Source organism: Lissotriton vulgaris, chromosome 2_1, assembly GCF_964263255.1.
Source record: "Lissotriton vulgaris chromosome 2_1, aLisVul1.2, whole genome shotgun sequence".
Taxonomy (NCBI): domain Eukaryota; kingdom Metazoa; phylum Chordata; class Amphibia; order Caudata; family Salamandridae; genus Lissotriton; species Lissotriton vulgaris.
The window spans coordinates 336017053-336089141 of NC_141687.1; positions in this window are offsets into that span (position 1 = coordinate 336017053).

Here is a 72089-nt window from a genome sequence, read left to right on the forward strand (position 1 = left end):
GATCCACAAGACCTTCGAAAGTTTTGCAAATCGATCAACCTGTTTGTACAACTCTAGAGGCTTCATTCTCAAGCTCGTGAAATCATTGGTAAAAGCCATAAGGTCACCTCTACTTCAAGGTCCTTGTACATAACCTCTATTCGGTACTTCCCGCAAGGGAAAAGCCTTGACATTTGTTCCCTTTTCCCCAAAAAGAGGAGGTTCCCCGTTGTTCTTTTAGAATCCTTTCTTTTTGCCCATCTTTCTTCCCATTTGTCCAATGTGGCCCAAATCCGAATGAATTCTCAAATGTGGGTCTTCCGTCCTGGTAACCTCAAATTCTCTATGTCTTGATCGTTAAAGGAAAGTCTATGGTTTTTCTTTAAAGCCATTGTTTGTTCTATATCAAAATCATACCTCTGAGCAAAATCAGATAATTTCTCATAAGTCTGTCTCTCTCTCCAAGTGACATCTTAACTCATGAATAATAATTAATTATGTTGGTACATATCTATTTGATTAAGCTCCAAGCTCCCAGTTATTGTTTCATTCATTTCAGTTTTGCTCCTTCAACCATTGCTCTACATCTTGGATATTGAATAGATGTTGACTCTCAGAAGTCCTTTTTGTGTAGTGCTGTCTTGGGTCATACTATTTTGTATATCTGGGAGAGTTTCTCATACAGGTGTAACCATACCTGCCAATCCAGGAAAAGACCTTTTCGTTCTGAATCCATTATGTGCTACATAAGGTTCCGCACTTGCTGCACACGGTGAGCTCGAATTCATTGGAATCAACAGGACAAATTGCATTCTCTGGTCATCTGCTCCTCTTTCTGGTACCTTCGCTTCTGCAGAAGAAGGCACCCTCTGACTTTCATTCCCAGCAGGACTAGGATTGTACATAGGGACTATAGGTCCAATAGTAACCGGTACTGTAAGAGCATCCAGAAATTTTGAAGTCAAATTAGTGTTACAATTTTCCGAAGAGCCATGGACGCGCGCTCCCATACCTCCTCCTGCTATTTTCTGTGTTGGCCCAGTTGATATAGCCCCGACAACACCAGGACTAGAGGCAACCGGTGCTGAAGCTCTTCCACAACTACCAGTTACACTTGCCTTTCTTCCACTTCCCATGTGTGTTTGATTATACTGGGGTGGACATTCGGATAACAGCCACTCCAAATGGCTGTCACTTGGAACAATGTCATTGTCAGCATGACCCTCTCTCTCATTTTTCTTTTTCCTTCTCTCAGCATAATTTCCCTCACTTGGTATGGCAGGGTATAATCTTGCTCCCTCAATCATGTCTAGTATCCATCTTTTTTGTTGGTCATTCCATCTTGCTTCTGCATATGTACGCATCGCTTTCTTCATCCTCCCTTGGTATTTGTCTCTTTCTTAGGCATGCACTGCATTTTCCCATGCATTAAGCACTACAAACTGTGTGGGTCTAGGTAATGGTTTCATTGCAAACAATATCCCTCTCAAATGGTCAATTATTCTCAAATTGAAAGTACTGTAGCATGGAAACATTAATGCACCTTCTTTCTCTGTGAATTCGTGCCAATTCTTAAGCCAAATAATAGTATGGAGCCCTATATTTATAGCCATATAATGAGCTAGCGTATCCTCTGCCAATTCTAGTGTGCACACCTACATCTCTTGGGGACAGATGTATCAAACTATTTTTTTGTCGCAAACGCTGCGAATCGCTAAAAAGCAGCGTTTGCGAAAAAAATAGGAAAATGGAATGTATCAACAAAAAAGCCTCGCAATATTAAGGAATCGCAAATTTTGCAATTCATTAATATTGTGTAAGCATTTAAGGAATCGCAAATTGCGATTCCTGAAATGCTATGTATGAAGCATTTAAGTTTTGCGAATTTAGGCTAAGAAATCGCAAATAAATTTGCTAATTCTTTAACAAATGCACTTTTTGCAATTGGTAAAGGTGCCATGTGACGCTCATACATGCCCTTAGGGCATGTATGTGTGCCATATATGCACACATGTCAATTTCAGGGATGCTGCAGGGTGTCCTTAAGACACCCTTGCACCCTTGAAATTATTCTCAATTTGCGAATCGCAAATTGTGAATCGCGAATTGGGAATAATTTCCCATTTATTCCTTTGGGCCTCCTGGCCCATAGAAATGAATGGGAAATTATTCCTTAATTGCAATTAGCAATTTGCTAATCGCAATTAAGGAATTTTAAGAAATCGCTAAAAAATAGTGAATTTCTACATACATACCATTTTGCAATTCTCAAATAGCGATTCTCAAAAAATCGCTATTTGAGAATCGCAAAAGGGTATCTTGATACATCTGGCCCCTAATATCATATCTCTTATTGCTTTAAAACATCTCAATTTTCAATCTTTTATTTCAACAGTTTCAACTCAAATCCAAATTAAACAAGTTTCAAGTTCTGCAGCATTACGAACCCCAATAAGCACAGCATCACTGGATTCAAGCAAGACGGCTGGAATGCCAGAAACCGGTCCTCGGAAGCTTGTTTCCCGTCCAGGGAAGACATGGTTTGGCTTGGCAGTTCGGGCTGGACTGTTCCCATGAGGCACAGGGTCAGACTGATTTGCATATAGCCGTGTCTGAACTGGGATGGCAGAGTGGGGTAAAGAACGGTGATGGATTAAACCCAGATCTTTTGACTGGGTGTGAGTGTCTGATTGATTCAGATGCTCCGTCCATCACCACCCCCTTTTGTACCGCAGTTAATTCTAAAGCCTGGCTCGTAGGCGTGGAGGATGGTTTTGGTGCTCTGTATTAGGAAGGTGGAGTGTGTTATGACTATGAGACAGTATTTGGTGAGGTCAAGTTTGGCTTTTTCCAGTAGGTGGAAGAGTTATCCAGTTTTAAGTGAACTGGGAAACAGTCCTCTTTCAAGGGAGGTATTGTTTGTTCCATGATTTTATTGCTTTCAGCAAGGAGTCATTTCACAAAAGAAAAGAGAAATAATAGTAAACAGACCACTGAGCACAGTGAGCACAAAACCAGCTGGGACTATCCAATAACCAGGACAGAAGCATAAAACACTCAGTTTCAGCAAACAACCACGACACAACAGCGACAAGTACATGAACTGATGTAATCAGGGAAAGAGTCTTTCAAGATACTCTTTTTACGTTTAACAGACTGTACAAGGCCCAGAATAGTAGCATCTAAAATTGACTAAATCAATAGCGTAGAAAGGGCTCCAGGCGGCGGCATGGGAGAGGTTGGGTGGGATGGTGTTGTGCTAGATGTAGCTACCTACCTTTATCTTTCTCACTCTATCCCTATTCCTCATCTCACTCTCCTCTAACCTATCACTATCTTTCCCTTTTATGACGTATCATCTCTTTCACCCCTGAATAAATATGATGTAATGGGTAGGCGGTGACTTGGAATATAGCCGTTTCAAAGGGCGTGCGTTATCACTTCTGCCAACACAGACATTGTGGTGAATAAACTTCTACCAGAGAGCACGGAAAAGCCGCAGTCGCCTTCAACATAACATTTCTGGAAATACTATAAACCACGCACCCCCTACCCTCTTTCTAGCCCAATGCTTGGATTTGCACTTAAAGAAAAAGTTGACTTGGACTTTCCGCTTTAACATAATCGTTGATGCCCCACAGAGAATCAAAAATCCGTTGTAAAGTTGATGATACATCACAAACAGAACTGCGCACTGGACTTTTTCTGCTGCATGGTCAAAAATCCGAAAGAGATTAATTGTGCGCAACCAAGGTGATAATAGTTTTCAAAGCACTGGTCAATGGCTCCAACTTATAATTTCCCAAATAATGAATTCTCATCAAGACATTGATTAGCCGTGTGAAAAAAAACGCCTTTCTTAATGCGGCGGGCCGGCGTCTCCTAAGGAATTTAACAAGGAGTAATGGCGCAGGTTTCTTATGTACCACAGGTCGCTTGAGAAATTAAATATTTGACATTAGTTCTCATTAGCCCGTAATCGGCGGTGATAAACAGGGCTACTCTGCAAATGGCGGCACATCAGCAAATAATGCAGTGCGTGGTTAACCCAGAGCTGCTTCGGGAATTTCCTCTTCCTTTGTCAGCTCTGGTTCTAGAATGTTCGTCTGCCGAAACGTCTTTCTTCTTGTAAGGTACCTTCTATCCTTAGGACATTTGGGGCACAGGGGCAGTGCTTAATTTGAACAAAAAATTAAGTGCCAGGGCCCTTCTCGGAAGGCTACTGCAGCCTGCACCACGCGCTGCCAAGGACAGTATCAAAATAACACCTAACCATCGCACTCCTTCCTACAAGTGAAACAATTTAGACTACTTAGGCCACATAGAGCTATAATAATGGCCTGAGAGGCTGGTATTATTCATTTTTAATGCCATTTGACTTAATGAACAGGGTTGTTATGTATATCTCAGGCAGCGCCACCATGTGGTGGTCTGTCACTTGCGCTGTTGCTGCAAATTAAAGGGCATATGTTCAAGCCCCTATCGCCAGCGGAACGTCTCTTTTTGTGACGTTCCCGTGGCGATAGGGGCCTTGCCTTATGTACAAGGCAGCGTGAAGCCACTTAACGTGGCTTTACGCTGCCTTGCACATAAGGCACCCTTTCACGCTATGTTTAGCCTGAAAGGGGCGTGCAGTGGGTGTTGTGGTGGAGTTCCACCACACCACCCATTGTATTTGACGCTGCCCCCTATGTACATAGGTGGCGTACATAAGAGACAGCGCCAAAATGAAGACCAGGATAATCCTGGTCTTAAGTTGGCGAAACGAGGAGAAATGCATTATTTCTCCTCGTTTTTGCTTTTTTCCATGTGTACTGTCTTGTGCAGCACACATGGAAAAAGCAAAATGCCATGGGTTGTTTATGTACAGAAAGGAGTCCCTTCCTGTACATAAACAAACCTTTTAAAAAAATTCCATTATGTAACTTTCATGTGGTCTGCATGAAGCAGCACACATGAAAGTTACAAAATGGCATTTTGGATTGTTTATGTGCAGGAAGGGACACCTTCCTACACATAACCAATCCTTCACTGCACACATACACTCTTGCACTCTGGTGCAAGCGTGCCTGCGTTGGCGCTAAGTTAAACTTAGCGCCATCGCAGGGGGAAACGCAAGGCTGCACCACATTCTTGTAAATATGGTGCAGCCTTGCGTTTCCGAAGTGGCAGAGCGTGTCGTTAAGCCCAGGAGGCTTACGACATGCTCCGCCACTTCATTGTACGCATCCCCTTGTATGCCGATGCCGAGCACCAAAACCACAGGATCAAATAAAGCATTAATTTGAGGGCAACTTCATCAAAACTGTGTGCTATTGCAATGTTCTGCAAAACAGTGCAATGTGTTGATAAACTATTTACTTGCCAGAGCAAAACAATTGGTCTGCGCTGAAAGTAGCCCTGAGAGTAATGCAAGAGGCGCTTTGTATGAAGGTGTCCTCCCATGGATAGTACAATGTTCATCATATAGCTTCAAATTCTAACAATGTACACAAATAGGTAGTTTCTCCTGTACAGGTATTACAACATCCTCTGCTAAACTGGTTGGTGGCCGCTAGAGGGGTGATGATTGGTCTCCCTTTCTTCTCTTATTTTTCTTCTGTCTCACTTTCTGGCTTCCCCTGCCCCCCCCCCCCCCCCCCCCCCATCCCCCGAATAGCACCAACTGCGTTGCACTTCTCTTGTGTTTTAGTTTAGGGCCACACTGTCGGTAAAGTAACACAATTTTCATACACCCTTCAACTGGACGTTTTGGCTCCTCAGTCCTGGGAGTGTTGAGTTGGGGGGTTGTGTTTTTGTTAACAATTCGTGTTCAAAACAGTTGTTTTTTACTGGAAAGAAAGCAGCACTTCTGTACAAGAATAGGAGTTGGTGGGCAGCAGGAGGGGGAGCACTGATTGTAGCGCCAGGATGACTGTTATTAGCAATGAATAACAGTAGCGATCATATAAGGTGCTCACATGGAATGTGAGAGGGCTCACTTCCCCAGGTAAAAAGTAAAATGTGCAGGCCTATACTAAAGGGGCGGGCTCAGATCACATTCCTCCAGGAAACGCAACTGACAAAGGTGGAGAGTTCAGCACAACCAAAAAGGTGGGGGGGGGGGGTACATTCTGTATTATACAACATACTCGGTGGCTTATTTATAAGCACCTCACACCGCCGCCGGTGCATCACTGGTGGCGCAGGAGCCTGATCCATATTTACAATTAGCCACTTTTTTTTTGGCTTAATGCTGCCTTGTAAAAATGTTTTTCCCTTTATCGCAGTTTTCTGTGTTAAAGGGGCATGCAATGGGTGTTGCCGGGGGCGTTTCAGCAACATCCATTGCTTTTATGACTCCGCCCCAAGTCTACGAGAAATCATAACTCTGAGGCAGTGCTAAAAACTTACGCCTCCCCAAGGAGAAATATCTTTATTTCGCCTCGTTTTTCCATTAAACACATAGAAAGAGGAAACAGCCTCTTGTGATTGTTTTTGTGCAGGAAGGTTTCCCTTCCTGCACAAAAATAATAATCCCCGCAACTTAGGCACCCTTGCATCATGGTGCAAAGGGGCCTGCATTCGCGCACAGCAGCCCATTGTGCACCAGCGCAGGGAAAAGGGACAGGAATGTGCCGTGTCTGATAGATTCAGTAGATACAGCGCATTCCTGCCCTTTTCATTTGCGGTGGGGCAGCACTGCAGGAAGGCCTGTGGTGCTGCCCTACTTCAAAAACTCATAAATGAGGCCCTCTGTGTTTGGTCCATGAGGTGCTGATCTAGATCCGCCCAGGCACGTGCTTTCAGCATAAGGTATGTTAGACGGGGACCCGAAGGGTCGGCCGAATACAGGGGGAGAGGCCTCTGGTGAGGGCCTTCTCCGGTGATCGTACAGACAAGTAACTTCCCCCCCACAGATGGACACCACACAAAGATGAGTTCGGCACACTTTATATAGAAATCTTGAGGCAAGGTGATAAACGATACAGCGGGACCAGGATACGAGGATCCTGCCAATTCTAGTCTCTTTGGGGAAAAAGGGGTAGCGGGACAGTCTCAGTACCGGTCCGGTACGGGAGCAGTAGGAGATGGAGCTCACAATCCTCGAGCTGGAGGGTTCGCAAGGATGGGACGCGGCAGCGCCAGCAGGCTTCGACGATGGTTCACGATGAGGAGCCGCGGCAGCGCCAGCAGGCTTCGAAGATGGTTTCACGATGAAGAGGGCCGCGGCAGCGCCAGCAGGCTTCGGAGATGGTTTCACGATGAAGAGGGCCGCGGCAGCGCCAGCAGGCTTCGAGGATGGATTCACGATGAAGAGGGCCGCGGCAGCGCCAGCAGGCTTCGAAGATGGTTCACAAGAAGGAGCCGCGGCAGCGCCAGCAGGCCTCCAAGGATGAGTTCGTCTCGGTGTCTCTCGACTCCAGGATACAACTGCCTTCCTGCTCTGGAGCTGCCCCAGTTATAGGTCTGGCGCCCTTTGATGTCCGGACCCTTGCACTTGGAGGTCGGGAGGTCCAGGATGAGGGAGTCCAGACACCCAGCAGGGGGGTGGAGCCAGCGCCCAGGGAGGCAGGGGACGATCGACACCTGGCGGAGGAGAGCCATCTACACTCCTTCTCCCATTAACCTGCCAAGTGGTCTCTTCACCCCCTGGGTGGATGGTGGTGCCTCGATGTCGGGGCCTGGCCAGGCCCGGGGTTGGGGTCGATCCGAGGCCACGCTGCCTTGTCGTGTAGTGTCCAAAATGGTGGCTGGACCGGGGCAGTTGTACTGAAAGGGGGCCCGGGCCAGCCGATACCGGGGTGTTCAGGAGCTGGGGTTCCGTCGGGGACGGGCCGTGGGTTGCCCCGCTGGGTTGCCGGGATAGTTCTTGTCTAGTCAACAGGAGGAGCAGGGGTCCGGGCCCCGCCATGCGGGGAGGGAACGGTCCGGCCACGAGGCCTGTCCAACATGCGTCCCCCCCAGCTGAAGGCAGGGAGAGTCACCCATCCTCTTGGGTACTCTCCTCGCCGAGGCGGAAGAAGCGTGACAGGCCATCTGCGTTGGCGTGGTCTTGGCCTGGACGATGCTCCACAGTGAAGTCCATCCCCTGCAGGGAGATGGACCAGCGCAACAGCTTTGGGTTCTCTCCCCGCATCTGCATTAGCCATTGCAGGGGTTGGTGATCTGTTTGCACCCGGAAGTGGGTACCAAAGAGATAGGGCCGGAGCTTCTTGAGGGCCCACACCACGGCGAAGGCCTCCCGTTCGATGGTGCTCCAGCGCTGCTCTCGGGCCAGCAGGCGTCGGCTGATGAAGGCCCCTGGTTGGTCAACTCCCTCGGTGTTGAGTTGGGAGAGGACGGCCCCCACGGCATGATCTGAGGCGTCTGTCTGTACTATGCACTTCCGGCTGTAGTCGGGGGCCTGGAGCACGGGGGCGGTGCACATGGCGGACTTCAATTTCTCAAAAGCCGCCTGGCATTCAGGAGTCCAGTTGACGGTTTTGGAGTTCTTCTTGGATGTGAGTTCCGTGAGGGGCCCCACAATGCTGCCATAGTCTTTTACAAAACGCCGGTAGTACCCGGTGAGCCCCAAGAAGGCTCGGACCTCTGTTTGGGTGACCGGGGGTTCTTGAGCTGGAGGGGGGCCACCAGGCCGCTTCCCACTTGGTGTCCCAGGTCGGTCACGGACCCTTGGCCAATCTGGCACTTGCTGGCTTTGATGGTAAGCCCGGCCTGCCGGAGGGCGTTCAGGACCTCCTGGAGGTGGAGGAGGTGTTCTGCCCAGTGGCGGCTGTACACAACAATATCGTCCTGATAGGCTGCGCTGAATTCCTCAAGGCCCGCCAGTACCTGGTTCACGAGTCTCTGGAAGGTGTCGGGGGCGTTTTTCATGCCGAATGGCATCACCTTGAAGTGGTAGTGGCCATCCGGGGTAGAGAAGGCGGATCGCTCTTGGGCCCCTGGGGTGAGGCCGATCTGCCAGTAGCCCGCTGTTAAGTCGAAGATGCTCAGGTAGCGGGCGGCCCCCATGCGGTCAATCAGCTCATCGGCCCGGGGGATGGGATGAGCGTCGGTCCTGGTAACGGCGTTCAGGCCCCGATAGTCCACACAGAACCTGAGCTCGGGGGCGACGCCCGGGGCGGCAGCCTTGGGGACCAGCACGACTGGGCTGGCCCAGGGGCTGTCAGATGGCTCGATCACTCCCAGAGCCAGCATTTTGGAGACTTCTGTCTGGATGCAGGCTCGTACTCGATCCGGTACTCGGTACGCCCTGTGTCGGATAGGGGGCTATCCCCGGTATCTACGTCGTGAAGGCACCAGGGGGTGACCCCGGGGATGAGGGAAAACAGGTCGGCAAATTGGAGCAGAAGGTCTCGACAGTCTTGGCGTTGCTCTGGGGACAAGGCATCGGAGAGTCAGACCCCTTCCACGGAGCCGTCCTTTTCAAGTGTGTTCAGCAGGTCAGGGAGGGGCTCGGAGTCTTCTTCAGTCCCACTGTCGGTAGCCATCAGGAGGCTAAGTTCCGAGCGCACAAAGTGAAGTTTGAGTCTATTGGCGTGGAGGACCCGTAGGGGGTTCCGGGGTGACTCCATGTCGATCAGGTAGGTGACTGGACCCTTGCGCTCTACTACTTTGAAGGGCCCCATCCATTTGTCCTGTAGGGCGCAAGGTTCAACCGGGGACATCACCCAGACCTGTTGTCCCGGCTCGAACTCGATGGAGGAGGCATGCTGATCATACCATCGCTTCATGTCTTCTTGACTGGCTTCAAGGTTGGCCTTGGCAAGTTCCCTAAATCGCCGGGTCTGGTTACGGAGGGTCAGGAGGTACTTGTATACATCTGGAGGAGTCTTCTGAGGAGCCACCTCCCACCCTTCTTTGACCAGGCTGAGGGGGCCCCGGACGGGGTGTTCATACAGTAGTTCGAACAGACTGAAGCCCAGGGATTTCTGGGGGACTTCCCTGTAAGCGAACAGGAGGCACGGGAGCAGCACGTCCCATTGGCGACGTAGGGGTTCCTCCAGGCCCATGATCATCCCCTTGAGGGTGCGGTTAAACCGCTCTACCAGCCCATTTCCTTGCGGGTGATAGGGGGTCGTGAATTTGTAGGTGACCCCGCACTGTTGCCATAGGGACTTCATGTACTTGGAGATAAAGTTTGTGCCCCTGTCACTGACGACTTCCCGGGGGAAGCCCACCCGTGAGAAGATCCCCATCAGGGCTCGGCCCACCACGGACGCCGTCACGGTCCGAAGAGGAATGGCCTCGGGATAGCGGGTGGCGTGGTCAACCAGGACCAGGATGAACCGGTGTCCTTGTGCTGTCCGGGGCTCCAGGGGCCCAACAATGTCTATTCCCACCCATTCAAACGGGGTGGTGACGATGGGAAAAGGCTGCAGGGGTGCTTTGAGTTTTCGGCCGCTCTTCCCGCTGGCCTGGCAGGTTGGGGAGGCCCGGCAGTGGTTTGCTACATCATTCCGCATCTTCGGCCAGTAGAAGTGGGTCACCAGGCGGCTGTATGTTTTGTCCTGCCCCAGGTGTCCGGCAAGAGGCACATCGTGTGCTAGCTTCAAGAGGAAGTCTCTGAAGCGGAGGGGGACCACCAGCACCCGGCTGGCCCCCAACTCGGCAATCTTTTGCTCACTGTAGAGCAGGTCACTGTCCCAATAAATCCAGTGGGCCCCCGAGGTGTCCCCTGCGCTCTGGGTGAGGGCTTGCTGTCGGAGTCCCTCGAGGGAGGGACACGTTCTCTGCTCCTGTCGGAATTGTTCCTGAGTAGGGCCACCCTCTTGACGCCACTGGGCCAGTTCTGGAAGGTCCCGGAGCTGATCAAGTCCTTCTTCGCTGGACTCCGGGGAGCCGGGCTCCGGGGTTGCTCCTTCGGTGACGATCGGCGGAGGGGGTTCTGGCCATTCTGGTTCTTCGGGGCTGGAGATGGCGCGGGCGGCCATGGACCGGGTCGTCACGCAGACCCATTCAGGGAGGCCCAGCATCCCCAGGTGCTCTCTTCGCTCAACGGCTGACCAGGGGGAACTTTCGAGGTCATTCCCCAGGAGGCAGTCTACTTACTGGGGCATCGTCGCGGACAGTCACTTTTAACATGCCGGATACCCCTCCCCACTCGAAGGGGACGCAGGCCATCCGACACAGGCTTTCGGAGTTGTCGGCCGACCGTACTGGGAAAAGTACATTGGGTAAGATCTGGTCCGGGGTCACCAGATGGCAGCGGACTGCGGTCACACTGGCCCCGGTGTCGCGGAGGGCTTCAGCCCGGTGTCCATTAATGGTGACCCACTGGCTGTACTTCTGTGTGTTGGCGGGAAGGGGCACCCGCGGAATCAGGTTTCTTTCCCCTAGACAGACCAGGGACATGGCGGCGGGTTCCCACTCGGGCTGGCCTGGTTCGTACTCTTCGGTGTCTTCTTGGGCCTGTTCTTCTCCCAGGGCGGCGGCAGCGACCTGGCGGGGCATGGGACTCTGGTTTTTCGGGCAGTTGGGATCATTGGCGTAGTGGCCGGGTCGTTGGCATCGGGGGCAGGTAACGTTCGCGCGGAACCCTGGTCGCGTCGGAGGGCTTCCTCTTCCGGCCGGGGGCGGGGTGTTGCTGGTGGTGGCCACCGGGACGGTGTCTCGGCCCCCACCCTGGCCTCCTCCTCCCCCCCCGGGGGCGGTAGGGCCCTTGGGAGGCCCTGTTCTGTTCGCTGGGCCAGCTTCGAGGAACTCGTGTGCTCTCCCATCGGTCTGCTTCGATGGCGAGTTTTCGGGGTTCAGTCAGTTTACTGTCAAGGAGGTGCTGCCTGAGCTCGACGAAGCAGTTATTGGAGAGGTGCTCCCATACAATAAGGTCGAATAGCTGCTCGTAAGTGGTCACCTGGCTGCCCTTGATCCACCCCTCGAAGGCTCGGCTAAAGAAGTCAACGTACTCCACCCAAGTCGTACCCGGGATCCGTTTACAGTCGCGGAACCTCTGGCGGTACATCTCGGGCGTGAGCCCATATCGAGTGAGGAGGGCGGCCTTCATGTGGTCGTAGGGCGTCATCTGATGGTCAGGGAGTTGCAGCAGGGTGTCTCGCCCTTCGTTGACAAACCTCCCCCATAACCCGGCTCCCCAGTCGCTCCGTGGGATCCGGTGGGAGGTCATTGCTACTTCGTAGGCTTTGAACCATTGCTGGATATCATCGTTCCGGTAATATTCTCTGACGACATCCTTGGGGATGTGGACCTTGGGGTCCGTAGGGACAGGGGGGCTCTGGTGCCCGGAGACTCCGAGGTCTTTGTTCTGTCTCCGAATTTCTAGTTCCTTCAAGTTGCGCTCATGCTCGTAGGCTAGTCTTTTCTCTTCCAGCTCCCTCTGACTCTTTTTCTCTTCTCGCTCCTCTCGGAGCCGTAAGTGTTCTAGTGTTATTTTTTGTTCCGCCAATTTGAGTTCTCCATCTAAGCGAAGTCGAGCCAGTTCCAATTCGTGGAGCCGGCTCTTCTCCCGTTCTCGGGCCTCCTCGGACGAGAGGCCCGGTCTTCTTTCCTCTGTAGGAGCGGTGCTTGTTTCGGTGGTCTCGAGGCTTTGGTTTTGGGGTAGGGGCGTTTCTGTCTCCGCCCAAGACTCCAAGGCGTGTTTGAGGTCATCTTTCGTGCTCAGTCCTGTGGTAGCAATGCCCAGTTCTATACAGAATTGTTTTAGTTCCTTGTGGCTGTATTCTTCTAGTTTCTCCATCAGGAATTTTTCCGTTGTTCCACTCTCCTTTGTCGTCATGGTGGCTGTGTGTCGTGGGGTGAGTTACTTTCTGTACGATTATGAGTCGGCTCAGATCGCGCCGCTGGCCACCAATGTTAGACGGGGACCCGAAGGGTCGGCCGAATACAGGGGGAGAGGCCTCTGGTGAGGGCCTTCTCCGGTGATCGTACAGACAAGTAACTTCCCCCCCACAGATGGACACCACACAAAGATGAGTTCCGCACACTTTATATAGAAATCTTGAGGCAAGGTGATAAACGATACAGCGGGACCAGGATACGAGGAGCCTGCCAATTCTAGTCTCTTTGGGGAAAAAGGGGTAGCGGGACAGTCTCAGTACCGGTCCGGTACGGGATCAGTAGGAGATGGAGCTCACAATCCTCGAGCTGGAGGGTACGCAAGGATGGGCCGCGGCAGCGCCAGCAGGCTTCAACGATGGTTCACGATGAGAAGCCGCGGCAGCGCCAGCAGGCTTCGAAGATGGTTTCACGATGAAGAGGGCCGCGGCAGCGCCAGCAGGCTTCGAAGATGGTTTAACGATGAAGAGGGCCGCGGCAGCGCCAGCAGGCTTCGAAGATGGTTTCACGATGAAGAGGGCCGCGGCAGCGCCAGCAGGCTTCGGAGATGGTTTCACGATGAAGAGGGCCGCGGCAGCGCCAGCAGGCTTCGAGGATGGATTCACGATGAAGAGGGCCGCGGCAGCGCCAGCAGGCTTCGAAGATGGTTCACAAGAAGGAGCCGCGCCAGCAGGCCTCCAAGGATTAGTTCGTCTCGGTGTCTCTCGACTCCAGGATACAACTGCCTTCCTGCTCTGGAGCTGCCCCAGTTATAGGTCTGGCGCCCTTTGATGTCCGGACCCTTGCACTTGGAAGTCGGGAGGTCCGGGATGAGGGAGTCCAGACACCCAGCAGGGGGGTGGAGCCAGCGCCCAGGGAGGCAGGGGGCGATCGACACCTGGCGGAGGAGAGCCATCTACACTCCTTCTCCCATTAACCTGCCAAGTGGTCTCTTCACCCCCTGGGTGGATGGTGGTGCCTCGATGTCGGGGCCTGGCCAGGCCCGGGGTTGGGGTCGATCCGAGGCCACGCTGCCTTGTCGTGTAGTGTCCAAAATGGCGGCTGGGCCGGGGCAGTGGTACTGAAAGGGGGCCCGGGCCAGCCGATACCGGGGTGTTCAGGAGCTGGGGTTCCGTCGGGGACGGGCCGTGGGTTGCCCCGGTGGGTTGCCGGGATAGTTCTTGTCTAGTCAACAGGAGGAGCAGGGGTCCGGGCCCCGCCATGCGGGGAGGGAACGGTCCTGCCACGAGGCCTGTCCAACATGCGTTCCCCCCAGCTGAAGGCAGGGAGAGTCACCCATCCTCTTGGGTACTCTCCTCGCCGAGGCGGAAGAAGCGTGACAGGCCATCTGCGTTGGCGTGGTCTTGGCCTGGACGATGCTCCACAGTGAAGTCCATCCCCTGCAGGGAGATGGACCAGCGCAACAGCTTTGGGTGCTCTCCCCGCATCTGCATTAGCCATTGCAGGGGTCGGATATCTGTTTGCACCCGGAAGTGGGTACCAAAGAGATAGGGCCGGAGCTTCTTGAGGGCCCACACCACGGCGAAGGCCTCCCGTTCGATGGTGCTCCAGCGCTGCTCTCGGGCCAGCAGGAGTCGGCTGATGAAGGCCACTGGTTGGTCAACTCCCTCAGTGTTGAGTTGGGAGAGGACGGCCCCCACGCCATGATCTGAGGCGTCTGTCTGTACTATGAACTCCCGGCTGTAGTCGGGGGCCTGGAGCACGGGGGCGGTGCACATGGCGGACTTCAATTTCTCAAAAGCCGCCTGGCATTTAGGAGTCCAGTTGACGGTTTTGGAGTTCTTCTTGGATGTGAGTTCCGTGAGGGGCCCCACAATGCTGCCATAGTCTTTTACAAAACGCCGGTAGTACCCGGTGAGCCCCAAGAAGGCTCGGACCTCTGTTTGGGTGACCGGGGGTTCCCAGGACTGGATGGCAGCGATCTTGAGCTGGAGGGGGGCCACCAGGCCGCTTCCCACTTGGTGTCCCAGGTAGGTCACGGACCCTTGGCCAATCTGGCACTTGCTGGCTTTGATGGTAAGCCCGGCCTGCCGGAGGGCGTTCAGGACCTCCTGGAGGTGGTGGAGGTGTTCTGCCCAGTGGCGGCTGTACACAGCAATATCGTCCAGATAGGCGGCGCTGAATTCCTCGATGCCCGCCAGTACCTGGTTCACGAGTCTCTGGAAGGTGTCGGGGGCGTTTTTAATGCCGAATGGCATCACCTTGAAGTGGTAGTGGCCATCCGGGGTAGAGAAGGCGGATCGCTCTTGGGCCCCTGGGGTGAGGCCGATCTGCCAGTAGCCCGCTGTTAAGTCGAAGATGCTCAGGTAGCGGGCGGCCCCCATGCGGTCAATCAGCTCATCGGCCCGGGGGATGGGATGAGCGTCGGTCCTGGTAACGGCGTTCAGGCCCCGATAGTCCACACAGAACCTGAGCTCGGGGGCGACGCCCGGGGCGGCAGCCTTGGGGACCAGCACGACCGGGCTGGCCCAGGGGCTGTCAGATGGCTCGATCACTCCCAGAGCCAGCATTTTGGAGACTTCTGTCTGGATGCAGGCTCGTACTCGATCCGGTACTCGGTACGCCCTGTGTCGGATAGGGGGGCTATCCCCGGTATCTACGTCGTGAAGGCACCAGGGGGTGACCCCGGGGATGAGGGAAAACAGGTCGGCAAATTGGAGCAGAAGGTCTCAACAGTCTTGGCGTTGCTCTGGGGACAAGGCATCGGAGAGTCTGACCCCTTCCACGGAGCCGTCCTTTTCAAGTGTTTTCAGCAGGTCAGGGAGGGGCTCGGAGTCTTCTTCAGTCCCACTGTCGGTAGCCATCAGGAGGCTAAGTTCCGAGCGCACAAAGTGAAGTTTGAGTCTATTGGCGTGGAGGACCCGTAGGGGGTTCCGGGGTGACTCCATGTCGATCAGGTAGGTGACTGGACCCTTGCGCTCTACTACTTTGAAGGGCCCCATCCATTTGTCCTGTAGGGCGCAAGGTTCAACCGGGGACATCACCCAGACCTGTTGTCCCGGCTCGAACTCGATGGAGGAGGCATGCTGATCATACCATCGCTTCATGTCTTCTTGACTGGCTTCAAGGTTGGCCTTGGCAAGTTCCCTAAATCGCCGGGTCTGGTTACGGAGGGTCAGGAGGTACTTGTATACATCTGGAGGAGTCTTCTGAGGAGCCACCTCCCACCCTTCTTTGACCAGGCTGAGGGGGCCCCGGACGGGGTGTCCATACAGTAGTTCGAACGGACTGAAGCCCAGGGATTTCTGGGGACTTCCCTGTAAGCGAACAGGAGGCACGGGAGCAGCACGTCCCATTGGCGACGTAGGGGTTCCTCCAGGCCCATGATCATCCCCTTGAGGGTGCGGTTAAACCGCTCTACCAGCCCATTTCCTTGCGGGTGATAGGGGGTCGTGAATTTGTAGGTGACCCCGCACTGTTGCCATAGGGACTTCATGTACTTGGAGATAAAGTTCGTGCCCCTGTCACTGACGACTTCCCGGGGGAAGCCCACCCTTGAGAAGATCCCCATCAGGGCTCGGCCCACCATGGACGCCGTCACGGTCCGAAGAGGAATGGCCTCGGGATAGCGGGTGGCGTTGTCCACCAGGACCAGGATGAACCGGTGTCCTTGTGCTGTCCGGGGCTCCAGGGGCCCCACAATGTCTTTTCCCACCCATTCAAACGGGGTGGTGACGATGGGAAAAGGCTGTAGGGGTGCTTTGAGTTTTCGGCCGCTCTTCCCGCTGGCCTGGCAGGTTGGGCAGGCCCGGCAGTGGTTTGCTACATCATTCCGCATCTTCGGCCAGTAGAAGTGGGTCACCAGGCGGCTGTATGTTTTGTCCTGCCCCAGGTGTCCGGCAAGAGGCACATCGTGTGCTAGGTTCAAGAGGAAGTCTCTGAAGCGGAGGGGGACCACCAGCACCCGGCTGGCCCTCAACTCGGCAATCTTTTGCTCACTGTAGAGCAGGTCACTGTCCCAATAAATCCAGTGGGCCCCCGAGGTGTCCCCTGCGCTCTGGGTGAGGGCTTGCTGTCGGAGTCCCTCGAGGGAGGGACACGTTCTCTGCTCCTGTCGGAATTGTTCCTGAGTAGGGCCACCCTCTTGACGCCACTGGGCCAGTTCTGGAAGGTCCCGGAGCCGATCAAGTCCTTCTTCGCTGGACTCCGGGGAGCCGGGCTCCGGGGCTGCTCCTTCGGTGACGATCGGTGGAGGGGGTTCTGGCCATTCTGGTTCTTCGGGGCTGGAGATGGCGCGGGCGGCCATGGACCGGGTCGTCACGCAGACCCATTCAGGGAGGCCCAGCATCCCCAGGTGCTCTCTTTGCTCAACGGCTGACCAGGGGGAACTTTCGAGGCCGTTCCCCAGGAGGCAGTCTACTGGGGCATCGTCGCGGACAGTCACTTTTAACATGCCGGATACCCCTCCCCACTCGAAGGGGACGCAGGCCATCCGACACATGCTTTCGGAGTTGTCGGCCGACCGTACTGGGAAAAGTACATTGGGTAAGATCTGGTCCGGGGTCACCAGATGGCAGCGGACTGCGGTCACACTGGCCCCGGTGTCGCGAAGGGCTTCAGCCCGGTGTCCATTAATGGTGACCCACTGGCTGTACTTCTGTGTGTTGGCGGGAAGAGGCACCCGCGGAATCAGGTTTCTTTCCCCTAAACAGACCAGGGACATGGCGGCGGGTTCCCACTCGGGCTGGTCTGGTTCGTACTCTTCGGTGTCTTCTTGGGCCTGTTCTTCTCCCAGGGCGGCGGCAGCGACCTGGCGGGGCATGGGACTCTGGTTTTTCGGGCAGTTGGGATCATTGGCGTAGTGGCCGGGTCGTTGGCATCGGTGGCAGGTAACGTTCGCGCTGAACCCTGGTCGCGTCGGAGGGCTTCCTCTTCCGGCCAGGGGCGGGGTGTTGCTGGTGGTGGCCACCGGGACGGTGTCTCGGCCCCGACCCTGGCCTCCTCCTCCCCCCCCCGGGGGCGGTAGGGCCCTTGGGAGGCCCTGTTCTGTTCGCTGGGCCAGCTTCGAGGAACTCGTGTGCTCTCCCATCGGTCTGCTTCGATGGCGAGTTTTCGGGGTTCAGTCAGTTTACTGTCAAGGAGGTGCTGCCTGAGCTCGACGAAGCAGTTATTGGAGAGGTGCTCCCATACAATAAGGTCGAATAGCTGCTCGTAAGTGGTCACCTGGCTGCCCTTGATCCACCCCTCGAAGGCTCGGCTAAAGAAGTTCACGTACTCCACCCAAGTCGTACCCAGGATCCGTTTACAGTCGCGGAACCTCTGGCGGTACATCTCGGGCGTGAGCCCATATCGAGTGAGGAGGGCGGCCTTCATGTGGTCGTAGGACGTCATCTGATGGTCAGGGAGTTGCAGCAGGGCGTCTCGCCCTTCGTTGACAAACCTCCCCCATAACCCGGCTCCCCAGTCGCTCCGTGGGATCCGGTGGGAGGTCATTGCTACTTCGTAGGCTTTGAACCATTGCTGGATATCATCGTTCCGGTAATATTCTCTGACGACATCCTTGGGGATGTGGACCTTGGGGTCCGTAGGGACAGGGGGGCTCTGGTGCCCGGAGACTACGAGGTCTTTGTTCTGTCTCCGAATTTCTAGTTCCTTCAAGTTGCGCTCATGCTTGTAGGCTAGTCTTTTCTCTTCCAGCTCCCTCTGACTCTTTTTCTCTTCTCGCTCCTCTCGGAGCCGTAAGTGTTCTAGTGTTATTTTTTGTTCCGCCAATTTGAGTTCTCCATCTAAGCGAAGTCGAGCCAGTTCCAATACGTGGAGCCGGCTCTTCTCCCGTTCTCGGGCCTCCTCGGACGAGAGGCCCGGTCCTCTTTCCTCTGTAGGAGCGGTGCTTGTTTCGGTGGTCTCGAGGCTTTGGTTTTGGGGTAGGGGCGTTTCTGTCTCCGCCCAAGACTCCAAGGCGTGTTTGAGGTCATCTTTCGTGCTCAGTCCTGTGGTAGCAATGCCCAGTTCTATACAGAATTGTTTTAGTTCCTTGTGGCTGTATTCTTCTAGTTTCTCCATCAGGAATTTTTCCGTTGTTCCACTCTCCTTTGTCGTCATGGTGGCTGTGTGTCGTGGGGTGAGTTACTTTCTGTACGATTATGCGTCGGTTCAGATCGCGCCGCTGGCCACCAATGTTAGACGGGGACCCGAAGGGTCGGCCGAATACAGGGGGAGAGGCCTCTGGTGAGGGCCTTCTCCGGTGATCGTACAGACAAGTAACTTCCCCCCCACAGATGGACACCACACAAAGATGAGTTCGGCACACTTTATATAGAAATCTTGAGGCAAGGTGATAAACGATACAGCGGGACCAGGATACGAGGATCCTGCCAATTCTAGTCTCTTTGGGGAAAAAGGGGTAGCGGGACAGTCTCAGTACCGGTCCGGTACGGGAGCAGTAGGAGATGTAGCTCACAATCCTCGAGCTGGAGGGTTCGCAAGGATGGGCCGCGGCAGCGCCAGCAGGCTTTGATGATGGTTCACGATGAGGAGCCGCGGCAGCGCCAGCAGGCTTCGAAGATGGTTTCACGATGAAGAGGGCCGCGGCAGCGCCAGCAGGCTTCGAAGATGGTTTCACGATGAAGAGGGCTGCGGCAGCGCCAGCAGGCTTCGAAGATGGTTTCACGATGAAGAGGGCCGCGGCAGCGCCAGCAGGCTTCGGAGATGGTTTCACGATGAAGAGGGCCGCTGCAGCGCCAGCAGGCTTCGAGGATGGATTCACGATGAAGAGGGCCGCGGCAGCGCCAGCAGGCTTCGAAGATGGTTCACAAGAAGGAGCTGCGGCAGCGCCAGCAGGCCTCCAAGGATGAGTTTGTCTCAGTGTCTCTCGACTCCAGGATACAACTGCCTTCCTGCTCTGGAGCTGCCCCAGTTATAGGTCTGGCGCCCTTTGATGTCTGGACCCTCGCACTTGGAGGTCAGGAGGTCCGGGATGAGGGAGTCCAGACACCCAGCAGGGGGGTGGAGCCAGTGCCCGGGGAGGCTGGGGGCGATCGACACCTGGCGGAGGAGAGCCATCTACACTCCTTCTCCCATTGACCTGCCAAGTGGTCTCTTCACCCCCTGGGTGGGTGGTGGTGCCTCGATGTCGGGGCCTGGTCAGGCCCGGGGTTGGGGTCGATCCGAGGCCACGCGGCCTTGTCGTGTAGTGTCCAAAATGGCGGCTGGGCCGGGGCAGTGGTACTGAAAGGGGGCCCGGGCCAGCCGATACCGGGGTGTTCAGGAGCTGGGGTTCCGTCGGGGACGGGCCGTGGGTTGCCCCAGTGGGTTGCCGGGATAGTTCTTGTCTAGTCAACAGGAGGAGCAGGGGTCCGGGCCCCGCCATGTGGGGAGGGAACGGTCCTGCCACGAGGCCTGTCCAACAAGGCAGTAAGTGCAGACGCTGAAGGAATATACAAAGGGCCTCATTTGCAAGAAAATGATGTAGTGTGGCGCTGTAAGCCATTTTGCTGCGCTGTGCTACGTCATTTTCAAAGCATAGGGATGCGTCATATTAACAACAATACGATCCATCCCTGTGCTTTCCCCTGCATTGGCGTACAGTGGTTTCCAGCGCAGGCACCTGTGCGTCATTATGCAAGGGCGCCTGCCCTGCTGGGATGATTGCTTTTGTGCAGGAAGGGACACCTTCCAGCGGAAAAACAATAATGAATGGCATTTTCCTCTTTCTATGCATGCTGCAGAATACAGCACACTTAGAAGAAGAAAAAACAAGGAGAAATAAGGATATTTCCCCTCTTTGAAGTACCCTAACACCACCCAGGGTTTGCAATTCCTCGTAAATCTGAGAATGTTTCAGAATCCATGGGTGTTGCGTTGGAACACCCACTGCAACACCCATGGAACGCCCCTTTCACGCAGTGTTCTGCATGAAAGGGGCACATATTTACAAGGCCATGAAAAGCCACGTAAAGTGACTTTGTGTGGCCTTGTAAATATGCTGCAGCACAGCACGCCATCTGAGCGTCAAAAAAAGTGATGCTCTGGCAGAGCAAAATTGACGCTAGGGCCTCGTAAATGAGACCCATAACAGTGGGACATGCTAGAGAGGAAGGATATTGCTCCTATAAAAGAGTATGCCCCAAATGTAGATAAACAGGCATTCTTGGACAGCACGGCTCCATACATTACAACTATATAACACTACTCCGTTGTCGTTGGCGGACATTTCAGTTGCATAGAAAATGTTACCATGGATAGGTCGCGGCCTGCTTGCCAAAATCAATCATTTCTAGAACAGCTAAGGGTTTTCGAAACTGGAGGATACAATGAGGAATCCTGGAGAATGCAGAATCCAAGTAGCTGGGAGCATTCCTATTATTCTGGGATGCATAACCTATATGTCAGATTAGATACAATGCGGTGCAAGAGTTTAATGCATATAAGGGTTACACAACCTGAATATTTTCCTAAAGCACATTCATACTATAACCCGTTAATATTGTCTTTCAGCTGGGACAACCCCTAGAATGACTACCCCAAATTGGAGACTTAATGTAGAGGTGCTTGAGGAACCTGTTTTCAAGGCCGAGATTAGGGAAACAATTTATGATTAAAAACAATAAAATAAAGGGACAGCCTCTTCAAGACAGGTGAAACGGGAGCCATTCCTGATTGTAGTCCAAGGTGCTATAGTAGAGCTAGCCAGCGACAAGATACCGGTATCAGTTGGTTTTCCCATAGAGTTTTACACAGCCTATGCAGACACCCGTGGCCCGCAGTTGATTTAGATGGTCAATGATGTTATGAAATTGGGTTGCCGTCCGCGAACCATGAGAGAGGCAGCGATTGCCTCACTACCTAAAAAGGTTTGTTGTCGGTATTTGTTTCCCCTTGGTGGATCCCCTAAGTCATTGTCATTCTTCTTAGACATCGAAAAGACCTTCAACACCCTTCAGTGGAAGTTCCTTTATGTAGTTATGGCCAGTATGGGCTTGGGCAGAGACTTTTTGAACTGAACGCAACTATTGTACACTAGTTAATGGCTCGCATTAGAACAGGCGGGTTTGTCTTGGGTGCGTGTCCAATTGGCTGGAGCACGCAGCAGGGCTACCCTCTGATCTCATGTTATTGGCCATGGAAGGAGTCCCTTTGGTCCTCATGAATTGGCAGTTGCTATCTGGGCCTCATACTCAATGGAACACCCTTATATACATCATTATATGCTGACAATAGGCTGTTATAATTGTGTGGCAAACGGTTTGATGTGATTAGTGCCTTTAAATCTCTTGAGAAATGTGTCTGTCTGGGCTGATGGTGAAGTGGAGTAAGTCCACAGTCTACTCACTCTATTCCTCCATGGGGCTGGATGAGCCACCGGAATCGGAAAATAACATCCAATGGGAACCAATTACTTTAAATACCTGGGGGTGCTCATTTTACGAACTGAGGACACATTTTTGGAAGGGAATATTATGGCAGCCTTGACTTCATTGCAATAGTCTATAAAACTCTGGCAAAAGCTTCCTTTGTCTGTAATGGGGAGAGTAGCTCTCTCAAAAATGGTATTACTCCCACAGCTGTTATACTGGTTTGCCACACTACCTTTACTGGTGACCAGGAGTGTTTTTCACGAGATAGATAGCCTGTTTAAAGACCTGATCTGTGGATCGAAACTGCCATTGACCAAACTCAGAATTGGTTGACGAAGGTGGACTGGCTGTTCCTGACCTGGAACTCTATCATTTGGTGGTACAACTGCAGTGGGGGCCAGATGGAGTGGTAACTGCTGGGGTACTGCGGGAAATGATGCACTATATACGCCTACCCACAATCTCATCATAAAAGTGCTCGCTAATTCTTTTCCATAAACCCCAGTTCCAAGTAAAGGGAATCCTGGCTAGGACACTTTACTATGCATGGGCTAGAGCCCTCTAAATGATGAGTACTTTATTACCGTATGCACAGGGACTTTTGCTAATATCATTATTAGCATCACCCCATGGGGGCAAACAGAGTGGCCTGCATAACTTGGTGGAGAAGGGAATGAACACATTGACTGGGCTATACGAGGGTCACAATATAGTGGGTGGAGTTTCAAGAGCTTGCCCGAGAGTATGAGATCTTAGCGCAATATTTGCGGATGCACGGGCTGTGTTGGCTGCAATACATAGAAGTAGAAGGGGGGCATACAGGAAGCCCCATCACATTCATGTTTAAAAGATATATGTACATTAGATGGTAAACATAGAGGATAAACCTTCTGTATAGATTATTCATTGTGTAGTCTATATGCAAACCAATGGTCTGAGGATCTGGGCTAACCCTGAAGGAAGGAGACTAGGTAATATTTTAAAACATCTACAGATATCAGGGTTAATTAATTCAATATTATTACTTACACAGTATATATAGCACTCTAAAAGGACAAATCTCATGTTCCTTAATGCTCATGCGTGATGCCCAAGGTGCTGCTTGGAGGAAGTTGACTTCTACCACATGGTGTGGAGTTGCTCCTCAATAAATGTCTACTGGGACACAGTGGTGTGATTAATTAATGAATCCAGAGATATGAATATCCCTACAATGCCAAGGGACTGCTTACTTGGCCTACACCCAAGGACAAAGGCCTAATGCTTTACGACCATAATTGTGGATTTGGCATGTTTATTAGCCAAGCGCCATGAGTTGGAAAAATCCTGATGGCCCTAGTCTCTAGAAGTGGAATTAAAAACTGAGTAAATGAGTGGAATTGAAGGAGAGGTGTTGAACAGGGAAGTGAAGATGGGGTTGAGGACTCAGGGGTTTCTGCAGGCTTGGGAACTGATGTTACATTACAGACTGTCTCTAGACAGAGAAAGGAGATCCTCCCCTCCACTGAGGAAAATTAGCATGAGTAGTAATGGAGAACTGACCTTAATATCATTACATGTTGTATTAGAATAGCTGAAATGGGACTTCCCTTTGAAAAAGAGACTGGTGATCTTGTTAAGCCACTCCTTCCTAATATTTTCATGCAGAGTCTGGAGACTGCAGGGGGACTACAAAGCCTACTTAGTGGGTCAGTGGCTACTTATAAAATTAAATAATATGAACAGATTAATAAAGTGTATACAAACAAAGTAGGAAAAGGTAAAATGCAACATTTTAAAACGTTCTGTAAATGTGAAGAATTTTGAAATTTGAGGCTCTCGCACCGCCAAACCAGCGGTTGAACTGCCCGCCAGATTAGAAGTTTTCCCCTCATCTGGCAGGCAGTTCTTTGGCGTTCCCACGGCGGTGCATATGAAATAGGCACCGCAAAGGGAACATCAAAATCAGTACCTGCACGGCATGGACTGCTGCAGTCCATGCCCTGCAGGTACTGGGGCGCATGCACACATGGGGGCACAACATGTGCCCCCCTGCATGAATCCCCAGGGTTAGAGGCAGCCCCCTTTGTTCCCTCTCCACCAAAATTTTTCACGGCATTGGAACCGCCATGAAAACCGCGGTGGAGAGAAAATTCATACGGGCATATTCTCAAAGATTTATCGCCCAGTTATCTGCACTTTATCGCAGCCAAAGTGGCAATAAATGTACCGCCCCATTCACAAGCTGGTGCTAACAGCCCATATCACCAGTTTACCTGCGATAGCAGCCGCAAAAAAAACATCGCCACAGATGACCCGGGCAACTATCGCTAATGAGATGCAGAGTAGGCGTGCCCGTGCAAAAAGCCGTGACAACACCACTCTGCAACATTCACAACGACCAGCCAGGTTGGCGATAAGAACCCAAAAGAGGCGATAAGGCATGTTAGCAGCAGGAAAAAAACACCTGCTCTGACCTGGTTTAAAGTCGGACGCCAACCTGCACCAGAAAATGGAGCCCGGGCCAGAGCCTCACCTGAAGATTAACAGATGCCATGGAGCTACTGACCATGCAGCTCGTAACCCCAACGGGGCAACAACATTCACCGGCACCAACGCCAAGTCTGCCAGCCCCTCCCCCCAGGCCCCTTCCCCCCTCCCCGGGCCACCGCAGAGGCAGCGCTGACAAAGACAGTGGACCTTCAGAAAACGCACCAAACCAACCTCACAGACCCAACACCAGAGAATGTCATTGCCCACTACAGGCTCAAAAGGACAAGCATCCTCCGCATCCTGACCATCATTGCCCACAGGCTTACGGTACCAACACAGCGGACAACCAACTTCCCACCACAGACAAAGCTGATGGCTGAGCTGCATCTGTTGGCCTCTGGTACCTTCCAACCAACAATCGCCACGGTCGGAGGGGTCTCACAGCCAGCCCTATCCAAGTTCCTCACAACTGTCTTGGATGCCGTCATCAGCTCGGTAACCCAGTACCTATACTTCCCCTACACTGCGCAGGAACAGCGCAGTGGATGGCTTCCTGCACGTGTTAGGGGGCAATTGACTGCACACAAGTCCTATTTGTACTCCCTGGCAACACAGCACACAATTACGGCAACAGAAAGCACAAGCATTCTATCAATGTGCAGACAACAGTGGACAACCGGGGAATCTCCACCAACGTCGTCACCAACTACCCAGGCAGTGTGCATGATTCCTACATCTACCGACAGCCCATCATCAACCAGTGCTACCAGGATGGCATCCATGTAAATGCACTGCTCGTTGGTAAGTACCAAATGAACACACCACACACCGCAGCTCACAACACTGAGAATGCACAAACTCACATACAACATGCCAAACAACATACCCACCCACCAGACACAACATCAAAACACAGGGGCAGATTTACAAGGCCCTTGCGCCTCATTTACGCCGCTGTTGAGTCACTTTTGTGACGCAGGAGTGCCGCAAATCCTGCCCCATGGTGCGGGGTACTTACAACGTGACGCATCTGGGAGATGCGTCACGTTGTAAAGCCCTACGCCATATGTAGGCGTTCCTGCGCAGGGGAGGGACGTTCCGGCGCAGGAACGCCTCCTAAAAGTGGCTGAGTGAAATCTACAAGATTTCACTCAGACACTTTTAAGCCCATGCTGCGTCAAAACCCTGCGCCTGCCTGAAGCAGGCGTAAGGATTGACGTGGCATGAACAAGATAGGGCATCCCCAAGTCTTGCTGGAGCTTCGTCAAGCTTGCGACACAACTCCAGCAATATGCCGGCTTTACAGCTCAGATGCGTCACGCATCTGTGCCGTTTTTGCCCCATGGTGCGCCACATTGTAAATACAGCGCATCCATGGTGGCGGAGGCATGGCGCACAATAACTGGTGCATCCCTGCTGATATGCAGGGATGCACCAGTTATTGTAAATCTGCCCCCAAATGTGGGAACCTGGGCGAGCCATGTACATAAGCCATCAACGGCATGGCATCTCAGCCACACAATAGCAGATTGTGGGGAGAGGTGGGAACCAGGCATGTGCGAAGGAGGCAGGTGACCCATGAATGAGAATGTACACAATGCCAAGTGTGGCGTGGATGTGATGGCCAGACTGCAGTATGCAGACCACACATATATCCATGTAGACATACACCACTTGTGTATGGAGTGTAGTGGACAGTGGACGCAACCATGTCACCCCAGCCAGTGGGGAAGTTCATGGAAATGTAGCTGTTACGTCCCCCCCTGTAAGTGTGAGCAGAGTGGGCTGGCCCGGCGTACGTCAGGCCAGCGTAGGGGTGTGAATAAAAAGCACTTAGCTCTGGGTGTGGTTCTCTTCCGGAATGCCCAATGTCTCTGGAAGGGCGGCGTCTCTCACCCTGCCACGAGGCCGACATAGTCGCTGTGATCGGTGTTGCCTGCAATCCAGTGTGCCTTCTGCACCCCGGGCCGCTGGAGCCTGAACCCATCTTGACTGCCCCTGCGCACCCAGGCCTCACTGCTCACCTGCCGACACCGGCGTGTGTCAAAGAGGGCCCACCACGTGCCTGTGCAATCTCCAAACCCGAAGCCCACAACCATGGCAGCCTGCTCAGGCCATCATGGCCTCCGCTAGCAAGGCCCACAGTTCTCCTTTGTCGTTGACGTATTCCACTGGTATACACAGCGGACAAGTAGGTCACACATTTGGAACTGAGTCTTGATTACACTATGGCAGAGTTTATATCACTATACTCCCTTCAATGTGGTGCCACCAAGTCTGTGCATAGCATTCCTGTCTTGATTTCTTCATGGCAGAGCTCATATCATTGCACGCAAGGAGAGGTGTAAGAGGAAGACGCGTTTCAGTCAGGAGGAAAAAAAGGATCATCATTACGGAGGTGATCAAACACTACCAACAACTGCCCTGGTGTCACTAACTCTGTGCATCGTGAGCCAACGACACATGACTGTGGGCCCCTGCTCACCGCTGCCTCCGGCTTACACTGCGGTCGAGTAGGTCACACATTTGAGACTGAGTCTTGATTTATTCATGGCAGAGTTTATATCATTGTACCGGCCTCATCGCAGACTTCATCCCTTCTCAGCCCCGGTGCCACTAAGTCTGTTTCCCGACAATCATGGAACTTCTCTGGTTGAACTTTGGTGGTGTCTGAGTCTATGGCCTGGGGGTTGTCTTCATCATCAAGTAGCCGACTTGGTGGTAATAATGAGGCTGTAGCATTCCGTTACTCAATTTGCCGCTTCCGGACAGCTTCTGCCCTCTGCATCATGCTCTGGGGGACACCTTCCACTGTCCCTCGCAACCCTCTGCTACATTCACCTTCGACATAAATGAAGACCCGCTAAGTCCGTGTGGCCGCAGTGCACCGCAAGTCACCATCCCTTGACGGTGTACCTGTGCCGTCCCCAGTGCATCCTGGGCCACTAACTCTATGCAGCTCAAGTCAGGGCTTCTGTCTGATAGGATAATGGATGGCCTCTGGTTCGATGGCCTTGGGGTCATCAATGCCATGTGTCTGTGGCCCTGAGCTGTCCGCTGCCTCCGGCCTCAACTGTGGCCCACCATGTCTCACACATTAATTCGAATCCTGACTGTCCCGGACATCGCATCACCGCAGGGGGCACATGCCACCACCACCTGGACCACCTCCAAATGCCAACTACCAGAGTTGAAACAGTCGTACTGGCAGACTAACATAGTTGCTCACACCTGTCATGGATGCCATCATCTGCCTAATACCCTGCTCAGCTCTTCAGGTGCCACTAACTCAGTGCACCAGCACTCATGAACCATTTCTGATTGAGTTGTGTGCTGTGGAGAGCTCATGCAGCAATGTCACCTCAGGCAGTGTGGGAGACCTGGGACGATGATGAGGAAGATGATGCAGGTGTAACACACCCCACTGCAGCTCCATCAGAGAATATCCAGAAGGGACACAATCCTAGACAATTTATTCACATGAGCGCGCTCAGCTCTAGTGCCCCAACCTCAGTGCTCTGAAACTCACAGACACTTCTGTTTGCATATTGGGTGACCTCTGTACTTGCTCCGGCTACCACCATGATGCTTTGAAGTAGTTTCTGTAATGCTGGTGTTTTCTGTTTCCGTTTTAATATCACTGTTCAAGTTGTTGCCAGCACCAACCACTCCGTAAGGGCTGGCTTACACTCACCCCACACACATCCAGCACAAGCATCACAGTACATGTGACCCTGCCAATATAGGGGCCGGGCGCACATGCCCCTAGCCAGTTCCACATACTATCTGAGTGTGTCCTTGTGGTCATAATGTATACATGAGGGCCCGGGCCCTACAACATTACATTGTGCTGTGTACAGCAGATGCAACCATGTCACCGCAGGCAGCGGGTAAGACTTTGGACATGTAGCTGTGTCGCCACCCACTCAATACGTAAGAGGAGTGGACTGGGCCGTCGTACGCAGGTCCAGCGTGGATGTGTGAATGATTATTCCGGGGCTCCTGGCGTGGTTCAGTACGGGAAATGTGCAAATGCATGTGTCTCTGTCGCAGTGTGGGTCGCCTTTGTGGGGTGTAGGGGGTCCCTGATGGGACTTAGATACCCATGTATGTGATCTAGTTTGGCCACCTCCTTTTGGCATTCGAACACCTGGCATTGGAATGCGATGTGTATCTCGGTGAAGTGTTGGGAGCCAGCCGTGGTGACGGGTGCTTCCTGTTGTGTGGTCTGTGCAGGGGCTGGGGTCTCCTCTATGTAGCTGGGCTGCCCTGCTCCTGGAGGTTGGTTGCCTAAGATGTCCATTAGCTGTTGTAGTAGGGCGTCTGTGTCGAAGGTGTGGTGATCATCTCCAGCATCACTGATGAGTTGTCTGGTCTGCTCTGCTGGAGGTGTTGTTTGTCCCTCTGCAATGTGAAGGAGAGATGCATTTTGACATTTTGTTAACATGTATGTTGGTGCATTGTTCTTGTTTACATGCAGACTGTATGACAATGTACATTGTGACTGTTTGGGAGGTGCTGAATATTTGATGCGGGACAGTGGACATTTGGACTACATGATGGATGTGAGGTTGAACAGGTACATTTTCATCTCACAGTTTCTTGCTATATTAGATGTGATTGGCCTGTTTCTAAGCACAAGTGGACCCAGTTGTGTCCTCGGTTCTGCAGTGTAGGTGTTGCACTTTGTACCACAATGTCATCAACGTGGTTGTTCTGTTATTGCTATGTGTGTGTGCAGCATTGTGGGAAGGTCGCCCCTGCAGCTGTGATTTTTCTGCCCCTTATCCCTCTGAGGCGGTGTGCCTTTGACTTTTGTGCTTTTACGATGCTGAGATGTTGGCAACTTGGGTCAATTCAATTTCAAAGCTTTATTCGATTATTAAAAACAATCACAAAAGCGAACAATGTGTAAAAAAACAGGCAACAGACATTTCAGTAGAAAAAAAACAGCTCATCAATAATGGAATTAAAACACCAGGCTTTTCCTATGAGAAACAGCTTTTAGTAAAAAGGTAGCGGTAAAAAAAAAAGATATCCATGGTATCTAGTGCAAATAACAGTTTCAATGCTTGGGCAGTAGTATACACAGAATACTTCTTAAAACCAGGTCTAAGGTAGTAACGACGAAGGTGCATGTAAAAAGGGCAAATAAGCATAAAGTGCAAAGTGCTTTGCCTAGTTAGGCCATCACAGGGGCAGGGGGATTGGCTATAAATTTTCATCTGAGGAAAAGCCACTAAATGATGTACAATACCATGTCTCAACCTAGTGAGAACAAACTGATGGGATTGCTTGGTAATAGTTTTAAGGTACATAGGCATGCCCCTGTCTTCCAACATATTAGAATGATAAAATACATGAGTTGACATGAGGCTACATTCGGCCCTGCGCAAGTTAGATTTGGTCCCAAAAAAGACATTCTTGAGTTCCTTTTTTGGTACAGTGACATCACTATGGGGGTCATTAACAATATCAAGGTTAAAAATTTCACTATAAGAAGATGAAACGTAATTTAAGCAGGGAATCTTGCGGGCGTTGACCAAACGAAGACAATCTAGGATAATCCGCCTGGTAAAGTCAGTCTCATCCTTAACCCAGATTGACCTCCAGACCATTAGAGGTCTCATTCCCAATAGGTCTGTAGGATGATTCATGCCCACCTCTCTGTGGCTCAGTTCATTGGATGCCGAGGAAGGTAGACAAAGGAGACTTTTAAGGAACTGGTTCTCAGTGACTTGCAATTCCCTGTGATTACAATAGCCCAATATGCTTGAACCATATAGAGTGATGGATACACATCTATGCCTATAGATATTTAACATATCTGGAATACGGCGACTACCTAACTTTGATGCAAAGCGAAATACTCCAGAGGAGCTTTTGCCCATCCTAGCATTCACATTTAAAATCTCGGGTGCCCAAGTCCCTCTGTTATTAAAAGTTACACCAAGAAAACAGAATCTGTCCACAACCTCTATTCTGTGATTATTAAAATGAAATGGCTTGGAAAGTTTCATCCATTTCCCACAGGCCATAATGTAGGTCTTGGAATTGTTGATTTTCAGTTTTCTCCCCTTGATAAAGTCGTAAAAATAGTTCATTAGGTTTTGGAGCCCGTTTGGAGTACGCAAGAGTAAGACCGTATCATCGGCATATAGCAGGATCGGCACAGGATAACCACCAACCTGCGGGGAATCTGCCTGTACCCTCTTCAATTCTGACTCCATGGAATTTATAAAAAGGGAGAAAAGCAATGGGGCCAGCACACAATCTTGCCTTATGCCTGAGTTAACCCTAATTTTCCAAGTGCATTCCCCTGCCTGACCATAGCGGATCTGGGCCGATAGTTTATTGTAGAGTCTGGCCAGGAAATATATAATTGCAGGGGGTCTCCCATTTCCAGTAGAGTGGACCATAACAAAGTATGGTCCACTAAATCAAAGGCACTCGAGAGATCAGCGAAACGGAGAAATAAAGAGCCCTGTTTCGCTTTGGTGTACTTCCCGATGAGGAGGTCGAGATTGATACACTGCTCTGTTGTCCCAAGGCCTTTGCGGAAGCCGTATTGAGATTCGGCTAGAAATGTTATTGTCCTCCGCCCATTCCTCTAAACGCTTCAGTAGGACCCTACTCATGATCTTGAGGGAGGAATCCAGAAGGGAGATAGGGCGGTAGTTCTTAGCCTCTCCTCTATCTCCCTTCTTATAGATGGGTAAGATTATGGATTCACTCCAGGTAGGTGGTGTACTCTCCCGGACTGAAGCATTGAACACCTGTGTTAGGAGTGGACTCCAAAGTGTCGGGTTGGATTTATACAGGTCAACCGGCACCCCATCAGGTCCCGGTGCCTTTCCCCCTTTACTCTGACTGATGGCAGTTTCCACTTCTTGAAGGGTAATATCCAAGGATAACTTCACTTCAAACATGGGGGAGGGGGAACTAGCGCAATCCTCCCTAGTCGGGTCAAAGATTCCAGAAAAGTGAGCAACCCAGTTCGCTTCACTAACCTGGGCTGACAATATGGGGAAGTCTTCTTTTACAAGAAAAGGGCTGTTAACCGTGTTCCAGAAGAGCTTACTATCGTGCAATATAGCTGCTTTATTAAGTGCATCCCAAGCTTGCTCCCTTAGTTCTTGTTTTCTGCGAGTTAGGTGCTTTTTGTAAGTCAGTCTAAGGGATGTAATAGCCTCCCTGTCTCTGGGTTCTTTAGTGAGTGCCCGCTTGAGTTCCCGGAGAGATTTGGTACACATACTATCAAACCAACCAACATTTTCCTTCTTGATTAGGCCTTTGGTGATGGTAAGAGATCTTTTTATGATTGTACCTAGTTCCACAAAATCGGCTATATTGCACTCAGGGGATGCATCTGAATCCAAACATTTCAATATTGCCACAGACCCCGCTTCTAAGATTTTAAGCTGCAGCTTCTCGGAGTTATCTATACACCACTTGATACGGATACCATTCTGCCTACAAGGGGTTACATCTTCAACTATTGAGCGTTGTATATTAGCTGGAGCCCCCCAGACAGAAATCAACATGGTGATAGCATTATGATCGCTACTTCCAAGGTCGGCAACAATGGGAAGCGTACAAAATGGGACAAAATGTGCAGAAACTAGTAAATGATCTATAACAGAGGCCGAGTTCAATCCTACAAAGGTTGGTACAGGGTTACCATCAGCGTCTGCGGCCGGGGGGTGTATCATAAGATCCAAGTTTAAAATGAAAGAATTGAGGGAATCACCGTAGGCTGAATGAATAAAATGTGCCCGGTTTTCCCCATTATCCCCATCAGACCCGCAAATTCTGGTGAATGAATGGGGGCAGGTACGAATATTAAAATCCCCTCCCCAGATGATATCGAAGAGTTTATGAATGCCTTTACGAATATTACTCACGGCTAGACCCAACTCATCCACCACAGTGGTATTAGAAGCATCAAACAAATTGTTGTAATGATTAATCAACATAGTTAAATGGCCCCTTATATGTTCCAGGATTAAAATTTGTGAATGGAGACCCACAGTCTGGTGTAATTTCATACAAACAGGGAGATTAACAGAAAGTAAAATTACTAACCCCCCTTTGGCCCTGCCCATATTAGACCTTTGTGCCGGGTTGTTATATGACACAAATCCATTGAGGATGATATCAGTGGTTACCCAAGTCTCTTGTAGACATAAGACATCAAAATCAGAAAGGATTTCGCTCCAGCCCAAGGACGACATTTGCCGGCTCCAACCTGCAACATTCCAGCTGGCAAATTTAAAGCCGGGGATACTGGGGGCCGGTACAGTGGCCTCGGGTACATTAGAGATTGGGGGCTTATTGGCAGCTAGGGAAACCATCGGGACAGGAAAATGGGTAGGGACAAGGGGGTTGGCTCCCTGGTGGGGTGTATGCACCACAGTAGAGATGGAAGGTGTTACGGGTACTAAACATTGGCCCATGGCTGCAACTAAATTGTTATCGACCGTTACAGTTCCCTGGGGAAGTGAGTACACCGGGACAGCGGTAAGGGGCATTACAGGTGGAGAAGTGAAAGATGAACTAATACCTGATGTTACAACTAAATCGTTACCAGTAGTGAGAAGGGTGGGAACTGAGGCTGGAGGCAGTCAATCAACACCGTCCAGCCCGTTAAGACAGTTGAATTGGTTAACATCACAGAAGGGGGTCTCAGGGGGCAGAAAAACCAGTCTTGCTTCATACCCACGAGATCTACCCCTCCACTCAACCCTCGTCCAATTACCTCGGACTTGGTCATGGTGCATATGGATAGGGGGGAAAAAGAAAGACACTGGCAGTGTCTGAATGGTGGAATCGAGAGATCTATTAAACCTGGCACATATGTGTAGAACTGTCCTAGGGTCTCGAAAACTCACCGTGATACGATCCCCAGTTATAGACTTTCTGGTTTTACCCAGCCAAGGTACCCTTCTCACCATGATAATTTCATTATTGAAGTGGGCCGGGAGGGGTCTATTCCAATTCAGCCATTTAATGACTTTACTATTAAGTGAATGAAAATTCTCACCTTCTCCTGCCTCAAGGGGGGGACACCAGCCATGACTACCATAAAGTGATTGGTTTCGGGGGGCAGGTCAGGTCTACGAACAAACTTTTCAGGGGTTGGGGGAACTATATGGTCATTAGATATGGCCCCATTGGTAGCGGTCGTAGGGTGGGCTGGACCTACTGGTAGCAAAGGTGGAATAGTAGGGTTGCTACTTTGTATCTGGGCAGAGTTGCCCATAGGGGGTTGCAGAGGAGGGGCAGCAGTAATCACTAGGGAAGGTCCTAAATTAGTTGGGGGAATTTGAGAGTTAGGAGGATTAGAGGGAGAATTAGACTCGGAGAGTCTAGCTAGAATAGCGACTGAGGTTTTCTCGATGTAAATGTAAATGTATGTAAATGTATTGCAATTTATATAGCGCACGTATCACCCGAAGGCATCAAGGCGCTTGCCTTGGGAACCCGTCCTGGTATTCCCCTGTGAGATAACCCCTGCAGGGTATCCACAAGGTGAAAGCCAGGCATCCCGCCGCGAGGGGCCGTAGTGGAGATTAAGCAAGCTATTGCCCAGAGTCGCAGAATGTGAACCCGTGAGTTGAGTAGGCACCGGAACGAGAATTATCAAGTCCGTGGAATTTTTGAGCCCAAGACCCGCCGAGGCGGGGAATTGAACCCTGGTCCAGGACCGATCTCAGCTTCCGGGTTTGCCGCCTCTAACCCCTGAGCCACACTTCTCCATATTCTCCATATTCTCTGATATTGGATAGACGGAGTTCAATGCGTTCCAGTTTAGACTCTAAGGGGAATAGAAAGGTTTTAAAAAGAGCTCCCATGGTTTCTATAGTATAGTCCGTGTTAGGTAGGGAGTGGGATGATCCAGGTATGGGGTTGAGGGTTTCATGTCGATGTTTGGCAGATTTGAATTTGCCTCCCGATTTTGAATTATATGGTCTTTTACGTTTGGATGCGGCCCCCTCATTCGCCCCATTTGAAATAGAATCACAAATAACAACTGGATCAGGAAGGGTGGGCATATTAATGTCAAGAACCAAATCAATTTTAGGGAGAATTTCATTAACCAATAAGTCCAGATCAGGTGACGCCGAATTAATCTCCACAGATTTTAAAGAAGAGTTCGTTGTGGCATTATTACTAGTCTCTTTATGCCGGTCCGGAGTTTTTGCACAAGCCAGAGTACCAAGGGAGGATCTTTTGTTGGTTAATAGTTCCTTAGATAAGCGCTTCTCCAGAGCGTTTATTTCGGTATCAATAAGAGTATTGGCTCTTACCAGAAATTTCTCCATACCTCCGGTAATAGCTGCTCCCCCTATGGATGACTTGCTCCTAGTTTCTCGGCTTGACATCTCTCCACACTATAGATGTACAGGAGGGAGCAAAAGAAAGGGGGGGGGGGCCCGGCCCGGTCACGAATTGTCACGAACGGGCACAAACGGGCCCGCTCTTGGCCCGGTCTTCGCCCGGCGACGCTCCCGCGCGCTCCCGCGCAACGGGTCACAACAACCAATAAGTAGGGGTGGTGACAGGCTGTGGGAGGGGCAACAAGGAGAGCGGACCAGATGGTAGCTGTAGGTTAGGCAGGGACTCCTGGGAGATGGAGTCCCTGCTACGCTCGCAGCCCTGTTACACGCCTCCAGCAAGAGCCCGCAGTTCACAGCTCCCTCAGGCGTCCAATTACCTCAGGCTCTGGGCGCGTTGCGGCACCCGCGGAGCAGGTGCGGCAAGGTCACGGAAGTGCAGCAGTCGTCCCAACGGCAGTAACTCCCCGCAAGATAGAGTCTTCAATAGTACACCCACGAGGTATGTGCAGCTGGCGATTAAGTTCCCTCCAGTGGGCTGTGGGCGGGGCAACAAGGAGAGCGGACCAGATGGTAGCTGTAGGTCAGGCAGGGACTCCTGGGAGATGGAGTCCCTGCTACGCTCGCAGCCCTGTTACACGCCTCCAGCAAGAGCCCGCAGTTCACAGCTCCCTCAGGCGTCCAATTACCTCAGGCTCTGGGCGTGATGCGGCCCCCGCGGAGCGGGTGCGGCAAGGTCAGGGAAGTGCAGCAGTCGTCCCAACGGCAGTAACTCCCCGCAAGGCAGAGTCTTCAATAGTACACCGTGGGTCATTTGTGCTCTTGGACGGTTATTGTACTCTTGTGCATTGTTTGTCTGCAGATGTGTTGTTGATGTCAGGCGTTGTTTGTGCATGTGGCTGTGTCAGAGTGAGACCTGCACCTTTCCGGATGTGGTCCACACTCAACCAGCTCAGTGTCGTGGCATGCACAATGTAATGATGATTGTACTGCAGACATGCTGATCGTCATGTAGTGTCACTAGCATTGTCTGTGTGGCTCACAAATAAGCATCTGTGCAGGGTTTCGTACGTGTGCATGTGTTGGTTGTGGGATTGTTGATGTGTGGGGTGGGACCCCTTTGGGCGCATGGTGGACGTGGGCCTACTTGGTGTTTGTGTGTGTGCTGCAGAGTGCGACGGGGATCAGGGACATGAGCCTGTGTCATTGTGGGTGTGCAGTGTGCTACACATCGTTGTGCAAATGCTCCATTTTAAAAAGAAACTGGAAAAATCTGACCGCAGCATCTCTAGGCCCTATTCTTCAGGACAACTACCCTCTCCTAACCTCTGATCCCAATGCAGATGCTGTTGCTATAAATCAATGGATTGCCACTGCTGTGGAGTCCGTCGCTCCGGCCAGAGTGGTGAAGTTCATTAGATCGTCCCCCTCGCACCTTGGTTTTCAAATGCCATCAAAAACGAAAAAAGCAGGTGCAAACGATTAGAACACCACAGGAGAGTGAGCTACTGTGACTTAGCAAAGGGAATCTATAAAAAAGCACTGGAAGATTTTCATAAGTCACTAAAAGTAGCCAGGAGGGACTATATTGTCTCGAGCATCCACAACGCTGATCAATCCAGTAGAGAGATCTTTAAGGTGGTTCAAACCTTTTTTAAGCCCAAAGCAATAGAGACTGAAGTGATATCATCTCCAGCGCTGCTGGTGCTCCTGGATCTGTCTGCTGCATTCAACACTGACGATCATACCATATTGGTCCAGAGACTACAAGATGCGGGCTTTTGGGGGAAGGTGCTGACATGGCTCACATCATATCTCAGCGATCGCACCCAGAGAGTCACCCTACAACTATTTGTATCAAAATCCAAACATCTTTGGTGTGGTGTCCCTCAAGGTTTAGCATTGAGCCCTTTACGCTTTAATCTATACCTAGCTCCGCGTTTTTCTTTTATTGCCAACTGGGGAGTGAAAGTCATTTCTTACGCTGACGACACCCAGCTGGTTTTCCCTTTTCAAGAGCAGACGGTAGCTGCCTTCAAGAACTTTAAAGGGTGCATGCAAGACATAGCACTTTGGATGAATACAAATAAATTAAAACTTAACGCAGGGAAGACAGAAATTTTGTTTTTCAGAAAAGGCCCAGTGCCAGCTTCAGATTTGAGGTGGCCATCAGAAATGGGTCCACCCCCGTCTCCTGCCACACATATCAGAAATTTAGGTGTGAAATGGGAGGCTGACCTCTCCTCTCGGCCCAAATCCAGCAGGTCACCGCTACATGTTTCAGTAAATTAAGAAATCTCTGGAAATTTCTACATTTCCTACCGGAAGACTGACGCAAATCCTTAGGCCACACCACAGTAACATTCAGGATCGACTACTCAAATGGCTTATATCTTGGACTCCCTTAATACTCTTTCTGCCGCCTCCAGATGGTTCAGAATGCCGCTATGAGACTGGTTAGACGCATACTGTTTCGACAACATGTCTCTCCGCATCTACAAGAGCTCCACTGGCTCCCGGTAGCCAAAATAATTAAATTCAAGGCCAGTACTCTGGCCTACCAGGCTCTCAATGGAAAATGCCCCGGCTATCACAAGCAAAGACTATGTTACTATGAGGCGAACTCTCAAAACGTGCTGTGTACTCCCCGTTTTGTGAAAGCACGTCTGGGTGGTAGAGCATTCACAGTTAGAATGGCCACAATGTGGAATGCCCTACCGGGGAATCTCCGCCAGGCAAAATCAGAGACTTCCTTCAGAAAGGCCTTGAAGACATAGCTCTTTAGGGCGGGTTAGGACGTTTTTTTTTAACTGCCGTAGCCCCTCTGTGCGCAATGCCTGATGCTACAGCGCCTGGACACCTCTGTTTGAGGTAGCTGTCGCGCTATACAAGCTTCAGTATTATTATTATTATTATTATTATTATTGTGTCCATCTCCCGCCGTTCCCCCAGTCATTGGTTATTACTCACCCTGTTGATTTTGTGTTAGGTCCTATTGAGCTGTGTCCAGACTCCCAACTCCTTGCACAGTCTCCACAACTGATGACTGTAGCCTCCATTTCCTCCAGCTCTTCCTGTGGCGCAGGAGTCCCACCTCTTGTTGCTGTTGCTATCTTCCTGTTGGCAGCGGGTTTGTGCTTGGTTTGGCTTTTCACATCATGCCAGCGCCTCTTGGCCTCCTCCATTGACCTCCTAGACACTCCGACTGCATTTACGTTTGTGAAATGGAAGTTCAGTTTATGTTAGTGTTCTGTTACCTCTGTGACGCTGATCTGGTTTTCCTGCAGGCTGCACCCTGTCTTCCTTTTCCCCGACCCAGAGGTTCCTTGCTGGTGATCTGTGGGGCTTGTGGGGTTCGCGTTGACCTCTGCACTTTGACGGGTGCATCCATGGTGCTACGCAGTTCGTTTTTATTTCCCTTTGTTTTTGTTCTGCTTTTATGGTGCCTTTTCCCGCTTCACACGTAGAAATTGCAGGTCTGTCGCTGGTTTTCGCTGATTTTTGTATCGCGATTAGCCTCATCGCAACTTTTTTTGTGTCCGTGTGTCGCATTTTTGCAGCATCGTGTTGACTTTATTGCGGACATCTGATGCGTTATCGTGAGGCTATCGAATGGTACCGCCGTGTTGAGAATATGACGTTAACACAGTGTTATTTTCCTGCAATAGACTGCGATGTCAAGAGTTGCGTTAAGCTAATTTTGCGGTAATTCTCACGCGTTCTAAAGAATATCCCCCTTAATATGCTTGGCGGGACCGCTGCGGTCCTGCCAAGCATATTGCGGCCTCAAGACTGCGGTTTCAGTGGTCCCAGGGGAGCCCAGGAAGCAGGCAGCAGGAAGACTGTGCCGCCACACCCCCACGAGTCTGGTGGTCCATGGACCACCAGACTCGTAATAGCCCCTAAGTTAGCATCATCAGATTTATTCATGGGAACAGTACAATTTAATCTAGAATATAGTATATTATAATATAGAAGGCAATTGGTGGAATGCCTCCGGATTAAGTTAAAGTGTAATAACCATAAAATAGTAAACAATGCGACATTACACCCTAATAATACCAAACATTGGTTTGATGCTGAATGCCGGAAACTAAAGGCCGGTATTAAGAAACAAGACAGACGCCTCAGAGGTAACTACAGTGAGGAAGTGGTATCAGAACTCAGAAAAATGAAGTTAAAATATAAGACAGTTATTAGAGATAAAAAAAGGAGTTTTAAGGACAAATGTTGGGATAACTTACTCGTGGTAATTGAAGATAAAAATGTGAAAGGCTTTTGGAGGTTAATACAGGACGGTATGGGAAAAGCAAAAGGGACCATGCAGTGCTCAGTGCCAGAGGACAAGTGGCTGACCTACCTAGAGGAAATTTATGGGAAATGGCCAATGAGGGAGGGAATAATGGTAAATGCTTGGCCAGGAATAAGTGAAGAATTAAAAACCCACTTTTCCCCAGATCGAATCGGAACCATAATATCTAGGTTAAACCTAACAAGGGCAGCTGGCCCTGACAACCTGCCAGCTGTCATAATAAAAACAAACATAGAATGGTGGGCAGAGTTCCTTTCAAATATGTTTTTAGGGATCCTAAATGCAGGTGAATTCCCTGCAAATTGGAAAGGGGCTATTGTTAGATCAATCCATCAAAAAGGCGATGCAAACTCCCCCAAAAATTACCGCTTAATAAACCTTTTGGATATAGGTGAAAAGGTCTTTTCCAAGGTAATCCTAGGGATACTAAAGGAGTGGGTGGAAGACAAACAGATAATACCCCCAGAGCAGGGGGGGTTCAAAGAAGGCTACTCAACGATTGACCATTGTTTTGCTCTGTGGTCCATCACACGGAAGTCAATTGATCAGAGGGGTAATTTATTCTGCTGTTTCGTTGACTTCTGTGCAGCCTTTGATCTTGTGGACAGGGAACAGCTGTGGTCAACACTAGTGGGTATGAACTACAGGAAGACCTGCTGGTTCTTATCCAAGCATTACATACAGAAAATTGGGCACAGATAATATTGGACACGGATGGAGAACTGAGCGGGAGAATTCCTATTGGGAACGGCTTAAGGCAGGGGTGCGTCCTAGCCCCCCTGCTGTTCGCCCTGTTTTTAGCTGACCTACCCCAAGTATTAAGAGATGTCAGAGGGGCGAACCCGAAATTGGGAGGAAAGCACATATCGTGCCTCCTTTATGCCGATGACCTAGTAATTATGGATCAAACAGAGATAGGCCTCCAGAGAAAACTAAATAGGTTTAAAGAATATTGTACGAGTAAAAAATTTGTGGTAAATATGGATAAGACTAAAATTGTATGTTTTGGGAGAAGGAAAGTGAAGTTCTCGTGGTGTCTTGGCACAATTTTGCTTGAGAGGGTGACTAATTACAGATATTTGGGAATGTGGTTCTCAGGTAACTTGAAATGGCACACACACCTGCAAGCATTAAAAATAAGGGCATTGGCGTCGGTCAAAGGCCTAAAAAGATTTAATAATACCTATGGTGAAAGGTCAGATAGTCCGGTCTTAAAAGCCTATCAAGCAATGGTCCCCCCACAATTTTTGTATGGAGCCGAGGTAATTCATCTCAGTGGCAAGACCTCCTGGGATAGAGAGGAGGGAAATATATTAAAAAGCTTATTAGCACTGCCAAAATCCTCTATGGTGCAGGCAGCACGACTGGAGCTGGGAATAACCTCCTGGGCTATAACAGCTTGTATGAGCCTTGTACGCTTCTGGCAGCGGTTGGGAGTAGGGGAAATCGCTAAAATCTCCCAATGGGCTAAGGAGGAAATTACCATTAGTGAGCTTCCCTGGGCAAAAGAGGTGAGAGCCTCAATAAGCAAGGCTTATGGGGTGTTAGATTTGAAGGTATGCTTGCCACAAGACCCCATAATAATTGGGAAAAAAGAATTAAAGATTCAAGAGGTCAATATGTCCCGTAGGGATGATCGGGACAACCTCGCTCAAAAGACCTCGGTAGCACACATGAAAGTGGCTTGGGAGAGCAGCCAACACTTCCCCTATGTGGATAGGCTACCCAGCCATAGTCTGAGGCGAGAAGTCTTGAAAATGCGAATTGGCATAAACCCAGGTTATGCGAATAACGGGGTCCGAAACCTAATGATAGGATGTAATGGGAAATGCACTTGCACTTTAGGAACCACCTGCGATATTTTACATATTTTATTAGATTGTACAAGATTTTTAGACTTTCGAAAGGAGTTTTTATGTCCGATTTTTAAAAAATATAAGATTACGCACAGAATGCAAGCTGCTACTCTTTTGGTGGAAATGGAGAATTTAGATATAGCCTGTGCATTGGGGAAATATATGAATAAAGTTAAGTTGTTCCTCAAATGCGCAGAAGAACATGTATAGTGCAGCCCTTACCTTTGAATAAAGGTAGAGATACCAAGGTATAACAGTAGTAAAAACTGCATTCTGAAGAAGTTATGTATAGGCAATATTTTAGCGATTTTAACAAATAAATGTTATAATACTCCGTTTTAAAAGGAACAAGAGAAGTTAAACTACATGTATTTTGAGGTGTAATTGTGGTTTTAATATTATCATGTCATGCTGCTGCTCTTTCTCTTTGCTGAATATTGTCATGTTTTGCGGCTGTTCTTTCTCTTATCACGGAATGTGGGAAATGTACTTTTAAGGTTTTAACAAATCAAATAAAGTTTTGTTTGACTGACTGAATATAGTATCAACAATAAGTGGCTTCAATATAATTTTGATGCCTCCAACCTTCCCAATAAAATTACATTTTTTATTTTTTTATATTTGTTTGTGAATTAAAAAATGTTTTCAGCATTTGTGCATTCATTTGATGAATGCGTGTTTGCTGTATTATTTTGTAGTTTAAATCAAACATTCTTAGGGAGGGTCCCTGGCTTCCAGTAATGGCACAGTAGGGGTCCCTGGCCTCGAATAATGATTAAGGGGGTGCCCTGCATTCCATTATTGATTATGTGGGGGGTCCACAGCATTCCATTATTGATTATGTGGGGGGTCCACAGAAGTCAAAGGGTTAAGAGCCACTGTCATAGATCACTAACACCAGCATCGTATCTTCGGAGGTTTTGTTATAGTTTTAAAATATGTCACAAGCACATGGTTGTAAAGATAATATTTCATTGTTGAAGTAACAGCGTCTGATGACATATTATGCCATAGATTTATCAAGATATTAGTGGATCAGAGTTCTACTGAGATTATTTTTCCTTTTTATATTTGTTTTTCTATTTAATGTACCTGACCGTGGTACTGTGGCACTGATGTCTTGTGAGGTTCTCAATGGTGCTTTAAGTTGGATAAACTAATAAAAATATGTCACAAAAAACACTAAACTTTATTACTGGAAGGTTAGAGCACCTGACTGTGTAGAACCTGTCAGAAAGATTCCGTCAAAGGAAAAATGTTCAGCGCCAAGACGCCTGCGGGTATTTGTTGCGCTTTACAAATAGCAATGTAAACTTGGGCCAATTGGCATGTGAAGAAGATCTTTTGATCGAAACGCGTTGTCGCTAAACTCAATACACTAAGGGGTATATTCACAAGGACGTAACTCCAATTTATTCCCACCTTACTGCATCAAAAGCGGAGGCGCGCCAGAGGCAAGCCCGTCTGCACCCGTCCGCGCCGGGACCGGGCCCAGGGCCACGATCCCTGCTCGGCCCTTACCATACCAACGGAGCACTCTGCTGCGGCTTCGCCCAATGCCCGCCTCCCGCTGCTCTATCATCGACCTGGCACATACGTCCACAGGTACCGACTTAAAATGTCCCCATTGTAATACCATCATCCCCTTTACTAACGGCACCACCGCTACCCCTGCCGCTAAGCGCATCAAGGAGAAGCATATTAATATGGCCCTTATCAACGCGCGATCCTTGGCTAAACACTGCCAAGAGATAGCGGACCTTATTACCGACCATAATCTAGATGCATTGTACGTAACAGAAACATGGACTGATGAGGCATCCGCCCCAGACCTGGTCACGGCAGTTCCACCTGGATACACTGTCCACAGGCAGGACAGGGTGAAAAACAGAGGTGGAGGACTGGCCATCATAATTAAAGATCAATTTGAAATCCGTACTTCCCCCATTCCAGCCATGTCATGTGAAGCCATACATTTCATTATAAAATTCACTCCTTCCTTCAGTTTTAAGGGAGTGCTCCTATATCGACCTCCTGGGTCCAGAGCAGCGTTCCTAACTAATCTGGGGACTATAACTGAATCCATAGCCACTGATGAGTCCACCACTGTCATGGGCGATTTTAATTTCTATCTCGAACAAAATTACGATAAGGATACTACCTCCCTTACATCAGACCTAGAATTAATAGGTCTTAGGCAATTGGTTGACGCCCCAACCCATCAAGCAGGACATACGCTAGATGGCATATTCACTAACATCGAAGACCTACATGTGACGGAAATTCTCCCGATGACCTGGACGGACCACTCGGCCATATTCATTAGCCTGACCATTAGAGAACCGCTGAGTAAAAAGATTTCTCACTTTAAGCCAGGTCCTTTTAAAGCTTGGAAGGATTTAAACTATGATAGCTTAAACACACTACTAAACAAACTCAGACCGGATCTATCCAACGACCCCAGTGTTGCTACACATCAATTCCATGAATGGCTGAGTGTTGCCACATCGCAATTAGTACCCACTAAGTCCCATTCAAGAAACAGGAGTACCCCGACTGCCCAATGGTACACAAAAGAGCTAAAAACACAAAAACAACTAACGAGGAACAGGGAAAGGCACTGGCGACGAGCTTATGACAGCGAAAGTAAGGACAAATATAAAGATGCTCTAGCCACTTACAAATCCATGATAACGGCAGCAAAAAAGCTCTTTTTCTCTAGGCACATAGAACAAGCCAAAAACTCTAGCAAACAGCTATACAATATAGCTAAAACCCTATCGGGTAACACACCAGATTTAACCCCTCCCCCCTCGCAATCACTATGCGATGCCTTATCTGAGTTCTTCTTTGCGAAGGTAAATAACATATATCAAGCTTTTGCCTCAGAACCAACTACCACCCCCACTCCCCCCCCTCTGACTGTCCTGAGCAATCCCCTGACAAGTTTTAATCCCTTAACCACTGATCAAATTAAGATCATACTGAGTTCGGTTAAATCAGGATCAGCCTTGGACCCATGCCCCACGTCGGTGTTGACCACGGTCTCAGACACTATTATTCCTATTATCACCCATGTCTGCAACACCATATTGTGCTCCGGGTCCTACCCGGACTCCTTGAAAAACACACTGATCAAGCCTTTACTAAAAAAAGCCAACCTTGACAGACAAGAGCTGAAAAATTATCGGCCTATAGCAAGTCTCCCATTTTTAGCTAAAATCACAGAGAAAGCTATGAACCAACAGCTGTCTGATCACATAGAGAGAAATAACCTGCTCGATGACACCCAGTTTGGGTTCCGTAAATATCACGGGACGGAAACCGCTCTCATTAAAGCAGCGGATGACATCAGAGCCATCCGGGACCAAGGAGGGACAGCCCTACTGGTGCTCCTAGATCTTTCCGCAGCATTCGACACGGTTGACCACAAGACCTTGGTCAACCGTGTCGAAAAAATGGGTATCCAGTCTACTGCGAGAAATTTGCTGGCCTCCTTCTTGGCTAACAGAACCCAGGCGGTCACACTAGGCCCATTCCAATCTGCCAATCGGTCGTTACCGTGTGGGGTTCCCCAAGGTTCCAATCAGGCATGACAGCCATAGGTGAGTGGATGGCAGGTAACTGCCTGAAGCTAAACTCCGACAAAACGGAGGTGGTCATCTTCGGCAATCTCTCGCCATCCTGGCCGACATCTTGGTGGCCATTAACCTTTGGGACCCCACCTTGTCCTACCTCCAAGGTCAGAAATCTGGGAGTTATGTTTGATGACCAGATCAACTTTATGGCCCATGCCAACAAGGTAGCTTCCACGGCACATTTTAAACTCAGGATGATTAGGAAAATCCTGCCTTTTCTACCTGACACGGCCGCTAAGACCCTGGTCACATCACTGGTTCTTACCTCCCTAGATTATTGCAACGGACTCCTTCTGAATGCACAAAAAAGAGTCACAAAAAAGCTTCAGACGGTTCAAAACGGGCCGCACGCCTGCTATCCAAAAACACAAATTCGCCCCCATCTCAGACACCCTGAGAACCTATCACTGGCTTTCTATCCAAAACAGGATAAAGTTTAAAGCCATGTGTATAGTCTACAAGGTAATGCAGGATCAGGGGCCTCGTTTCCTTAAAGAGCAATTAAAACCTTACAACCCAGTCAGAACACTCCGTTCCTCCCAACTTAGCCAACTAATCACTCCACGTAGCAGAACAGTCACATGGGGCGACCGTCGCTTCCTTGCTGCAGCTTCCAAGATCTGGAACACCCTACCTTACTACGTTAAATCCAGCCCCTCACTCCTACAGTTTAGGAAAAGACTGAAAACGTGGTTATTCGACCAGTAACACAGACATTCAGCCCACTGTACCTACCTCTAAGGAGAGACATTACTGCAGTCTAGCGCCGAGACACCCAAGGGTATTTGGTTGCGCTCTATAAATGCCAGTAATAAATAAATAAATAAATAAATTTAACACTCCTTTCACAAGCGGGTGCAAACTGCGGACATCAACAGTATTACCGCGATAACTGCCCAAAAATTTACCTCCGCAGTGGACACCACCAACTAATGAGATGTAGAGTAGGCGTTCCCGTTCAAAAACACACGAAAAAACCACAACACCACTTTCACAATTAAATGCTAGATCTGTAAAGCGCCACAAAAACAGGCGATAAGCCGGGTTAGCACCAGGGATTTAACACCTGCCTTTTGGTGGTGCAAAGCAGGACGTCTACCCACAGCATGAAAGGGAACCCAGCCGAGAGCCACACATGAAGACCCATAGATGCTCCGGAGACAATGATCATGCAATAGCAGGACGTGAGGAGAGGCATGGGGCAGGCAAGTGCGAGAACGGCAAGTGACAAAGGAATGTGAACCTACCCAATGCCAGGTGTGGCCTGAAGATGCCTGACAGACCACAGAGTGCAAACCACGGAAATGCCCATGTAGTGAGCAACTGCTGGAACATGGAGTGCAGTGGCCAGTGGACGCTACCATGTTCCCACAGGTTGTGGGGCAGAAAGCGGAAATGTTGCACATTACGTCTCCCCCTGCATGCGCGTGTGTAGTGGGTTGGAGTGGCGCATGCCAGGCCTGCGTAGGGGTTGGAACAAAAAGCTCCTGCACTGCTCAATGGTTCTCATTCTGAATGGACAATGTGTCTGCCAGGGCGGCGCCTCCCAGCCCGCCACGAGTCCTGCGCAGAGCGCGGCGGGGCCTGCGTCCCTGTGCACTTGCTGCACCCTAGGCCGCTGGTCCCCAGATCCCCCATGCCTGCCCCAGCGCACCTACGAGGCTCCTCTCACCTGCCTACAACAGCACGTGTCAAAGAGGGCCCACCAGGTGCTGGTGCAAGTGCTAAGCACCAGGCCCGCAACCTCTGCAGCCCTCCAGACCATCGCTGGCCCTCCCGACGCTGGCCCACATCACTCCTTTTGCATTTACATACTCCACCGGCATCCTCATTGGCTCAATAGGCCCCACATGTGGAACTGTGTCCTGGTTCATGAATGGCAGTGTCCCCAAGTCCGTGACAGCGGCCACAGCACCAGACTCCCTTCGATCAGTGAGGCATAATTCCATATGGCAGGCCTGCAACACGTGGTGCCACCAACCCTGTTCAAGGCAAACTGGTAGCACATGGTCCACCAACCCTGTTCAATGCAAGCCGGTGACACGTGGTGCCAGCAACCCTGTTCAACGCAAGCTGGCGACACTCGGTCAATGGCCCATGCTGACCACCGCCTCAGGCCTACACTGCGGTAGAGTACGTCACACACAATTTTGAATTCAGCCTTGATTCATATATGGCAAACTTGATGTCATTGTACAGGCCTCATCGCAGACTGCATCCCCTTCCAGACCCGGTGCCACTGAGTCTGTTTCCTGAGACCTATGACACATTCTGGTTGGACTCAGGGAGCGACTAAGTCCATGGACTTGGGTTCGTCGTCGCCATCATATCAGTGATACTGTCTCCATGGCAAAAACAATGCAGTGGCAATCCACTCCTGCATTTGCTGCTTCCGAAAAGCCTCCACCCTCTGCATCATGCCCTGGAGGACACCTTTCACTGTCCCTCGAAACCCTCCGCCACATGGATTTCGGACACTGATGAGGATCTGCCCGGGTCACATGGCCCATCTGACTGCACCGCAAGTCATCGTCCCGTGGTGGTGGGCCTGTTCCGGCTGCAGTGCATCCTGGGCCACTGACTCTGTGCTGGTGACATCCGGGACCCCTTCTCCTGATATATTGGATGATCTCTGTGACGGTGGTATTGGGGTCATCAACGCCATGTGTCTATGACCTTGTGCTGACTGCTGCCTCAGGCCTACACTGCGGTCCAGTAGGTCACATATGTAGAACTGTGTCTTGGGTGAGATGTGGAGGAGTCCACACCATTGGACATTCTTCATCGCAGGTGGTATCCCCAACAGCACTGGTGCCACTAACTCCGTGCACAATGAGTTCTGGGGCCTTTGTAGTTGTATGGTTATGTCCTGTACGATGTACACTGTTGTTGATTTCTGACTGCACCAGACAGTCCTTGCCGGCTGGTGTGCACACACACATCCAACACAGGTGTCACTCGGTATGTGTGACTGCTAATTAATGTGGCTGTGCGCACGTGCACGTAGCCATTCACACCATCTGAGCAAGTGTGTCCGTGTAGTCATTGTGTCAGCATGATGGGCACTGGTTCTGCAACGTCACAGTGTGCTGTCGTGAGCGGACGTTACCATGTCACCTCAGCGTTGGCCGTGACCCTGGACATGTTGCTGCGCACACATACCCCTGCATGCACAAGTGGCATGTGCTGGTCCGGCATACGTCAGGTCACCACAGGGTTATGCTGATTCGCCAGGAGCAGCAGGGTGTGGCTCGGACCTGGCATCATGCAGGAAGTGCGGTATGTGTGTCTCTGTGTTGGGGTGTAGTCGCCACCAGGGCCACAGTAGTGGATGTTGCCATGTAGCATGCACCAGGAGCGTGGACCCGGACAGATGGGCAGCTCACACAAGCGAGGGGGCTCGTGAGAAGGAAGGGCAGCTATGTGGCAATGTAACACACTGTGGGGCCGCTCATGTGCCACGTGCTGGGCATACCATTCAAGAATCCCAGGGTTGCAGACATCTCACCACACCCACGACAGGCCTCTGTACATCTTCTGTATGCATTCAGATGGTGAAGTTACTGTTGGGATAAAAGGTCCTTTGTCTGCATAATCAGGCGGTAGCACATCTGCAGCTCCGAGCAGGAACTTGCATGTGGCCAGCACCCCCTGGCAGGTTCGAAAGCATTTGCTTGTGACTTCCACACTACTCACTGCCCGACGTGGGACCAATGTATACACATCCCACAGGCAGGAGTCCTTGGTCGTAGTCAGCTTGCGTGAAATGGCCATCACACGTACTCCCACCCACCCCAGACCTGCACCAGACACTGCTCATTGCACCGAGCTGTGCCATTTCATCCACAGGTCTGGTGCAGGGCAAGCCAGTGCCGCTTCAAGCAGAGCCACTGATGCAATGGCAGGCCATCCCGGACACATGCTCGACTCCAGTCACGTGGAGCTGTACCGTGCACGTCTGCTGCATGGGGCACTGCCCTTGGCAGTGCTGCAGATAAGTTACCGGCTGAGCTTTTGCCTTGCGGACCTCACCTGCGTTCAGCCTGTGTTGCATTGTCGCTCATGCATATTCGGGTGGTCCATGGATGTCTGCCTCTCCAACGTCACGGTGGCTGACCTGGACTCTGACGTGTGTGTGCGCCCCTTGTTGGCCCACGACCAGCAGTGTCACAGTGATTCTCGTTTATGGCATGCATGGATGTTTGGCATGCAGGCTGGGAACTGGGCCGGGGTATTGCACGTGTCATTGTGTGCAGTGAGCACATTGAGCCACTACCCGATTGGGGTTTGGTGCACATTGGGTCGAGTGGTTGGAGTCAGCACATCTGTCCGGGTCAGCTGATGGAGTACGTCGATGACATGTCGGATGTGTTGGAAGACGTTCGCTCATTGGAGCTGATGGCCTACGATGCTGCACTCGTGTTCATGGACGAGTGACAAAGCACCTGCAGCCACGACTGGATGTGACCCATTGTACGTGTCCTGTTGCCTATTTGCAGGTGGTGGATCTGGTGACATGTCCTAAGACGACAGTGGACATGGCTGCGTTGTCCTGGACACATGATCCCAGAGTGGACAACCAATGCGGGTTGGCACTAACTTGTGTTGGTGGTGGACTCCCCCGAGGTGGACATGGGCGCTTTCCTACGTTCCTCATTCAGGCATGCTGCTGCATTGGTCTGCATACCGTGGCACTTCTCTTGCCCTTACTGGCATGCTCTTGTTGATAAGGTTTGCGCATTTTCACTTGTCTCTGACTGTGTTGTGTGTTGATTTGTATGCTAATGTGTGTGTCAAGGACTCTCTGACTCCCTGCCATATGGGAATTGCTATCCCATCAGGGATGTGGGTTTGTACTTGTGCATTCTCGTGTCCCTGTTTCATGCTTTGCCAGGTGTGTATGGCGGTTTAGCGACCAGAGGCGGGTGCACTTGTGTCCTGTGTTCGTTTATGTAAATGTTGGTGTTTGTTCCACATTGTGTTTGATGTTGGGGTGCTCTGCTTCCTATGTGTGTGTGCTGCATTGTGTGTGTGATGTCCCTTTGGCTCTTATTTGGCACGCCCTTCTTCCTTTCAGGCAGTGTGGTTTACACTTCTGTGTGTGTTGTGGGCCTGGCGGTGCTTATCTCTGCTTCCCTCACGCGAATGGGCTCTTGGCACGTTTTTTCGCTTTGGGGCTTGTGTTTTTATCTCGGTCGCAGTGGTTGTATCGCGGACATTGGCCGCTTTCTCGGCGAACTATTGCATGGTACCATGGTGTTGTGACTTCCACGTTAACACAGGGTTATTTTCCCATGATCGGCTGCGATGTGTAAAGGTGCATTTGCATTTTTTGGTGATATTTAGTACACGTTCTTGTGAATATACCCCCCCAATCTTATAATTGTCCTTGGTGTGCGAGTCTCTTTGTATTTGACGCAATATGGAGTTTCATTCATTTTTCAATGGGTTCCGGGAACCCGCACCTCGCACTGACCCCGAGTGGTGCATGTAGCCAGCAGCGCCGGGAGGAGATATATATATATATATATATTTATATATATATTATATATAGGAAAATGATGAAATAACCCGGATTATCCTAGACTTTAATGTGGAAAACAGGTGCCTACGAAATATCATCAAAAAGCACTGGAACATACTATTACTTGACGAATCATTAAAAAACAAGCATTTACAATGCAACGGTTTCGCCTTTGGAAAAGAATAAGAATAACCATCCAATGCAAATCATTATTAGACAAAACACACACATCCAGCACAGCATAAATATGAAATATTGTTAGTTATTTTCAGGCTCACAAAATCATGCAGCCACACCAATACAAGAAACACCAACCAACTAAAGAGTATGTTAAACAGAAAACCAATCATGCACTGTACACAGTCAGGGTAGGTCATGGATATCACTGCTTGTGACCTGCTGACTCCAGTTAGCGCACACTCGCATAACACCATGCCGTACAGTATGCAAGCTAATATTTAGGTACCACCAAGCTTTTTGGAAAGCACTCTGTCCACATCCATCAAATCTTCTAATTAGCAATGAGCAGCACGCCCCAAATGTAAACAATAACAAAACTACAAATATGCTATATGACACCTCATAAACCAAATTAGACTTTGATCTGTAACGAAACCCTCAAAACCAGGTTTGTAAAGAAGCAGGCTGTTGGAGCTGTGAGGCCATACCAATGGCAGCACACACGCTATAAGAATACAAGCAACATAACAACTGTTATTACACAGACAGAAGGAGACAGTGTCCACAGACGAATTACACCCAAAGAGTGTGTGTATTCTTACGTACACAATGTCCAGACAGTGAAACTGAGAGTAACACTGCAAAATTAATAAATGAAATGAGTGCAGAGTACTATTAAACGTACTGTATTTTCAATGTATTATCACTTTCGCCGCCTATTTACCAACAATTTCAGGTGATAGATATCTAATGTACCATCGTGTTAAGGAGCACAGTGTTTCCAGTAGAGGTTCTTCATTAATAAATCAATAAAAACATATACTACAAATAGACAAAAACACTCAAGGTGCACAGCAGAAATACAGAGCATGAACAAATTGACACGTTGACTGTTTAAAGAGATAGGAACCCAGAGAGTACAGCAGACACATAGAAAGTACAACATAACACAGACAGCGTTTATTAATTCTGTCATCACCAACTACAGTCCTTCTAGAGATCCTCGCTCATCCACCAAATCCCTACTAGTCATCCGCCGTTTCAAGAAATCAAGATCGGGAGGCCAGAAATTCACGGTTCTCGCGCCCACTTTCTGGAACACCATTCCGCCCCACATCAGACTCTCTCCCTCCTATATGGAGTTTCGTAGGGCTCTCAAGACTTTCTTGTTCCAGCAGGTGTTCAGCCTATAGTCCTCTCTACTCTTTCTTGCCCAGGAACCTCTCTAGCGCCATGAAACTGCATTGTGAACGTGCGCTCTACAAATTCCTAAAAAATTCAAATTCAAAATTCACTGTGACCCCACCCCAGTGACCTTATCTCTGCAGTGTGAGGCTTCATTTCCCACTGTGACCCCATCCTTTGCCTGGACACAGCATGCCTCGCTGTGACCACACCACTGAGGCTAAGAGGCACAATGCGCGCTCCGCAGCTGGGGGTATCATGCCACACTGTGCCCCATGGGTAGCTTGGAAGCAGAATTCATCCACTGTGATCCCCCCACAGAGGCTAGAGGCAGAATGCCTCACTGTGTCCCCTTCACCGGAACCAGGGGTATCATGCCACACTGTGACTCCATCTCTGGGGCTAGAGACAGCATGACCCACTATGACCCCTCCCCTGGCTCATCAGGAGGCAACATGTCCCACGGCGACTCTATGGTTAGGGCTAGACTAGAGGCTGCTGCTCCATCATGACCCGACCCCAGGGGGCAGCACGGCCCACTGTGGCCCCATTCCTGATCCGGAGCAAGTGTCAGTGTCACTCTGTTCTTGGGGCTGCGAATGAGAGACCATGTGTTGCACCTCATTCAGGTATTTTTATCAATGGGCGGCTGGTGCCGAGCCTGCTGCTTGGGGGCCTCCTGCGTCACAGGCGGGCGCTTGCAGTGTGCGTGCATAAGTGGGGGCACGGTGAATGGTGACAAGGGGCTATGGCGGAGCAGGGTGGGGGAGGGGGGGCTGGGCATTACTTATTCACAAGCAGCCGGTGCGCATGAGGTGTCAAGATATCGTCAGATTATTAGGCGCGCGCTGCGTGATGCCACCAGAGGGGACAAACTATAAAAATCCAACACCGGTGCTCCTTCTAGTGAAGACTTTACTCCCACAAGAGGTGTGAGGAGGGAGGGAGAGGCAAGCGGAGAAGCGAGGAAGGCGCGGCACCTCAGCATCGCAGCGGCGTTCCCCGTGCAGCGCAGCAGCAGCCCTGCCACCGCGACAGCGCCCTGGTACCGGAGCAGCGCACCTGGCACACCTGCCCCGTGCAGCGCCTCCGGTGCTCCGCAAAGTCCCCGCTCCCGCAGAGGAACTAAGGTGAGTGAAGCTGACTATGCTCGCGGCGCAGAAAACACTTTGAGATAGCAAAGAGTCCCTCCGAGGAAACTTTTAAAACCACCCGGTGCGCGCTTCTTGCGCCTTTCTTGCAGCCCAGGACCCCAGGGAGTAAGCTAGTGTTGGTGCGGGCAAGACGCGGCTGCAAGCAACACGTGGCCGGGTCTAATAGTTCGGACTGAATGTGTGTCTTTGCGCGGACCCGCTGCTGTGGCCGTCATTGCTGCACAGTGGAGCGGACCTGTGACGTGTCTGAAGTATCCGGGTTCATTTCACGTGGGTTGCTCAACCATCTGCACCCCACGGAATTCTGCAAGTCTCGGGGCTGGAGGGGTGCGGTCGGGTGCGCTGGCGGGTAGTGGTAGTGAAGTGGAGGGAGGGCGGGTAGTAGGAGGGGGTTCATTCGGTGCCAGGGTCACCGGCGGCCCCCGCGGGACGGTATGGGGAGAAGGGAGCTCAGAGGTCCGACGGAAAGCACGTGCAAGTTGTGTGTTGGGGGCTCGTCTCTGACGCACGACAGGTGATGCCTGCTCGTCCCAGGTTTCCCCCTTCTGTCCTCCCCGTGTTATCTCCCCGTGGCATCTTATTGCGTGGAACGCCTTGACGGGAGAGCATGTTGCGCTCACACTCACGCACGTCCCCTACATAATCGCCCCTTCGCTTTCAGCACGTTTGCACTCACGTTAATCATAACTACACGGCCGGGGTTGCTTCTTCCCAGTCATTCCCGGGCCGCGCTGTGATTGGCTGACGTCACGGGGGTGTCCCGGGCCGGCAGCCAATCACAGCGCGGCCCGGGAATGACGTCACGGGGGTGTCCCGGGCCGGCAGCCAATCGCAGCGCGGCCTGGGACAAAGGGGCGGGGCTTAAAAAAAGCACCAGAAACGCCCCCGAATCGCGTTTTCGAGAGAAAGCACGATTGACAGCCTCTGTCTCCCAATGGCTAGCCTCCATTTATGGAGCTAACCAATGAGAGGCAGAGGCGGGGCCGACATCCATACTGAAGACAATAGTTTTCAAACTGGGAGGGGCACTTCGTGCCCCTCGCCAGGTTCGAAACCTAAAAAGATACCATAGACTCCAAAAATAACATACAGGAAGACTGCCTCATTAGGCGATCTTTTGACACATAGTCACCTGGAAACAACCAAAAAAGAAAAAAGGAACGTTATTAGCAATCACCGGATTCTGGAAATGTTCCAAATGTAAAGCCTGTGAATATGGACACAATACTCATTCATATCTACTGTTGGAAAGAGAGAACGGATTACGGCACATATCACGTGTGAATCCAAATACGTGGTATATGTTTTAGAATGCCCCTGCAAGAAACGTTATGTTGGGAGTACTATCAATAAACTCAAACTACGGATCTTACTGCACTTCTGAGTAATAAAGAACAAAGGGCCATATTATCAAGCAAGGGCGATACATTATCTCCGCTTTTATTGGCAGGAAACTTGATCAAGGCAGCAGGACTGCCTAAACGCGTCACGTATGGATTTATGAAGAAATAAATCAACTTGGATATCGCATCTGCCTGGCTTCCTGAGTGCGCATATACATGTTTACGTAATTGGGATATATAGCTATACATATTTACAAGATCACAGCCAGCACTCCAGGTGGTCATGTGTACAAATCTTTCTTTATTGCATTGTCAATTCCAACCAATCTGACGCATTTCCGATTAAACAAGCCTTTCTCAAAAGGTGTCAAGATGTTATTTACGGCGTTGTCCAGCCGCGGAGTCACGCACCTTTTGAAGAGCGCCAGACCTGCCTGAAAAAGGACGATTGTGTAAACAGCAGAAAAGCTACAGGGCAGCGGCCGCCACCAGAAACTGGATTCTGGTAAAAGTCCCTATCACGCATGAAAGTGGCGTGCGGGGAAATCGTGGTAATTATTTCAAGGTAAACACAGACATCATCCCTTTGAATTGGTATGCAGCCTACGGATACCAGAAAACCCTGCAAGATGCTAACATTGTAACGCCCACCAGAGGGATAAAATGAACTAATAATCACCTGGTCTCCAAAGCTGAAGCCGTTTGTTGTCTGAAGATTGTTTCTCCCGAAGAAGGCCGAGTGAATTGTGGCCGAAATGCATTGGGATAAGAACTTAAACTAAAAGCCTTGAATAAATAATGAAAATCCGCGATGCAGTGCGACTTATATATATATATATATTTCTGCACCGAATAAACAGTTAAAAACGGAGGTATGGTTCCAAGTCAAGTATGTAAAGCCACAGACATTTGCAACGTATGGTCACAATCGCACTCAACACATGTTATATATAACTTTCACAGCCTGCGATATTCAATATTGCTTTCTTGATGGCTCTATTTTTTGTTTTTATGCCCTTGGCAAATTGTTGTTTTCAGCATGGCAACAGTTGTGTCGCCTTTTGTGAGCTAATAACCATAACTAGCAAATTTCAGTGGTTTTACGCTTTTGATCAGGAACCATACCTCAGTTTTTAATGGATCTAAAGAGAAAATGAGAAGAACAGAAATGAACTTGTATTTCAGTTTAAACCCAACCCGAAGAAGGGTGATACCATAGGTTCATTGTCAGAGCCTGGTCAGAATCATACCCAAAAATCCACAACACACATTGGAATGTGTTGAAATTATATCCGGTTATAGCAGAAAATCGGACTAAAAAACCACCTGTTTTATAGAGACGCTCCGGGGAAAATACATTTGCAGGCATATTTGAGGCAATTCTTAGCATGACAAGTACTCGTGACAAAATACTGGCACACTGGGGGTAATTCTTGGCATAAAGGACACCAATAGTAAAGTACCAGTACCTTACCAGAGGTAATTCATAGCATATAGGGCACCTGTGGAAATATACTGGCATACCTGAGGAAATTCTGAGAAAACTTTCCTCCTTTTGTAAGTTTACTTAAAGTCTAATGCAGATACCCCGAACGCATTAGCAACTATTATCTTGGGACTCTTCTTGAGGCCGGTTTTAATATACGTCTATTTCTGTCTAGGAAACAGCCCCACCCTACCCCTCCTCCTCCCTTCACGTCCTGACGAAGACCCGCGTAGTAAGGGTCTATTGTCCTACAATCCCAGGGTCGAAACGTAGACTTTTTTCTACAATCCAGAACTCCTAAGGATAGCCTGATATATACAGCTGAATAGGAGCTTCTATTTGAAATGTTGTTTTGATGTTTACGTATTGTTTTCCGACCCCACGTATGGGTATCTATTAAATTTCGTGACTGTGATCTTTAGAGTCATGCACATGTAAACTTTGATTAGTGATGTTAAACTAACAAAAAATGTGTACCCTTTCCCCAATACTTTTCCCTTTCCCTGTGGGCGTATTGAATTTATGTATATTGTGTATATATTTCTCATCCAATTTTTTGCTCATTTGATTGACTTTGGTGCGGTGAAAATAAAAACACCTTGCACCCTAAAGGATTTATCTTTCTAAAATTATTTAACTTTAACATCGTGATTTTCTTAAATCTGTTGTGTTCTGTCTGGGACCACTCTATATATACCTACATATTACCCAGGTCCCACTGACTATATGGGTCTAACCCTAATCTCTATAATATACTTCGAGCAGACGCTGGTCTGCGAGGTTCCCTTTCTCACAATTAGTTAATTTTCCTTTGTTAAAATTTTGTATTCTAATTTGTTTTCCATTCAACCACTATGGTTGACAAGGAGGTCCTCTCTTATACTGAGGATTACATAAAACAACTTCTGTTAGATCCAGCTAACAATTTTCTATCACCAACTACACCAGTCATTGACTTTTCCCTTAATGACAAAATCAATAATTTAGAGCGCTTAGAAAAGAAATTGATCAGAACAAAACTCCATGGTCATTTCCTAGCACAGTGCTTACAATCCAATATCATCCCTGTGGGCTTACAGGTAAAAGTCGAACCCGCTATCTTTATAGACGTGCCGAAGTTCCGTGAAGGTTTCAGTTTTGTCGCGAACAACTGTTCGCGACACTGGATGGTCCTGGGCATCGAAACAGCTAACGAACAAATTGCAACCTTAACCAAACAAATAGCTGATTTAAAGGCCGAGATAACTGGGGACGCCACCCTTACCAACTCTAAAGAAGCCCTGACTAAACTGGTAGCGACTCTCCAAGATTTTGAAACAGCCACCATCAAGCGCAAACTTGAGAAACTAGCACGTGATGTGAAACTATATGACAAAAAAAGAACATAGCCTTATTTACAGGACGAGTACTACAGGCAGGACAGCCAAGGAAGATTTACCAACCGAGGCCGTGACCCCTTCAGGGGCAGACGAAACTACACAACCTTTTCAGATTCGTCGTACAGTTCAGGTGAGGACTCTGAACGTGCGGGCCCTAGTGGGGCTTACGGCTATCAGGACTCCTACGGACCCTCATACCAACCAGCTCCTTTTTTAGGTAAGGGAGGATGGAGACCTCCACGTGGCAGAGCGAACAACTGGAACAGGGGCACCGGCAGGGGCCAATCCAGTGCTGGACCAGAGTGGGACTCCGGGAGAGGGAGAGGCACGAAACAGGTAACCTTTCCTCAAGAGGAACACGGAGAAAGATCAACGCGGAGGAAGAACTACAGGTGGTAAAAGCAACTTCCCCCGTGATAAATATCTCCAAATACACCTTACTTGAGGATGAGATCAGAGTACTCAGCCGTGGTCTATCCTTTGTTCCAACTTCGACACCAGATGCCTTCAACACCATAGTGGAACTTCACAAATTCTTCCGAAAAATACGACTAAGATTCTTCTTCAAGGACAAACCTCTTGCCCGACCGTCATCTGCAACCAATCTCAGGGTCCCATCAACTTTTGTACCATCCGCCTACGCCATGACCCCACGCATCCTGGCGTATGAAAGTCTGGTCTTGAGGGATGTAAACAAAATTTTGGAAGAACAAAAATTTGTTAAATTTAACACCAGCAAAGCTGAAAAACTTGCGCTCAAATCCATAAGAAGCAACACTGATGTGGTGGTGAAAGCCGCCGATAAAGGTGGGGCAATTGTTGTACAGGACTTGGATAAGTACACCAGTGAGATCATGAGGCAGTTGAATGATGGGATCAGCTATAAAAAGTTGGATGGGGACCCATCCAAAGAACTGAGGGCTGAGATTTTGAGGATTACACAGGATGGTCTTCAGCAAGGGTTTTTGTCAGAACATGAATTTCAGTACTTGAACCAAAAGGACGCTCGCTTGCCTACCATCTACACGTTACCCAAAGTGCATAAGGACCTTCACCAGCCGCCAGGACGACCGATTGTATCTGGCTGTGGCTCTCTCATTGAACCCCTGTGCAGGTATATAGACTTTTTCCTGAAACCAATAGCAGAAGCAACTACAACTTACCTGCGGGACACGACCCATATCATCAATTTGATTGACGGACGCCCCTATAACTCCCATCAAGAATTTCTGGTAACCTGTGACATAGTGTCGCTTTACACTAGCATACCCCAGGAGGAGGCTTTGATGGCAATGACGATTGCTCTTGATAAACGGGAGACACCCACCCGAGTACCCACATGTTTTATCATCTCATTACTCCAAATCGCTATGATGAAAAACTTTTTTATTTTTCGTACCTGCTTCTACCTCCAAACCAAGGGGGTTGCGATGGGGGCTGCCTTTGCCCCGGATTTGGCTATAATTTTCATGTCCATGTATGAGGATATGTTCATACACAATGATGTCAATCCATTCAGACCGCAAATAAATATGTGGATGAGATACATTGACGACATCATCTGTATCTGGTCAGGTACCGAGGTGGGAATTACTAACTTTTTTGAATGGCTCAACGGCAGATCCCCTGACATACAATTCACCATCAAATTTGATAGAGAATCCATTGACTTTCTGGATATTACAATCTTTGTGGAAAATGACATCCTACAAACCACTCTTTTCAGAAAAACTGCGGAGAGGAACTCTCTACTCCTTTATTCCAGCCATCACCCTAGGGGCCTTCGGGACAATTTACCATTTGGCCAATTCTTACGGATTCGCCGTAATTGTAGCAGAAAAGAGGACTTCATGGAGCAATCCACTGTACTAATGGATCGTCTACTTGAACGTGGCTATCCGAGACGTCTGGTGAAGAAAGCCAAAAAAAGAGCTTGGTTTAACCCGAGGGAAGTCTTACTACAATCCGGGTCTGAAAAGAGTAAAAATGAACAACGCCTAATTTGCGTAACTACTTTTTCAACTAAAAGTAACGCTATAAAGAAAACCGTCAACAAATATTGGAATTTGGTCTCTGAGGATGTCAACTGCAGTGACTTACCACTCCATGCCTTTAAGAAGGCGAAAAATATTCGCGACCACGTGGTATGCTCCTTTCTGAAGACTACAAAGGAACCATCTTTAACATCGATGTGGAACTTGCCTCCCATTGTAGGACATTTTCGCTGTGGTTCATGTAAAGCCTGTCCAGCAACAATTCAAACTAAAACTTTTTCTCATGATCACCAACAGGTCCTTCTAAAATCACACACGAATTGTAATTCCACAAACGTGATATATTGCATAATATGCCCGTGTGATTTAATATACATAGGACAGACACAACAACGAGCAAAGGTACGCTTCCTACAACACTGCAGTCGTATAAGGTGCAAGGTTGTAGGGGCCCCCATGGTAGATCACTGCAATGACCTCAACCATTCCCCAGAAAGCCTTAAGTGGACCATTTTAGAACAGGTGAAACTGGGTCCGCGGGGTGGCAATATAGAACCCATCCTTAATATCAGGGAGATCAAATGGATCCGCTTTTTTGACTCTGCACGTAGAGGGCTGAATGAATCTGAGAGTAGTTTCGCTCAGATGGCTAACCTCTGAAGCATTTGCGTTTAACCACCTTGTGGTAGGTTCACGCATTTCTTGAATTGCCATCAGTGTGTTATCATACTCAGTCTGTCTTAAAATTTTTTTACAAATGGTTAACCTCTGTAGCGTTCGCGTTTAACCACCTTGTGGTAGGTTCACGCATTCTTCGAATTGCCATCAGTGTGCTATTATAATTAAAAAAAATTTCGCCAGTATATTAACTTTGCAAAGCGTTTAACCACCTTGTGGTAGGTTCACGCAAACTTTGTTATAACATCAACAGAGTAATTCCATAATACTTTCTACTGATGTATCCTGTATAGGACCACCGCGTTGGGTTTCCCTTTCTTGACCTACTATGAATGTGTTGCACTCAAGCCCATCTTTGAGGCTCTTGCCATGTTATACTGTACAATGTATAAATGCGTTTTTTGACCACCATGCTGGGTAGGTCCTGCGCTTTCTCTCCAAACATGTAAGATCAACGGTTGAATAATGCGCAATGCAATTGTTTTTCCTGGTATTTAAGTAATTTTGGGAGACAGCCCTGTTAAGTTAGGGTACGTTTTTTGACCGACATGAATTTTCGGCAGGTCCACGCAACTGGAGTTTTTTGCAACTATAAACTCCCAAAATAACCTCGACTTACAAACACACGTTGTCCCAATATTTCAATCCAATACGGGTACCAGTAGGGTCACTATTAAAATCTCCGTATTAATCATGTATCTGACTTTTTAAACATCCGAGTCTTTCCTCCACCGCATCAGCGTGTCCTTGACAACGCGAGTCTTTCTTCACGCGAGCTCACGTTAACTTCATCCTGTTACCGAGGCAGCACTTCCTGGTGCTAGCCTGACGGTGCAGGACGCTGAACTTTTCTGCTACCAATCCTTCAACTCATCTTTTCAGGGTAAGTGCCCTCCAGGCGGATTGTTTGGGCGGTTTGCTCACGCGCTGTTTTTAAGCAATTTATTAAGCCGCTAGACTATGCTTTTTCTGACTTCGGTCTTTCACTGCTTTCTCCAGATTCCGTGTGAAAGCCACAATTCTACTTTTCTGCCCCGCCACGTCGGAGGTCTAATCAAGTGAACACCACGATCGATCCTGTTCGATCATTCCTGTATGGTGAGTGGCCAAACGGCGGCACCTGTGGGCGTTTTGCCAGCGCTCTATATTCACCAAGTGGTGGAGTCCTCAATAGATATTCCCTGACCTCGTTCTCAAATATTTGCATTTTCAGATTCAAAAATCGACAATTTGAGTCTCCCAATTCTACCCCATAACGATGGAGGTGCAGTCCTGAATAAAATACGAGTGACAACCATGCCTTAATACAAGGGTAGGCTCTATATGAAGTAACAATGATGTTTATTGTTGAAAGTTGATTCTATGGCGGTAACTATAACTAAATGGCGCCCCTGTCACCATTTCTATCATGGTTTTTAGATACGACAATCACTGGCATAATTACGTCACTCCAATTTCCCAGGCCACCTTTTTTGATTACTCACCAGGTAATTTTTAATTTTTATGCTTTTTTGATTACTCATCAGGTAATTCTATGTTAATCATGATCTGATCCTCAGTATATGTATAAAAAACTTTCCTCCTTTTGTAAGTTTACTTAAAGTCTAATGCAGATACCCCGAACGCATTAGCAACTATTATCTTGGGACTCTTCTTGAGGCCGGTTTTAATATACGTCTATTTCTGTCTAGGAAACAGCCCCACCCTACCCCTCCTCCTCCCTTCACGTCCTGACGAAGACCCGCGTAGTAAGGATCTATTGTCCCACAATCCCAGGGTCGAAACGTAGACTTTTTTCTACAATCCAGAACTCCTAAGGATAGCCTGATATATACAGCTGAATAGGAGCTTCTATTTGAAATGTTGTTTTGATGTTTACGTATTGTTTTCCGACCCCACGTATGGGGATCTATTAAATTTCGTGACTGTGATCTTTAGAGTCATGCACATGTAAACTTTGATTAGTGATGTTAAACTAACAAAAAATGTGTACCCTTTCCCCAATACTTTTCCCTTTCCCTGTGGGCGTATTGAATTTATGTATATTGTGTATATATTTCTCATCCAATTTTTTGCTCATTTGATTGACTTTGGTGCGGTGAAAATAAAAACACCTTGCACCCTAAAGGATTTATCTTTCTAAAATTATTTAACTTTAACATCGTGATTTTCTTAAATCTGTTGTGTTCTGTCTGGGACCACTCTATATATACCTGAGGAAATTCTTGGCAGGTGGACACCAGTGGCAAAATGATGGAAATAGCACAATAGAATTAATTCTCGGCATAAAGATGGACAACCTGGCATACTGGAGGGTGGCTACCCTGACAAAATGCGGGTCCTGACGTAATGAGTCATTTTTAACATAAGGGTATGTGGACAGTATACATTTCAAAATTGTGGCACTGCCATATTCTATTTTATTTTTGATATAAGGGGACATCTATGGAATATGGGGGCACCCATGGTAAAATACTGGCCCTGGCACAATGGAGGCATGCTTTGACGTATTGGGGCACTAATAACCTTTTTTTCTTATTTTTTAATAATCAACTTATTTGGTTTTATTGGTAACAGATACATTTGTTGGTAGCAGATCAAGCACCTTAAGAAGATGAAATACAATCACGGATAGCCTACACAAAACATTGGAGGCCCAAATGGAGTGAGTGAGACATTCACATATTACTAAACATGTACAAGCTTTAGTCAGACCCTCACGTAGGTAACAAATTGAACCATTTACCCCACACTTTACTGAAGAGTTCAGGACATCCCCGGGCCTCCAAGAGGGGCTCCTCCTGTGCTCCACACCAATCCACCCCTCTTGTCCATTTCCGCACAGTCGGCGGCTTGGCCTGAGACCAGAGCACAGCTATGTCTCTCTTCGCCACTGCCGCCCCCAGGAAACGCTTATCCGCCCTGGATCCATCAAGGCTATCAAACACCCCCAACAGCAATCGCCTCGGGTCATGGGGAATCTCCCACCCGAGGGTCTGCGTAAGTTCGAGCTCCACCCCTCTCCAGAACGGCGCCAGAGCTGGGCACGACCCTACCATATGATAGAAATCTGCTGGAGCGTATTCATAGCGCACGCAGGCCGGGGAGGATCGTATGCGGGCACGGAAAAGGCGTGCCGGAGTGAGATATGCAGCATGGAGGTAATAAAGTTGGACGAGGCGTAGCTTGGAGGATGTTGTCAAGGTTTTGGGGGTCATAAGGGCATCCCTCCAATCCACCTCCTCCAGGGGACCCAGCCACCCCTCCCAGCGGGCCTGGATCTGGTCTAGGGATGCGGGCAGTTGTTCACCAGTGATCGATATATTCAAGACACCCCTCCCCCTCCCCAGGTTCCCCATCATCACCTGGGCCTCTAAGGGACTGAATTCTGGGAGAGAGGTGGGGGATGGAATGTGGGTGTGGAGGGCATGTCTGAGTTGTAGATACTTATAGAATTGGGAGGGGAGCAGGGCGTGGCATTGTTGTAAGTCTGCGAAAGATCTAATGTGGTCTCCCACCCACACGTCTCCGAGTAGCGAGATCCCGATAAGATCCCAGCAATAGCAATTTTTTTTTAATGGGGTCTATTCCTGGGAGATGCCGACGACACCCAGCTGATCAAATCCCTCACCGAAGACCCCCACACCGCCAAAGCCAACCTCCACAGAGGTATGAAGGCCATCACTGAATGGATGAAGGACAGCAGGCTGAATCTGAATTCAGACAAGACGGAGGTCCTCATCCTCCGTCACACCCCATCAGCCTGGGACGACTCCTGGTGGCCTACACGCTAGGAACAACCCCAGAACCCGCCGACCACGCACGCAACCTGGGAGTCATCCTCGACTTCTCCCTCTCCATGAGCAAGCAAGTCAACACACTCTCCGTGTCATGCTTCAACACCCTCCGAATGCTCCGCAGGATCTTCAAATGGATCCCCTCCGACACAAGAAAAACCGTCACCCAGGCCCTCGTCACCAGCAGATTGGACTACGGGAACACCCTCTACGCAGGAACAACAACCAAGCTCCTGAGACGTCTGCAACGCATCCAGAACGCCTCGGCACAACTAATCCTCAACATTCCCTGACGTAACCACATCACACCCCACCTACGAGGCCTGCATTGGCTCCCCGTCGACAAGCGGATCACCTTCAAACTCCTCATCCATGCACACAAGGCTCTACACAACGCCGGACCAGCATACCTCAACGACCAACTCAGCTTCTACACCCCCACCCGCAGCCTCCGCTCTGCCAACCTCGCCCTCGCCACAATCCCACACATACGTAAAGCCACCGGCGGCGGCAGATCCTTCTCCTACCTCGCCGCCAAGACCTGGAACACTCTCCCTACCGACCTACGACGGACCCAGGACCTGCTGGCCTTCAGAAGACTTCTCAAGACCTGGCTTTTCGATCAGTAGTGTTTGAATTTGGAACGTGTTATATAAAATCAAACAACGGCAAAATAATCTGTGGCATTGCACTTTAAGAAAATACTTTACCGTAAGAATATTGTACTGTGATTGTTTCAGGGCATATAGTAAGTAAAAGTATTGGAAATTGGAGGAGACAGGGAAAATCCACGTGCACAACTGGAATCAAAATACTTCCTTCTGTTAGATCAAATAAATGGCCTTGTTGATAATTTTACAGCATTCACATTAAAAGTATGAAAAATCCATTCTTCGGTTGGTTGAATTAAAAGTTTCGACACAAATGTCCAGTAGGTGGAGCTGGAGTTTCACGTATTCTCTTGCGGTTGAAGGCTCGAGCGTGACATGGTAAAATCGTGGGTGGTGCAGAGTGGAACGCCTTACCGGGGCAGAATAAGAAATGAAATTCAGTATGCAAATATATGCAGCAGTTTCTCCGGGGCTGCATGTTACTAAGTGTACAAAAACAACATATGTATCATTGACGAATATTTAATGACCACATTTTCAATCAACAGAACAAAAGAAGAGCACATGTTACATCTGTGTAAAGAAAGTGAGGTACATGTACCTATACAAAACTGTGGATAAGGTGATATAGGTACCAAAGCAACCACACGAACAAGTACACATGTAAACACCAATAAAACTACCAGTGTCAATCCAACGACAGTGCAGGAGCCGCACAGCCCTATAAACTCCTGCTGATAACGGCGCTGGCCTAGGGAACTTTCCTTGGCACTACAGGCTGTACAACAATGGAGGCTGCGGGGCGGTGATAGAAATCAAGCGTGTGGGAAGATGAACAGAAGCGAGAGTATAAACCTAAGAAGTGTACATCGTTCTGTACCCTCGGTGTTCTCAGCGTGGACTGAGCGGGACAACTCCTCCCTTCACCTCACACCTGGGGCCACATTTACCAGTATGTCACGCAGCGCAGCGCAGCAGCCGCAAATGCTGCGCTGCGTGAGAAGGAGAGCGCAGAAGAGCGCCATATTTACTGAAGTATGGCACTCCCCTCCCCTCCCCTCTCCCTAACGCTGGCGCAGAAATGAGAGGCAGTGCGTCACGGACCCAGCGTTGCACCGGAGCGGCACTGTTTCTGACATCCCAGTGGCACAGTGCGGTGGCCCATATTTACAGGGCAACGCTAAGCTCCCCTGCATGGCTTTTCATGGCCTCGTAAATATGCCCCCTTTTTACGCATTAGTCCGCTGAAAGGGCGTTCCATGGGCGTTGCTGTGGGTGTTACCACGCAACACCCAGAGATGCTGACGCATTCCCAGATTTACAAGGTTTCGTAAACCTGGGATGGCGTCAGATTCTGATGCCTCCCCAGGGAAGGCTAAAAGGGGCGCACAGAGGAAAAATACCTTGATTCCTCCCACACTGCAACAAGTCTTTCTTGAGTTTTGGGAGAAAAGTAATCAAAGCCTTATTAGAGAGCGCCTCTGAACTGTCAGTGTTGTCCGCTTCCTTACAAATTTCCTAGAGGGGGTTTACAAGATCGTCTTTAGCCCATTTATGGAATTTTACGGGTTAATCATCCTCCCCAGGGACTGTGCTGCAGGGAAGATTCAAAGGCAAGCGCTATTTGTTCTTTTGTAGAAGATTGTCGTCATTATTAAGACAGGGTAGTTTTATGGTGTCAAAGAATCTGTTCTCTCGGGCCTCTTCTCTCGTTGTTTCTACTCTATGCAGCTTACTATAGTAGGTGGCAAAGATTTGTGCAATGCCTTATGGGTCCCTGACTAAGTGGCCGGTTTGCTGTCTCTGATTGCGGAATGGATATCATTGCTCCTTGTTGCCTCAACTGGGCTGCCAATAAGCGCCTTGCTCGTATTGGTGGGCTTGTGATCTATAAAGCTCATATTCAGCTCTTGAGGTATAGAGGTCGTCAGTTCCATTTTTGCCCTCTAAGGTCTGATTCTGGTATGGTCCGTCTGGCGCCCCGTATATTCCCGGGTTGAGAATGTGGGGGCAGATTTGCAAGCCCTTTCCAACACTTTTGCGGCTGTTGCATCACTTTTGTGACACAGCGGCGGTGTAAACAATGCGCCACGTTGCAACACCTTTACACCGTGACGCATCTAGAGAGATGCGCCAAGTTGTAAACAACAGCTCCACTCAGGGCTTCAAGTGGGATGAAAAAACTGGGGGGTCTCTCAAAGGGGTGTGGCCAGTGTAATTAGGGGCGTGGCTTTAAATCACCTACGCAAAAAATCTGTGCTTAGCATAGTGTGCCGCCCGACTTGTATTTTGCTGTTTCCGTCAGTGCATCCAGATATTTGATACAAGTAACATCATACCTACAATAAGTAAGGAATATTGGCTTTGTCAATGGTTATTACTTGCAGAAGATAAATAATCTGCAACTATGACTTGTATATAATATTGACAAAGCTTCCAACTAAATCCTTGGTGACCCTACCACAATGTTGCTGCTCCTGAGTTTCAGAAAGAGAAGGGAAATCCAGAAAGAAAATGACTCTTAAAGGATTTCCCTTCCCCCACAACGCTCCCCTGGCATGACGTCATGCTGTAACTTCTCTACTACTGAGAAGTGAGCAGTGTGAGCAGCGCACATCCATGGGTCTCTATCAGGCTTTGTTTTGCGCCATGGCACTTTTTTTCCGGACTGCAGTGACAGTAAACAGCAGTCATTGCAGTCCGGAAAAAAAAAACGGGCTGCCTGTGTCAGGGCTCAAAACAGAGCCCGATAGAGACCCGTTTCGAGGCCCCCTGAAAAAAACTGCCAGTGCTCAGACACGGTGAGACCCGGCCCACTTAAAGCCCTGGCTCCACTTTATACTTGCATCAGGTATAATGTATGCAGGATGGGCCTTCCGATGCAAGAAAGCCTCATAAAAGTGATGCGGTGAAATCTTTAGGATTCCACTGCACCACTTCTACGATGCTACTGCATCAAAACCTTACACCTGCTTGAAGCAGGCGTAAGGAGTGACGCAGCACAATTGGTATAGGCTTTCCTGAGCTTTGCTGGAGTTGCGTAGTGCTAGTGACACTACTCCAGCAATGCATGACCTTTGCACCAACAGATGCGTGACACATCTGTCAATCCTTGCACCATGGTGCGCCGCATTGTAAATGTGATGCATCCTTGGTGGCGCAAGATTTTTTTTATGCGACGCATGTAAACTGACAGCTGCTATGATGCAGAGATGCGTCAGTTTCTTGTAAATCTGCCCCGTGATGTTTCTTTCAAGGGCCATCTGTTGCTCCACCCTCTTATTGTTGGCTATTGCGAGTACTGCATGACTTGGCCTCTAATTATGGCTTTCTCGGCCGCCCACAGTATTTGTGCCGACATTATCGGCCATGCATTTTCCTTAAATTAGATGCACAAATGGGATTTCAAAAGTATTTATGCCTTGGACATCTTTTGATATAAAACATTCAGCGGCATGTTTTTCGGATTGGCGTGTGTAGACACCAATCAATATGCAGGCAGACTGGTGCGTAGTCCGAGGTGGAGCACCCTAGAATGTCACAATCCGGTGTTAGCGGGAGTATGGGTGCGAGATCAAGAAATCGTCTAGTCTGGATTGTGAACTGTGTGCCCCTGAGAGATGCGTGTAGTCTTTGTCGAAGCGGTGTAGGAGGAGTTTCCATATCTCTAATAAACCATGGTCCTTTAAAATGTCCAGCTGTTTCTTGAAGGAGCGCTTTGGTCTTCGACCATAACAGTCCGTTTGTCTGTCTGGAGGGCAGCATCCTAGCATCAGATGGGAGCGGCAGCACAGCGTCTATACAGGTGTCATCCAGGCTCGCCAGAAGTTGTGCTAGTTCTTATGGATTCATATAGACTCTAGATTTGACGTCCCTCGTCATCCACATTGTCGCTGGGTCAAAGAGGCCATATTTAATATTCCTTTTGTGGAGCTGAGGTAGAAGGGAAATAAATGCCATCCTCAGTGTTATCTGTGGAGTAATCGCCTTTATATGAATTGAGTGGCCATGTAGGTTGTAAGACCCATGTTTTTGGGTCATCAAAATTTGTCATACCTGATCATGGAGGAAGAGGTGGCATGCAATAAGGGGACATGGTCTGCTAGGGTCTTCAGGGGATAACTTCCTAATCCTGATCCGGTGTGCCCTCTGCAACTCTAGCTCCAGAGTCCAGGTTATACATACCTGTGAGTCAAGGTAAGAGGACTACTAGAAATCCATTTTATACTGTCAGATCTAGCGCAATCTTCAAGCAGCGCCACATTTGATCGCAGGTACCAGAGATCTGGCCCCACTTGTGCAGCCTGTTCCATACATCTTCCATGCGGTTGTTGAAGGCCCCTAGGCGTTGCTTTTATTTCTGTTGTTAAGTTGGACATAGATGTTTCCATGGAGCTTAATCTGAACCCCACCATAGAGCTTTCCTTCAATATAGCTGGTGTTTTAGTGTTCCCAAAGAAGAGCTAATGATGGGAGGTCTTCCTTACACAAGAGTCTCTCGCTCACTCAGTCGCGTCTCCCGCTTTGATGCTGTTGCCCATAGGCCCACAACGAGACGAATTAGTTAGCGCGTCAGGCCCTACGTTACAACTGGGCCCAGCAGCAGCCGCTGTATGTCCCCGGGTGCTGGCTGGTTAGGTGGGAACAGGTTCAGGGGGGCATATGTGTAGCCAAGGGATAATAAATCAATTAGGATCATTTGAAGGAAGAGCAGCATACCTCACCATGTGGTCTGTTTACAAGGGGATTGCGCCACCAGAACATCACTTTTACCAACTTTCCGGTGGCGCAATGCCCTGCACCATATTTGCAAAGTGCTGTTAACCCACTTTATGTGGCTTAATGCCACTTTGTAAATATGGTACCCTTTCACACAGGTATCTGCATGAAAGGGGCGGTCAATGGGTGTTGCTGCGGTGTCCCACCACAACACCCATTCATTTTTTACGCTGCCCCAGATTTACAAAGATGTAGAAATATGTAGCAGCACCACAAATAAACGCCATGTAATAGCAGGTGTTAGAATGGGGTAACAAGTAGAAATACCTTAATATCTCCTCATTTTTGCTTTTTCTATGTGTGCTGCATTTTGCAAGATCTCTAACTTCAATTCGACTAGTATCCAAGAATTTTGTAGAAGTTTTTTTCCTAGGTAGCCTCTTTTTCTAAACCTATAGATTGCTTTGTGAGCTTTATTTTTGAAAACCTGATCCCCAGAACCGTTGCTTCAGATGCCTAATAATTCACCCTTTGGTGCATTTTAGATATGTTTTTTGGAAGCTACTTTGTGCATGGGGCTAGAATTGCTGTTTGTGACAACATTTGTATTAAAAAATGCATTCTTATATATGAAATTCAATATAAGAAATGTGCAATTGCTTTGGTTGATGTTATTCATTAATCGTATGTTGCAATCATTGTTTTAAGGGCTCAGGACCTTATTACTAGTTTGAAGGTCCTCCTGTCGGCCCACCACCACCACGCAGACAGAAGGACCACCAAGTCTGTAGTGAGCCCACCTGACAGATTACTAGTGTAACCAATGGCAGGCGGATGGTGCTGCGGTGGTGTCACAGCAGTGGGCTAATAGCAGGCCGGAGCCGTGGCCGCGCCTGCAGCACGTTCCTGCATGGTGTTGCATTTATGCCACACAGTGCAGAAACAGGGGATGCAATTCCAGGGGAGCACAACATGTGTCCCTTTGCATGCACCGCCAGTCCCTGAAGCAGCGGGGTTAGGGCCCCCTTACTTCCATGTCTGCCACCCTTTTCATGATGGGCTTACCACCATGAAAAGGGAGGTTGGAAATGAAAGTCAGAATTTGCTCAGTGGTGCCGCTCTCTGTACTGGGGTGAATGTATGACATTGTTCTACATTCTGTCCATCAACTTTTGTTTTTGCATTTGTCACCCCGAGTGGGACAGGAATGCCCAGACGTGGGTTCTGTGCTCTCCATGCTACTGGAATCAAGCTATCCTGGCTAATGACGGGTGAAACCCCAAAACCGGTCCTAGGATGCTTTGTTTCCAGTCCAGGGAGGACCTGGCCTGGCAGTTCGGGCTGGAATGCTCCCATTGGGCGCTGGGTCAAGACTGAATTGCATATGGCTGGGTTCAAACTGGAATGGCATGGTGAGCAAAAAAACGATGGATATAGGCCCATATCTCTGTACTGGGGTGAATGTATGACATTAATCTGCATTCTGTCCATCAACTGTTGTTTTGCAGCGGCACTGCCAGCATTTTCCTGCCCATTTTTAGACTGTCCGTAAAGCTGGATCTTTGATTCCGGCAGAGCAGGCGGTCTTGTGGCGGCCCGACCACCACACTCATAATACGGTGGGTGGCTCACCAATGTGGTGGTGGTTGGGCTGCCACCACGAGTAGGCCCTAAGAATTGTTTTAACAGTTTTCCTTCTCCATGGCAGAGGAATATAATTTCACCAGTGTACTTTTAGTAAAAATCTATGCAAAGATGCATAGAATTCTTTATCCTAGTTCCTTGTTTGCTCTAGGTAGTCCCTTAGTTTTGCATAAATAGGTTAGGTTTGGCTGAAAGCAAACAAGTTACTGTAAAGACATATTTTTGTCATTTCTACAGTCATTTGATTAGGTGTAATGCAATGTGCAGAACCATATTAAAAAAGCAACTAATATCAGAAGTATACGCTTATACCATCAAAGCCAGAATATGATCATCTTTCCAAAGAAAGCCCAGCAGTTTAAGAAGAATGTCTTTTGAATCTGTGATATAAGACCAGAGTGCATGTACAAATGATTGTGCTTGTTTCGATTAGATTAGATTAGAGTATTTATAAAGCGCATGGCTGCCTCTGCAAAAAGGTGTCCCAGCGCTGAAGCAGAACATAGCGGAGAACTAAAGCAGGGATTAGATCTGAGAGAAGAGCCAGGTTTTCACATGCCATGTAAAGGTCTTATGATCTGGTTCGGCGTGAATGTGGAGAGGAAGGGGATTCCAGAGGGCGGGAGCCAGTCGTCAAAAAGAGCGGCAGCCAGATCTCACTTTGCGTATACAAGGAATGCGTGCAAGACACTGGTTTGCTGAGCGCAGCGTGCGTGATGGAGTATAAAGGATGCACAGATCATTAAGAATGTCTGGGGCTATTCCTCTCAGTATCTTGTGCGTGGTACAGAGTGTCTTGAAACTGACAAGCTGCTCAATAGGCAGCCAGTGAAGACGGTAGAGAAGGTTAGTGGGGTGGCTGAGTTTCGAGAGGGCAAAGATGGCACGTGCTGCCGCTTTCTGGACCCGCTGCAATCTCTTAATCACAGATTTATTAGTTCCAAAAAGAAGCACATTGCAATAGTCCAGGCGAGACAGGATAGAAGCTTGAACAATCAACTGGCGTGTCTGGTTTATCAAAAAGTCCCAAAATCGGTCTCAGGCCACGGAGTATCCCAAAACATTTCCCGGCCACTGTTTTAGCATGTATTTCGAAATTCAGATCTTTCAATATAAAGCCCAAGTTTTGTACCATGGGTTTGGGGTCAGGAGGGTTACCCAATGCCGAAGGCCACCATTAATTTGTCCAGAGATGGGAATCTTTGCCCACCAGGAGGATTTCTGATTTGGTGGAGTTCAATTGGAAACAATTGATTGTCATCCATTCCGCTATGGCGGAGATATCCTCTTTGAATTTTTGTATATCTTGAGTGGGATTATTAGATAATTAGATAAGGTGATCACCAGTTGGGTGTCATTGGCGTATGACACCAGGGACATTCCTCTTGCCTTAGCCATCCTGCCCAGGGGGCTCATATAAATGTTAAAGAGCGTAGGGCTCAGTGCGGAGCCCTGAGGAATCCCACAACGAAGCAGATGGACCTGAGAGGCAAAAGGGGGAACTGTCACTTGGAACGTCCACTCAGACAGGAAGGAAGAGAACCAAGTTAGAGCAGTATTTCCAATTCCTATCTCCTCCAGCAGGTGGAGCAGGATCTCATGTGAGACTGTATAAAATGCCGCGCTTAGATCCAGCAGCACCAAAGCGGATGTGCTGCCGGCATGAGATGTTGAACCACTGCTAACAGGGCTGACTTGGTGCTATACTGAGGTCGGAAATCATTCTGTGAG